At 40.4% G+C, this 62,196-nt stretch overlaps 1 protein-coding gene across 7 annotated transcripts; it reads left to right on the top strand.

Moving 5' to 3' along the window:
* The first annotated feature begins 8,273 nt into the window (after positions 1-8,273).
* MOBP (myelin associated oligodendrocyte basic protein) lies at positions 8,274-48,225 on the top strand. 7 transcript variants are annotated; one of them, XM_074312583.1, is made up of 7 exons: positions 8,283-8,429; positions 10,702-10,905; positions 12,374-12,451; positions 28,856-29,065; positions 29,364-29,735; positions 37,806-38,007; positions 45,296-48,225. In XM_074312583.1, exons 4-5 carry the CDS (start codon positions 28,860-28,862, stop codon positions 29,698-29,700), a joined length of 543 nt encoding a protein of 180 aa, XP_074168684.1. In that variant the 5' UTR covers positions 8,283-8,429; positions 10,702-10,905; positions 12,374-12,451; positions 28,856-28,859; the 3' UTR covers positions 29,701-29,735; positions 37,806-38,007; positions 45,296-48,225. The 7 variants fall into 7 exon arrangements, with proteins under 7 accessions (XP_019583141.2, XP_019583140.2, XP_074168683.1 ...); XM_019727582.2 differs by lacking the exon at positions 10,702-10,905 and having other exon boundaries at positions 8,274-8,429; positions 29,364-29,696; XM_019727581.2 differs by lacking the exon at positions 10,702-10,905 and having other exon boundaries at positions 8,274-8,429.
* The last annotated feature ends 13,971 nt before the right edge of the window (positions 48,226-62,196 follow it).

Below are 62,196 nucleotides of genomic sequence, written 5' to 3'. Positions count from 1 at the left end.
GAACAACCCAAGACTTATCCCATTCTGCCTTTGCAAAGAATCTCAAGGGAAATAATAACTCAGCATTCAGCAAATACTTATTAAGCACTTACTCTGGACCAGACACATTCTAAGCACTGGAGATACAGTAGTGAGTGAAGACAAAGCTGTGACCTCGTGGCAGTTATATTTTGAATGGGGAGGCAGATAACTAACAAATTAACAATCTGTTTTCCATGGGAACAGAAGTGAGGATGACGGAAACATGAATGATTGTCTAAAACAAGAATCACAGCCCTCACGCTGTAGAAAAGAGAGACAAATGGAGAGAGTCATTGGGGAGACTCAAAAGAGAGCCCAAGAAACCTCCCTGGAAGGAGGACTCTCAACTCAGCCTCACCAAGTGGAGCTGAGAGAGGTTCTGCCCTTGTGGGGAGCGGGGGTGAAGAAAGCCCCCTCAGCACTAGAAAAGCTCTACATGAACCACAAATTCAATTCCACACTTACTGCCAAGGAAGGCAGTTGTGGAAAGCTTGCTTTGTCCCGCTTTTTGGTGATCAAAGTTTCAGAAATATTAAAATCCCCTTTCTAGTCAGTTATTTTAAACTTCAAGTACACAAAATGAGGATTTCTTTACTGTTGTACTGTATTTTTAAAATTATCCTTTAATCAGTCAGAACACTGAGAGAAGGAGAAAGAAAGGAAGAAAGGAAGGGAAGGAGAGAGGAAGGAAAAAGAAAGGGAAGGAAGCGAGTCATGGTCATGTTCAATCCTGGACCGTGGTGATGTTATATTCATAAATGTTGCATATTGTGTCAGAATTTAAAATAAAACCAATAGGCCCCTGAGAGTGTCACTTTACTTACAAAATAAGGGATTTGGTTAAGTGCCCTCTAAGCTCCTTTTTCTCCCAAGAAGTCTTGATGCACCAGGCCTCCAAGTTCCCCGAGTGATTGGATGAAACTTAGCATGGGAATGGACAGATAAAGAAGTGAGGCTGCCTTCCAGGGTCTCCCAGATGCTTGGTGGCAGGATGGAGGCTGGTACCTGCCCCTCTGAAAAGCGCAAAGCTCCTTCCATCACACTCCCAGACACGGGTCACAGACAGAGCCTGATTCACCCCTTCTTGGGCTGTAGCGTCAGACAGCCGCTGATAGGTGATGGGAAAAGGTCTCTAAAAGGTTACTTCATATGGCCTCAGGCTGCAGGGCCAGGGCAGAGGCTGTCGAGGCCTGACGGTCCTTGCTTCTTAGCCCACCGAGCGGGGCCCACACTCGGGAGGGCTGGTCCGTCCTGGTCCTCAGACTGTGTGTGTTCCCCATAACTGCCCTCGTCTACGAATGTCATTTGGGCCCCTGAAAATAATAACTATAAAGAGGGGATGACTAATATAGCGATTGCAAAAATATAGGGCCTCTGGCTTATGTACTATATAATACACAATCATTCTTGATTCAATAAGTTGTTTACCCAAGAATTGGGTAGACTTGAAAACCACAGGGATCCAATCTTTGTGCTGGTTGCTGGGGCAATACTGGCCAGGATTCAGTCATTTCAAATAACCAACCGCTTTTGCTCAGCTTAGGGACTAAACTCCCCACGTAACCAATAGAAAATGTCAGAATTTTTCTCTGCTCATGTCCCCAGGCCCATGTCACTACCACCTATGAAAGCTCTGAGCTCTGTTCATACAGTTGGCCCGAGGAGCCCGGGTCCCTCTTCCTGCCGGGACGTCACAGGAACGGTTATCTTTTCTTTCACCACTTTTCGCATGTGGCAGTTTTCACAACATTCTTTGGAGACGAACATATTTTTATTTTATTATTCAAAAATATGTTTCAACAATTGTGAAATACCACATGCTGATAACTCCAATGAAAACAGAAAAATGTAATAGCTATTTGCTTTAAAGATGTTCCTGAAAAATTCATAATTGGAACTGTTCGCGTGTGCTGCCAACTCCAAATTATCTTATGCTCGAATTATTTATTTTATGGAATATCTGCGGGAAAACTTTAAATCCTAGGTTGTGCTTTAAATTCTGTGTTTTAAATCCTGGCTTGTGCTCCAGACTCAACATCTGGAACTCTCTTTATTTTCAAGTTAGTATATTCTCAGAGCATGTGAACTAATTTGAGTGGCTGCCCAAGGAAGCATAAACCCATGCTAAAAATGATGTTTTCCATAGCTTAAGAACACTTTGCAACCAGAGTTTTCTCCCATATTCACAGAAAACTAGGACTGGCTTAATTGAAATTACAGGTATGGTCAACAAGTTACACTTGTTATAGAAAGAGTAAAAAAAAAAAAAAAGCAAAAACAAACACCCAACATCTAAATTCTTTAAATCCCCAAACCTGGGGGCTATGTCTAAAGCACTGAGTACTTAAAGAGCTTTTCCATCTTTAAACTTGTAGAAAAACAGATATTACAGAAGTCACCTACCCTATTCCACAAAGTTCCGCTCAGCTGGAGGTAAAAGGAAATCAGATCACTACGTTCAGCTCTGGTTTTCTTTAATACAACACATTGATACCTTCTTTTTCTGAGTCTCATTTTGCTAGAATCCTAGTATCTTGCTACCCTGTGTCCACCCTATCCTTCTCTAATAGTAATATTGCAAGGGGTAAAATCCATGAATCGGACCCAGAAAGTTGAACAGGAGAAGCATGTTGCCTAAAGAGTAAGTTTTAACACAACAATTTGAGTAAAACCCAGTCCATTAATTACGGAACATAATGTACGTTATTACACAGGTCACCACTGGCCAGAACACAATCGTGACAGGGTCCAAGCATAGGGGGGAGGTGGAGAGAGAGAGAGAGAGAGAGAGAGAGAGAGAGAGAGAGAGAGAGAAAGGGAGAGTTGGGTGTGGAACTTGGGAACACACAGAGGCTTTGTCTGTTTGGCTGGCAGCTCAGTTGGTGTCATATTCTGTTTACCATTGAAAGTTGGGGACTGTATAGCTAAAAATCTGTCAGATCAAGGCCAAAGTCTTGGAGGAGACAAATTTGCTCTGAAAGTGAGGATTGGAGGGCAAATGAAAAACCATTTAGGTTTGTTTCTCTCAGATTTGATTAAGCAATTCATTATATACTTGAAATAATTAAATGGTCTTATAGCTATTTATCTATTCATAGTTCATCTATCATCTATTATCATAGCTTATCTATAGCTCATCTGTTCATATTTCCACAGGAAAAACAGCATTGTTATCATGAATCTGAAAAATCTCTGAACTGTCTTTTATCTTTTTAATCAAAAGTTAATTTTTACAACACATTTTGATACACAATTTTGTTAGGTAAACAATTATCTAATTGTGGATATGACTTGATGTACATTTAAGTTTTTAGGTGAAATAATGGAGATATCATCTTACCAATGTCTTCCCTAAGATAACTTCCTTTTATAGATGATTCACTCATTTTATACTAATTTTCAGTAATCCCCATAACAAATGTTTGCCATACCCTCCAGCCCTTTTTATGCTTGACTCTTTCTACGTGCTCATGTAAAATAGTATTATGTTTTTCTGCTAGTGAGTATGGATTTATTTTTAGTGACGAAAATGTTACAGAATCAGGTAGTGGTGATGCCTCCACAACGCTTGTGTATATTAAAAATCTCTACATTTTATACTTTAAAATTTTGAATTTTATGGTACATATGTAAATTATATTTCAATAAAAACAATTACTATGTTTTTGGTTAAAAATGGCAGGTTACTGCACATGCTTATTTTATCCACTTTTTCTTCCAAAAATTTACTAAAATTATAGTAGTAAAATATTCTTAAAGGTAAGGAATTAAAAAATAGTTTACTCCATAGGGGCAGTAGAGAATTTTTAAAAAGGTTTTAAACTCCAAAGAAAAAGAAACATAAAAAGAGGATAGATTATAACACAGTTTTGGGAGATAGCAAAAGGGTGGAGGATGGTAACTGACTTGGCAGAATGGAGGAAGTCCCCTTTAAGTGCCTGTAGAGGAGATGCCAGAGAACAGCATGTATACAATAGGTGTCAAAACGCCAAGTCTCTACACTTGGAGTGCCAGGTAGCGTGGAAAGCAGGGCTGAGGCCTGGGGAAGCTGCACATTCCAAATAGATTCCCAGCTTCACGGTATGAACTTGCTCACTGGAAGTTCATTAGGAAGAAATTTCCAGACTCAAACTGTGGAGAGCAGGGATGAAGGGCAGGGCTTAGAAAAGGGACAACTCCACATATTCATGTGGGTCCCTTACCCACCTTGATCACAGAATATCATTAGCAAGATATTCAAACTCCCCTAACTTCCCTACTGCTGCCAAGCTATAAAATGGATTGCTCTTCCTTGAAGAAACTGAATGATCATGGAAAATCTCTACTTAGATTTTTGAGATCTGCCCAAGGAAAGGCCAGCATGGCTGCCCATTACATTGCTCATCAACATGCCCTGTGCTTGTAAAAATATTTTACTACTATAATTTTAGCACAGCAAAGCAATGAAGGGAAATTCAGTCCTTCATCAGGCTTAGAGAACAACCAGTCTAGAACAGAGCAAGAAAATCAAGGATTACAGAATAAAAGTAAACAATTATCTGACATATTGGAATGCTTGAAAAAATTAATAGTTACTGGACAGATTTGTTCGAATATTTGGAAAAAATGTGTCATAAATAAATAAAAAAGTAAGCAAAGTAAATGAAAGCAAAAACAGAACAATTATTAACTCCAGGAAAAACAAAATTGTACAAAGAAAGGAAACAATCATAATTGATCACAAGGTTGTGTAGGAATATTTACATATTTATAACAATATAAATACTGATATAACTATGTTCAGTGGGTGAGGGAAAAGGGAGAGGAAGGGCTAGATTGTAAGAAAATTAAACCCTCAATAGGAAGCCTATAGCCTACAATAAATGAGCACATAAGTGGCTGTTTTTGTGAGTCATTTCACAATATTGAAATAAACAGAGAAAAAATAGCTAAAAAACGTTAAACGTGGTTGCCTCTGGTGAGTGGGATAAAGGAGTGGGATGACATGGCGAAAAGGGCTATTGTTTTTCAACATAAGCCTTTTAATACTATCATACCTTTGTGCAAGTATTATTTTGATAAATACCAATTAATATACTTATAGAAACTGGTGTATTAATTTGCTAGGGTTGCCATAATGTAGTGCTACATACCATGATTCCCTGAAGATAAGACCTAGCCGGACCATCAGCTCTAATGCATCTTTTGGAGCAAAAATTAATATAAGACCCGGTCTTATTTTAATATAATATAAGACTGGGTCTAATATAATATACTATAATATATAATATAATATAATATAATATAATATAATATAATATAATATAATATAATATAATATAATACTAGGTCTTATATTAATATTTGCTCCAAAAGAAGCATTAGAGCTGATGGTCCCGCTAGGTCTTATTTTCAGGGAAACACGGTAGTACTACTGGGTGGCTTAAACAACAGAAATTTATTGTCTCACAGTTCTCCAGGCTAGCAGTGTGATATCAAGATGTCATGGGGTTGGTTCCTTCAGGGGACTGGAGAGAGGATCTGTTCTAGATCGCTCTCCTTGGCTTGTAGACCATCTTCTCCCTGCGTCTTCCCGTTTATGAGGGTTTCTGTGTCCAAATTTCCCCTTTTTGGAAGGACATTAGCGTCCCACCCTAATGACCTCATTTTAACTTAATTACCTCTGTAAAGACCCTGTCTCCAAGCAAGGTGACATTCTGAGGTACTAGGGGTTAGGTCTGCAAAATATGAACTTGGAGGGGACACAATTCAGCCTATAACATGTGGGGATTGTCATTTGCAGCCGAAGGTTCTATGGAGAAATTACCTGTAATGCTAACAAGTTACTTAGTTTTGGCCTTGAGTCCCCTTGGAGTTCTGCCGCTCAAAGGAATGACATTGACTCAGATGTGGCCTCCTAAGTTGACTTTCTGGGTCTGAGAATACCACTACATGAAAGGCAAACACCAAAATTTAAATAGGAACAAAAAGAGATGACATAGTAAGTGTTCTGTGGGACCTCCATACGTTGGTTGCATAAATTATATGTCACTCCATATATTATGGGATAGAAGATATGAGGTGAGACTCCACAAAAAATTGCCATTAAAGACTTTTTTCATAAAGGTTTGACAAGTAGAGTCCTTTAACAAAGGTGAATCTTTATAATCTACCCACTCTATCTTGTACATTTTTAATAAGAAAAGTATCACTTTACTAAATGTTTAGCAATCAAAAAATAAACCTTCCTTGTACACTTCAAAAAAATAATCACAATAACAATAGTGGGTTTTTCCAACTCATTTGCATGTAAATTTATAAAGTGTTTCAACTAGTCCATTATTTTCTATATATTTACTTCACATCAGAAACATCCAAACATCCCTTTTGATTTGCCAGAAGAACAAATAAATAAAAATAATAAAAATATTTAATACCACAGATATCTAGAATTTCAAGATTGCTTTCTTTGATGAAAATAAATAATTTGGGGTAAACTTAGTCGATCCTAATTAGATGCAAACCATAGTATTAAGAAACTGCCTACCTACACCATTTCAACTATGTGAATTTCCCACAATGCACTTAGCTCCATATTGCTACTATTATGTCTTCCAATATTGCTTAAAATTTAGTCTGCTTTTATCTTGCACTTTTTAACCAGAGCCTGAATTCATCTCCCATTGTTTTCTAACTAAGAAGTGTGTCCTTATAACTGCTGCCCACCCCTGTTTTGCAAGCTTCTTTAGGGCCAGAACCACGATAGCTAACATTGATGCAGCTCTATGTGCCACGCACGATTCCAACCAGTGTGACATCTTAACTGACTGACTACCCCTGAGACCTCCAGAGCCCATGCTCTGAACCACCTGGCTCTGCTCTCATCCTTCAAACACAACCACTGCAGCACAAGCAAAGGGCTGGCCTCACAGCAGGAGTGAATCAACCAGCAAACACGTACAACTGGTTACTCAGACCACGAATGTTTAGTTAGTCATGAAGTCAGTATATGATGAGATGTATAGTGGATGTTTGCCATTTCATTGGACTGCCTCTTCAAGGTCCCCTAGAATCATTCTTTTTTGCATAAACTGTGACAAGAACCTAAAAGGAAACTTAATGACAATGTTGGCATTTGTGTCTCACCGTCATGCACGGAGCTATGGATGCTGATGGTTGGATTAGTTTCAGAAATATCCTTTCATCTTTCAAGTCATTAGTATGTAGTTCTACACACATGCGTATAAAATGAAATTTAGCAAAAGCTCTGCGTTATAGAACCCGTGAAATTTAACAGAGGCACAGACTAGTAGGACTCAATGGTGTGACCCCAAATTTTAGAAAAATGATAAGAAAATGCCAATATCTGAGACTGAAGCCAATATTATCATGATAATTGAATGAGATTTATCATTTACAGAAATCATCTACCATAAGAGATTTTTTTTTTAAAGCTTTCATAAATTTGAATGCAAATGGTAACTGTTATAGAGTCTTCCAGAACCAATCTCAGTTGTCAGTAGACTGAGGTACTCTTGTTAAATTGTGTGAGGAAATGCATGTGTGAATGTTAGTCGGGTGTGTGTATGTGTGTGTGTGTGTGTGTGTGTGTGTGTGGTTATGTGGGGTATGTTAGGGAGGAGAGTGTGGATAGGTATTTACTCTGCGAAGAGTATGACAGCAGGATCCCAAAGATAAGAATTTGTCAGTGTCATTCCAATTCTGCTCATGGCTTGTGGGTTTAGCTTGTGGCATGTGTGGTGAGGTACTGCATGGTGGGTTGAGGTGGTTGTTGTGGTGGGTACCACATTGGTGGAAGGGTGTGTGGTGTGGTGGGGTGAGCTGGGGTGTGGTGTGGTATGGTTGGACCTGGCGTGTGGTTGGACCTTGCATGTGGTTTGACATAGGTTAGAGTGGTGTGGAGAGAGCCTTGGTGAGGGGTTTGTCATGAGGCATTAATTCCGTGGGCTGTGGGCGGTGGGAGACTGGAATATATGAGTGTGTGTGGGGATGTAGTATAGCTGTGGTTTGTGAGCGTGTGTGTATGTGTGTGAGATATGGTTACTACTAAGCTACAACCATATAGCTTTTGTTTAGATTTTCTTTTGCCCTTTGTTTTGGTCTTTGTTTTGGTCTTTGTTAGCCTTTTGTTTTGTCTTTGTTTCGCTCTTTGTTTAAACTTTCTTTGGCTTTTGTTTAGTCTTTCTTTAGCCTTTTGTTTAAACTTTGTGTGGCCTTTTTGTAGTCTTTGTGTAGCTTTTGTTTTTAAGTGGATCTTGGCTGAGGACTCATCAAAAACACCTTGTGTAATGAAAACCCAGGATATATAATCTCTCCCTATATATTCTGCAGGCATTGAGTATCCTCAACCTCCCCAGGGACCTGGTACAGACGTGGAAGCTGTTTCACTCAACAACTGCTACTTGAAGGTAAGGGGATTCCATTGCTTTTCATCTTCATCTTCAAGTGGCAAGTGCACATTTTCCTATGGGCCATTTCCTTATATAGCAGCCAAGATTGGGAGGACATAAAAGGATGGAGAAAACAAGAACGTAGGACACCAAGTTTATGCTGATGTGGGCAGAGAGCCCTCCTGGAATGTTCTGGCTAATGTTTGGGAACTGGCTGAAACTTGGGAGAGGCGAACTCAGGTTCTCTCAGGTATACAGCTCCACGTTCCTGGAGCTAGATTAATGGGTCGAATGGCTTCTTTTTTGTCTATTTCTTCTTTTGTTATTTATCATGATTGAAAATGAGTTTTTCTTCTTATGTAGGAACAATGCCTTCCTGCATACAGCGGGGTTTATGTGTGGGGGATACTAATAGAACAATGAAGTCCAAATCTTGTAAGAATTTTGCTCCCTATAGATTAGAAACCTTAACTGGAAGTGCATTCATGCTTTATCTTGTACAGAATCTCAGAAATCGGGTTTTGTCAATTTTGTGGTTGATAGAAAAAGGAAAGAAAATATTGTGTCAGGGGAATAAAGTCATGAACTTGGCTGGAGTTCTAGGAAGAAACTGGGGAAAAGAATGCTTTGTGAATAAATCAGTGAGGCAGAAAACAGACTGTTGTCAGATGTTCAGCTATGCTATTTTATGTTTATTTAGAATAGCAGGAGAATGCCTTGGTGAGTGAATTTTAAAAATTGTTTCATATGTATGGAAAAATTGGAAATAATACAAAAATTCCCGGTGTATCCAGATTGTTCAAATGTTGATATTTTACAACATTTGCTTTATCATTTTTTCTCTGTGAACACACACATATATATTTTTCTGAGCCATTTGAGATTAAATTACAGACATGGTCAAAATCTGGAAATTAACATGGAGAAAGAACTATTGACAGACCTTGATATGACCTTGACAGTTTTGAAAACTACAGGCCTGCTATTTTGCCAAATGTCCCTCATTTTGGGTTTGGTCTGATGTTTTCTCATGATTAGGCCCAGATTATGCAGTTTTGGAAAAGATATGCTTGCATTTGAGATCATACATTTACAAATTAAAACCTAAATCTGACTGTACAAACTTTTAATTCTTGTTTATCTAATAGTAACTGGGATTTTAAATGAGTACCTAAAATCTTACAAGAAAATAGAAAAATTGAAACCCCAAGACTTTTTATTGATGATTCCCAAAATTCACCAAAAATGTATAAGTGCTGCCCTTTATTCATAAATGGTAATTACACTGATATGTAAGTGAACTTGATAGGTTTATAGTGAGGTATTTAACCTAGATTCTTTGTATGTGTTGGATTCATGTCTATTACTCTGTGAGTATTCATTTCATAAATGTGGAAATTCCTTTCTAAGCAAAACCATCTGCTGAAAACAGATACAATTCAACAAAGAGCTGTCCTAAATAGCCCCTCCAGGCTTGCTGGCCCCCTTTTGGATGTTGACAGGGCACCTGATAGAAAGAACTTTCATTTTGTTTGTTTGTAAGTGTGAAAATGTCTGTTAGAGGGTGGCTGGCAGTTTTATGATTCTTAAAATAGTTTCTTTAGATGTGCAAACATACATCATCCATGTTTTTCCTCAGAGAAAACTCTGAGGTCATCACAATCATCATAAATGTGGGGAAATTGATGAATTGGTTCTATGATCTTTGTAGTCAAGTGACTGTATTATGACTGTAACAGGACTATTTCCTGGATGAGGTAGATAAGCACTTTCAATCCTACATATGGACTTAAATGAGAAGTTTGGGGTTCTGCATGAGGTGCTAGTTAAGCCTGAGGAACTCAGCTTTTGGGAAAATGGAGCATTAGCTATTCTGATCGTCTTATCTGGGCGAGAGAAGTCACTCTGGAGTTTGAGAAAGTGTTTTCTACTTAAAGCATGATGTGTTCCTATGATGGGCCCGTCTGGGGTGGAAAATGAGGGCCTCCTTCTCTCGCTCAGTCAAAAGAATTGGGGGTCAGGGCGTGGAAGACTTGGAAGGCCAGGAGAATTTTGTGGATAGGATTTGAGTTGCTTTCCACAACCTGGAAGTCTGGAACCCTAGGGAACCCTAGCATTAGGTTCCATCACGTGGGCTCCAAGAGTGGTCTCTTCTGTGGGCTGGGCAGGTCTCTGTGGCTCTGGTGCTTCGGTTAGAATGCATTAGGTAAAAACTTGGTATTAGCTGTGTTCTGGGTGGTTAAGGGACCAATATCTTGTTAAATGCACCTGGAATTTTGTTTCTGTTTAGGTTTGGTGAAGCCAGCAGATCCAGAGATGGCTGCCATTGAAAAGATTGTTTGTTACTCACAGTGCCCAAGAGGAGGGGGCATATGAAACCAAGAAGGGCCTGATGGGGAAGCACCAGGGTCAGTCAAGAGCCAGAAGGAGCGAGGAAAGCATGGGCCAGAGACTCTGTTGTATCTTTTTTGCAGGGAGGACTGAGCAAGGCAGGGTAAGCCATGAAGATGGATGTGATGCCCTTGGTGGCAGAACGTAGAATGAGAAGAGGGTGTGACTATCCTTTGGGGGCACTGCCACATTTACAGGTTAGATGGACAAGGAGTGATTGGCAAAGAATAAAGACAAGAGTCAGAGAGGAAGGAGGGAAACTGGAACGTGGTATCATGGAAGCCAAAGGGAAGGAAGCCAGAAGAGGGAGTCGTCATCTTTGCAGAATGATTCTGAGCTGTGGTGTGACGTGAAGATATAAAGAGTACATTAGATTAAGTGACATGGAAATAGTTGGTGACTTTAACAAGAATTGTTCCCATGGAATGATTAAAACAGGAATTAGAAGGCTTGTGGGAGGAACAGGGACTAAGGAGCTGGAAAGAAAAACTATAGTCAACTGAGGCCAGAAGTTTGAGCTATTTCTGCTCAGTTATCAGCCTCTTAGCAACTGTTTTTTCTTAGGCTTCCCACAGTTTCACTCTGAAATTGCACAATTTTGATATTGGCTAAGTATCTGAGAGAAACCATCTCTCTCTCTCTATCTATCTATCTATCTATCTATCTATCTATCTATCTATCTATCTCTCTCTCTATATATATATATATATCTCTTCTTAGTAGTTCCCTACTATTTGTTACTCTCCCCTCCACCCCCTTCAGATCCCTGCAGTCTTAGCAACCCCTAACTCATCTGATCTCTGTTTCTTCTTCTCTCTGCTTAAGCTCTTTTCCCCCTGTTTAGCAGTTGTCAACAAAGACAACCAATCAGAATAAGAGGTTTCTTTTGGAGGTTATTTTTGTGTCTAGAATCTTCATAATCTTATAAGACCCCTTTGTCTAAATATCACTTCAAAGATCTGATATATATTTTAAAAGTATGGGACAAAGGCTATGAATAATCACATAAATCTCCGTATTGCATGGGAAAACAAGATTGATATTTTGAAGTTCTCAATTGAATGCTTTATCAAGTTGGACTCCCTCACTGTGTTGATAACACAAAAAACACATCTCTCTTCCGGAGCTGGAAGGGAGAGACAGTCCTTCAACTTCTTTCTTCAGATGTTTTACTTAATTGCGAACACTTGCATGTTTGGATACAGACCTGAAATTTCATTCATTTCAGAAATTTCATTTATTAGTGGTGAAGCAAAAATCAGGTTTATAGAGCTCAGATGTACTAGGAGAAATGACTAAAGATTTTTTACTTAATGACAGTGAATTAACTGGACATACAGCATTCTTCCTCTATAATGATAAGATGGGCTTTAAAAAGTTTGCATGTGTTTTGTGATTACTGTGAAACCTTCCCTCCACCCTCCAATTGACTGACAGCATCTATATCCATCATCAAGATCCTAGAACTGTGAGAGCAAAGCTCTGTGTATAACGCACTTGAATTAACTACAACCTAAGTAACCAAAACATTAAATTAGTAACCAGGATGCATTGTACTGCTTCTCTTTCAGGAAAAAAAGAAGCAAATGATACCAAGACAAGCTCATAACAGAAATCTAATCATCAGATGTGTACGGATGAAAATACAGGTACAAATGAATCCCTTATATTGTTTTAGATTTGCATCTGAGTTATTGTATAACGATTACTAATATTCAGAATGTCCAAGTAGAAAGCAGAATCAGCAAAAGACTAAGCAATCAAACTTTTAGTAAGAGTTAAACACTTTAAATAACTATTTCAGGTGTTTCACAGTATTCTAGGTTTTGGGAGTAGAAATTTGAAAACAAAAATTCTATACATCAGAGGTAGTATGACCTAAGCCACCTTTGTCCAACCCAGGTACTATGCACTCTGCCTCAATCATTCGTTGTCATGTCTGGAACTTGCCAACACTTGAAACTACTCCGTCTATGAATCAAACAGTGCAAACATCTAGGAGCTCCTTCACAACCTCTTTTCTTTCACTTGCTTTGTAAGTGCCCCACTACAACTCTTCTTCCACTCAGTACTTCGAGTTGGTTTGCCCCTCCACCTGTCCATTCATTCAAGAATCCATTCACCGACCCATTCATCCTCACCCTTCTCTATTTTCTTCTCATTATGGATAGATTCTAGGGTTCATCATTTCAATTATTCTCTTGCAAATCCTTTGGCAAATTCCAACCCTGGATGAAACTATTTGTCTTCTCCAGGTCTGCACGCAGGCTGCTGAGAACAGTTGGAGAAAAGCACAATGGGGGCCATTGGTACCACTACAAATTATAACTAGGCTGTCAATCAAAACTACCTGGCAACTTGGTCTCCAAATTTGTGCAAAATCTATTTTAAACCCCATTTTTATTCTCAAATCTCCAGCTCTCTCATTCTCAGCTCCCACTTCCCACTTCCCTGGAAAAATGCAAGGTATTAGATGGGAACTTCATACAGCCAACTCTTTTCCCTCTTCCAACGAAGGCCAACCTTTCTACATATGCTCTGCATTCCATCTCCTTTTTTTTCCCTCAAGAATACTAATTATTTCCACTTTCAAATTTTATTTCAATCTTTTCCTCTCTACTGGACCTTACCCATCAGCACTTATGTATGCTCTCATCATAACAAAAAAACAAATCAACAAACCAACTAATCACCCCTCTTCCATCCTCAAAAACAATAAAAACAGCACCCCGCCCCCTCATCCCACCCTACCCCCCAAAAACACTCTGGAAAACTCTTTTCCATGACTCTACTCCCCTTCATTCTCACATGAATTGACTATAGTTTTTCTCTCCAAATCCTCAGTCACTGTTCCTCCCATAAACCCTCTAATTCCTGTTTTAATCATTCCATAGGAACACTTCTTGTTAAAGTCACTATTTCCATGTCACTTAATTTAATGTACTCTTCATATCTTCACGTCACACCACAGCTCAGAATCATTCTGGCTCCCTTCCCTTTGGCTTCCATGATACCACATGTTCCAGTTTCCCTCCTTCCTCTCTGACTCTTCTCTTTATCCTTTGCCAATCACTCCTCATCCATCTAACCTGTAAATGTGGCAGTGCCCAAAGCATAGTCACACCCTCTTCTCATTCTACATTCTGCCACCAAGGGAATCACATCCATCTTCATGGCTTCAATTGCCACCTCTACTCCAACAACTTTCAAATTCTACCCCCGCCCAGATTTCTCTCAACTTTCTACTTGATGTCTCCATCTAGATGCCCCTCTAACACCTCAACTCAAATGCATCCGAAACTCAACTCATGACTCTGCATCTTTCCCCAAACCTTCATCTCCAGTAGATGCTTCCACCACCCACCTAGTTGCTCAAACTACATACCTTAGAGTCACCCTTGACTCTTCCTCTTGCTTTTTTTTTAAATAAATGAATAATTTCAATACAACGTGGTAAATATAAAGATAGAGGCATATAAATTCCAAAATGGAACAAAGATAAGTTGCATTTCATCCAACCAAAGCAGTCTACCAGTGTCACTGCCATTGGGTGACTCAGATGATGGCCTTGGACTCAAAATTTAAGAAAAGGGGTGGCCAGCAATCCAGGGCTCATTTTAGCTTGTCTCTGGCCTGGTCTCTTTGCTTACCCAAAGCTGACACCCTTGGAGAACCCAAAGCACTGTAGCAGGTCTCACCTTCCACTAGCTATCAGTGGTGCAATACAGCAGCCCATCAGGTAATCTAGGTTCTCTTCTTTAGCCCCTGCTATGACCATAGCCCAAATTAACACTTAGGTTATAAGAAAATGCAAATCTGGACGATTGGTTGGCTTCTCTTTCATCCCAGAAGAATTCTGAGAGAGAATTTGTTTTACCTACATATATGTACATTCAAAATCCCATCATTTTCAGAGAGGGAGAGACACAATTCTTATTTCGTACATCACAAACAGATTAAGAAAGACAAATAATTATAAAACGAAGCACACCTTGAAGAAATATTTTCTACTGAGAGACCACTTTATGTTAAAACCTTAACTCTTAAAATAACCCTGCTTGGAATCTGACAAAAGCAGCCTGAGTTCTACATAACACCCCAGGGAACAGGGGCACCTGGGGATTTTTTAAAGGCACCTTCAATTCAATCATAGTTAACACTCATTCAGTGAGTGGAGGGCACAGCAGAACCCTTTGGATTAGAGAGAAGCCCTTTCCTCAGAGAGCTCAGGCTTGGATCACAGCCACACAGCCACATTATTATAACATAGTATGGTGCGTCCACCCATAGAAGTATGTACAAATTATAGAGATAGCCCAAAGGAGGGGCAGGTCCTTTGACTAGGTGAGACCTTAACTGGGTTGTTTAGGATAAATAGAAGTTCACCGCACAAACATGGTGGGGAAAAGGCATTCCAGGAGAAGCATGTTCAAAGGGGCATCTTTTGATCACAGGTTGATGTTTCTGACCTATAGCGGTGAGGGGTGGTGGTGGGAGACAAAGGGGAAAAGTGGGCAGGAGGGGTCTTGTGTGCCATATTTAACTAAGAAGCAGGACTTTGCTCTGTAACTGGGGAGAACCTCTGCAGTTTCTGAGTAGGGGGATGGATAAACAAGGAGACAAACTCATGCCTTTGGTTCCTTTTCCTGGGTCCTTTCCCTATCTGTAGAAAATTACGAATTATTCATCCACATACAATTCTAGTGTAAGCTCATATGTCCATAAGCTAAAACAATGGATTGTATAATTTTAGATGTTAACAGAATAAATAATGTCATGTTATTTAAATTGTGTTCAGAAAATTACTTTACTTTTAACATGTTTATCTGGCTTCACTATGATCAGCAGGTTTTCACTCCTAAAACATTTGCTAAGTATATTGTCTATATGCCAAGGATACCAATCGTGGGTCACACCTGTTCCCTCCTCTAGAATCGCCGAAGTCAGAGGTAATGTTTGTTCAGTCAGAAAGGGCTTTTGCAAAAATCTGTGGGCGGTGTGGTCCTTGGTCCACTTTAATTTGTCCTTGTTGAAGGAGCAAAACAAAGCAATGATGGCTTTGCTTTGTCTCCCGAGTGGATTGTCAACTCCCAGACAATCGGGACCTGCTTACGCTGTTATGTTTTCATAGCCTCTGTAGGTCCTCAAATCGGTATTGGATTTTGGCAAGACGCTGTTCTCTGGGTAAAAGCACCCTGATTCAAAATCAGTATCTCTATGACGTTTTCCTTACCCGGAACTGGTTTGCAAACAAGAATCTAATGTGAAATGTTCATTGTACTAATATGTAAACATTTTGGTTGCCAAGGTCACAAATGGATAAACCAGGACAAGTAGGTAGATAAAGGTATCCTTAGAGACAGCGTGTACCGTGTTTCCCCGAAAATAAGACCTAGCTGGATAATCAGCTCTAATGTGTACTTTGGAGCAAAAATTAATGTAGGACCTGGTATTATATTATACTATACTATACTATACTATACTATACTATACTATACTATACTATACCTGGTCTTGTAGTAAAATAAAACCGGGTCTTATATTAATTTTTGTTCCAAAAGATGCATTGGAGCTGATTGTCGGCTAGGTCTTGTTTTCGGGGAAACAGGGTAGTAGTTACAACCAAAATTCACTTCCTAAATGTATTTTTGCTGCTATGGACTGGTCAACAGGACAGCCATTGTCTTTTACTGTGTAAATCTGCACTCAGAGGAAAGCATTAGCTCCTGACCTGAGGGGGAATTAGCAAGGTTTTAGAAACTATTCAAGGTCTCTAAGGGAGGTGGTGAATGTGGAGTGAATTTGCTCTGCAGTGATGCTTTTCATAGCAGAGGAGTTGGGGCTGAGCAGCCTTTGGAAAGATGTGGGAGGTGAAAGAAGCCAGGGCCTGGAGTGGAAGCTTTGAACCCCCAGTTTTAGTTCCAGAAACAGCTCCCGCATGCATTCTTCACTTGCAGGAAGCCACGGGCGTCCTTCTGACAGCCCAGGGCTCACACGCTGGGACGGTTCCTTGCGGCGAGCTCCAGCCCAGTTCCCGTTTGCTGAATGTCTCTGCCCCCGAGCACCCCTCTCCGGTGCTCTGATTGGCTGCCTTCTCCCCACCCTGTAACGTCACCTCCCCCCTTTTGGGGACTAATCGGAATGGTCACGAATTGATACTTCTTCGCTGCCATTTCCCTTTTCTTTAGTCTTACAGTTAATCATATTTGTACATGATTACTGGCTTTTAAAGATTCATCTTTTTCTATTACTTGCCTTTTAAAAAAAATTTATAGTTTGTTTTTTTCTTTAAACATTCTGATTATTAACACATTATACTTTTATGTGTTTGTATAATTTCTTCTCTACTGGTACAGCTCTTTTCACTTGTAACTTCGTGGTATCTTTTATTCTATAAAAACCATCGTCTTTGATTTCCTTCTCTCCTCTTCACCTCTGCCATGTTAGAAGCTGCGTGGTTCAGGGTTAGCAATGTAGACTAGTCTACCTTGCATGGGGTCTTGGGGTCCTTTATGTCCTCAGCTTTCTCATTTGCAAAATGGGGCTATTGTGAGGTTGTGAGGATTAAATGAGTTAAACACATTAAGCCCTTGAATAGTATCTCCTGACTTGTGTTTGCTATTTTTATTCTTATTGGGGTCTTTGGTCTATTTTCACTTTGTCTCTCTTTTGAGTAATTCATCCATTTCGCATAAAACAATGCCCCCTCTGTTATGAACCATACTATTAGGTTGGTGGTGCAAAAGTTATTGGGGTTTCAAAGGTTAAAAATAATTGCAAAAACTGCAATTACTTTTGCACCAACCTAATACTATACACATGTGGGTCTGTTTTTGGGCTCTCTGTTCTGTCCCATTGATCTATTGGTCTATTTCCAAGCCAATACTCTACTGTTTTAATTAGTATAGTTTATGATGAGTGTGGGAACTTGGTGGGACAAGACCTGATTCTTATTCAAAATTGTCTTGGCTCATCTTGGTTCTTAGTCTTCCATAATAACTATGGGATCTATCGTATCAATTACATGAAATATGATATTTATTAGAATTGCATTACACTTATAGATTTATTCAGAGATATTCAGCATACTTATGATATTGAATATTTCTTTTACAGCCTTCAAAAAGGAATTGCAAATTTCTTCTTGAAGGTCTTACAGTTCTTTCATCAGATACATTTCTACCAGTAGGTGTCCTGTGGTGTTGTGACCAGTGTAAATAGCTTTTTTTATTTTACATTTTCTCATTGGATCTTACTGATCTATAGAAATGATTTTGATCATAGTATATCGATCTTGGGTCCAGAAATCTCCTTGGACTGTCATTTTAGTTCTAATAGTTTGTAGTATATCATCATTTTTATGTTCTATTTTTTTGGTTGTATTTTATTGATTTATTTTTGTTGTTTTGCTTGTTGTATTGGTTTAAATTTCAAGTGCTCTGTTGAATAGTAGTAATGATAACCCTTCTTGGGGTGCCTTATTTGGATGAAATGTTTCTAAGATTTCACCAGCAGTAAGCTGTTACTATAAATATTTTGGTAGCTAGCTTTTTATAATGGTAAGGGCGTTCCTTTCCTTTTTCAGTACTCTAAGATTATTTATGATAAGTGGATACTGAATTTCATTGAATGCTTTCTTAGAATCTATTACTGATCATACTTTTTCCCTTAATCTGTTACTATGGTAAACCATATTTACAGACTTTCCAGATCTAAACTATTTTAAGATTTACCATCTCTAGTTTGCATTATGAAATATTTTACCTATTAGACTGGCAAAAATCCGAGAGGCTAATAACCCACTTTATTGTTGAGGTGATGGGGAAATGGGCATGATCATATATTGCTTGTGGAATGACAATTTGTACAAACTCCATGGAGAGCAAGTTGAAAAACCTATCAAAATCTACAAAATGACAAATGCATAGATTCTTTGACCCCATTTTTAGATATTCTCCCCTCAGATATTTGCACATGTGTGAAATGACGGGTACACCACCTTATTCACTCCTGCATCATTTGTAATCATAACAGACTGGAAACAATCAAATTGTTCACTTATAGGGGACTTGTTGAAGAAATCATGATGCTCCCCGACAATAGAGTCTGAGGCAGATAAACAGGAATGAGGAAGCTCTTTGTGTCCTCTATGGAAAGAGTGGTCTACCCATTATTCCACTCTGCAAAAAGTAGTGGAAAAAGGACACACATCAACCCCCACAAACGTATATATCTACAAACTAAAACGCAGTAATAACCAATATTTACTGAAGGCTCTGTGTGCTAAGAACTGTAGAAGGCACTGAAGTAGAATGGAAAATGAAGTGGCTGCTCTCATGAAGCTTATATTTTCATGAAGGGAGATAAATATAAATAAATAATAAACACATAATAGAGTTTCTATTGATAAGATAGATATTGTCAAAGATGCATCTACACACAGTCTCTAGTTTATCTTCTGTTCATTTCTGCAACTGTTTTTCATTCTAAAGGAAGCGTTTTGAGAGAGGATTCAGGGCCACATAGAGAGATGTAGTTAATTCTTTTAAACTGCTGCACAGAATCCCCTTGCATGAATTGATGCATCTTATCCGTTTCTCTGCTGAACATGTTTATGTTTTGTGTCTTTTGTTTGTTTCAAATGGAGCTGTAGTCCACATTGTTGTGTACACCTCTCTGTGCACATGACTACGATTCTCTGAGATATACACTCAGGAGTGGATTTCCTGGGACTTTACACACACACATGCAGTGTGACTACCAGCTGCTGGTTTCCACATGCCCACGTGGCTCTTCTGAGTGACACACCCATCGCTGTGTGTGAGTTCCTGTTGGCCTACAGCCTCACTTCATCTGATGTTAGGCTATTTAACTTGTTTTTCTCTTTCATTTGACTTTTAATTTTTCTATTACAATTCACATACACTATTATATTAGTTTCAGGTGTACAACATAGTGATTAGACATTTGTATAACTTAGGAAGTGATCACCCCATAAGTCTAGTCTCCACCTGGCACTATACATAGTTATTACAATATTATTGACTGTATTCCCTAGGCTGTACTTTACAGCCCTGTGACTATGTTGGAACTACCAAAATGTACTTCTTAATTTCTTCACCTTTTGCATCCTGCCCCCTAGGCTATTTAACTTCCACTAATGTGGTAATCTTGTAGAATGATATCTAATTGTTGTTTTAATTGTGTCTTTCTGATAATTGATGAGTGTTTTTTGATATGCTTGCCGATCTACTGCTTCCTCTTTTTTAAATTGCCTGTTCACATTTGCCTAATTTTCTATTGGGCTGTCTTTTTCTTATTGATTTGCAGTTCTTTAAAGATTCCGGATAGTAATTTTTTGTATGTAATATGTGTTGTATTCTTCCAGTGTTGCTATTTTTTTGTCCATGCTTATGGTTCTTTTGACATACAGTAGGTTTTAATTTTGGTGTATAGTAGTCAATTATATTGTCTGGGAAGTTAATGATATTAACATTATCTGTTGACAAATCTGCCTTCTCCCCACTGATTTGTAATAACATCTCTATGACATACCAAGTTCTCTTGTATAATGGATTTGTTTCTGAGTTCTGTTTTCTTTTCCACCGATCTATTTGTCCATTTTTGAGCCAACACCAACTATTTTAATTACTGTCTCTTAGTGATATGTTTTGCTATTTGGTGTAGAAAGTCCTGTTATTCTTCTCAGAAATTTCTTGGTATTTCCTGGTCCTTTGCTCTTTCATCGGATCAGGTTATCATGTTCCAGAAAAGATCTTTGGTAATTTGAGTAAGAAATGCATAGTATTTGTGAATTAGTTTTGGCAAATATTGCATCTTTATGATGTAGATCTTTTTCATCTATGAAAAAGTTTTCCTTTTATTTATTCACATGTTCTTTCATATTTCCATTGAAGTTTTGGAAATTTTCCCCCAAAGGATTTACACATTTTAACTTTTACTTTATTTCTAGGTATCTCAGGATTCTTGTTGCTAGTGTGAATAAAATTTTTTCCCCAATTATTCTTTTCCATAGTCCCTCTCTCCCTGAGTGTTCTCCTATGTTCCCTTGGCTGTAAATCTCATGTATATGTCAAATACACTTAAATTTTTCTCTCTCTCTATCTCTATCTCTGTCTCCGTCTCCATCTCTGTCTCCATCTCTATCTCCAGCTCGGTTTATCTCCTGACCTATGTAGCCAGTCATTTTCTTTCACAGCCACTTGGAGGCTTCCTAAGTTTCTCACACTGAACACACCTGAGACTGAACTCTTGATTCTTCCCTTCCCCCATCCTTAAATCTGTTTCCGTCCTAGTAAAATGATTCCTCATCTAACCTAATTTCCCTTGGAGAAATCCTGTGTGTCCTTCTTTCCTGCCTCCATTCACCCATCTGCATGTCTTGTTCATTGTTGGGCTTCCTGTGTTGCTCATTCTGTACTCTGATCCTTAGCAATTTAGAGGCATATGTCAATGCTTCTAGTACAGACCAGTCTACGGTGTGGCATCATCAGCACTAGATCTTCAGATGCATCTCAGATTTAACGTGTTTGGCACAAAGTGGGTGCTCAGTTAATATTTGTCGAATAAATGAACGTCCAAAATGATACCCTTACTCTCCACCCCCGCTGCGTTTCCCCACCTCAGCCAACTGCTCCACTGGGCATCTGCTCAAGCCAGAAGCCAGGCCGTCGTCCTTGCCCTTTCCTTTCCAACGAAGCCCACATCCAGCTGATCCTCAAATCCTATTAATTGTGCTTCCAGGGTCCGTGTCTGCTGCCACTGCTCTGGTTCAAGTCCCTGTCCTCCCTCACTGGTCTCCGTGCTTTCACTCCTGCTCCCCTCCAATCTACATTGCCAGAAGCCTGAGTGATCATCATGGAACATAAATGGGGAGATTTGTCTCCTCTTGTCAAGATCTGTCAGTGCTTTCCTATTCTTTAGCTCACCGTCAAGGTCCTGGACCATCTCGCACACACCTCACCCTCCAGCCTCACGATGCTCCAGCCACAGCCCCTTCTCTGGTTTCTTGAGCACCCCAAGTCTCAGGGCCTTCTGTCTGGGACTCGCTCCTCCCCTGCATGTGGATGGCTCCCATGTGCGCTTTACAACTCAAATGAAATGTTTCTTTTTCAGGAGTCCTTCCCCAGCCCAGCCACTCAATCTGAGTTGATCTCACTGTTATATTCTCTCCTAGTACCCAGAAGTCTAGTCACATTTCTATTAGTCATTGACTACACTCTTCATGAGATGGTCTGTTAAAGTCCCCTTTGCTGTACCCTAAGCTCCATGATGAATCCAGGCATCTTCTTTGTCTTGTTTACCACCCGCACGTAGTAGCCACTCAACGGGTACTTGGACAAATGGCTGAGTGTGACTATTGTATTTGGCTGCATTTGCCTTCAGTACACATTGTTTTACACCTGTAGCCTGATGCCGCTTGGCCCCCTCTGTCAATGGGGTCCATTATGGCCACTAACTGTCTCCATAGCTCCCATCAACAGGAGCCTAAGATGGCTCCTGGTCTCTGGAGTACCAGGATCTCATCTGTTCAAGGCAGGGTCTGAGTGTGTGGCTCTCTCCTGCTAAGGCCACCCTGGCTCCTGTCCCAGGCCCATGCTGAGGGTGCTACCTCTGGAGGTATCTGATGGCACCTGCGAGAGCTGTGAGCACTCTTGATGTGGTTTGCCACTGGCTTCAGCTGGGATAGTGGCTACCTGGAGTTGATGCCACATGGCAAATAACCTAACTTCCTGCTGCCTTCACTTGGTATTACAGAAATATTTTCTTATGTCAGTAAACCTCTTCATAAGCACCTTTTAAAATGACCGCCTAATATAGTTGGTCTTCAGATGGCTACTTAATATTGCCCTGATTCGTCAATGATAAGAATATTAATAATTAAATAAAAATAAAAGCTTTATTGCTTACATTGTATTTTTATAAAACTGGAAGGATTCCCTTGCCTAGCTTCTCTCCTTTAATAAGCTAGCCTGATTTTAAGAAATGTACAGAATTATGAATGGTTCACTTTTTCTTTCTGGCAGTTTCTTGAAAGACCATGACAATTTGGGGTAATATTCAGAAATTAAGTTTGGGATTTTCCTACTTCTTCTCCCACCCCCACCCCTCTGTCCCTACCAGTAAGTAAAATTCCATTTACTATTCTCATTCATATCCTTACATTATTACTGAAACTATATTTCTGTCTCTCTCATAGAATGAAAGGTTAAAAGATATTGCTCTCAAGGGCTTTGATTTTCAGAGAATAAATATTAAATTGTGAAATGGAGGCAGAGTCTAACAGAAATTCATTCAAAATTTATAAATATTTTAAGCACTTGAAGTTAATTCTTCATGCTTTGAACTAATACGGTGTTTTAAATGGTAGACATTTCATCTTGTTCTCGAAACCAATCTATAAAAATTGCAATTTCCCGTTACTTCCATCTCTTCTATAATTATTCCTAATCCTTTGAGGGCAGAAGGGGTGGCAGTGCATGTTTAAATGAGAGATTATCACCATGGATAGGAAGGAGTTGAGAAAAGGAAAGAAAAGGCCTAAAAAGAGCATGTCCTCCTTTGCTCAAGGCTTCTCTACTTGGTGAATTTATGGGGGAATCCAGCATCCTATGGAGCACAATCAATGGGGAGAGAGAAAAAGCTCAGGAGGCAGACACCCAAGTTCTCTCTTTTCTCCAGATGAAAACTCAAAATCATGGTGGGGATGTGGTAGATGTCTATCCAGAGAGGTTTGAAATTGTGTGTATGTGTGTGTGTGTGTGTGTGTGTGTGTGTGTGTGTGTATGTGTGTGTGTGATGGGGGGGTCCTACTGACACACTTTCACAGGAATAGTAGGGACAAGCTGCAAGCCCCTGGGGAAGGTCTGCCCTCAGCTACGTCCAATGTGGCCTATGAGTGCACAGCTTTGGAGCTGTCTAGGCCAGTGGCCCCCAGATGGGGCTATTGACTCCCTATATGTAGTGCATGGCCTGCGTGGGAACCAGAAGTTACCTGTAGTGGATGTGGATGAGCTGCGAGGACAGCTGGACCAGAACAGGAGGGTTCTGAGTAGGGACTGTGACGTCCAGTGGTCATCAGTAACATGTCGGGGGGTTGACCACACGAGGCGCCCGATGGCACAGTCCAGCAGAGAGGACACCACCCAGGCCAGCCAACCCTTCCTTCACTGCCATGAGACTCTCAGCTTCCCCATACTCTTGTCCACCTTCAGAAGGAATTGAAGGAGGTAAAGAATAGTCTTGTGAGGGAACTGAACTTTAACTGACTACTTATTAGGAAGACAGTTTATGCCAGAAGTGATCAAGGCAGTATCAACTCAGAGGTTTGGTTTCTCTCTCCTTTTCAAAAGCTGTGATTTTTTTTTTTTTTTGTAAAACTGAACTGAGTTTGAATAAATTTGAAATTTCTTGCTTTGTTTGTTAACCGAATTTTTCCCCACTCCTTAATCCACGTAACATATTAAGAGGTTTTAGTCTTCCTTTGGAGTTTTGGTATCTGGAGCCGGAATGCTAGTTTTCTCACATATGGTTCGGGTCCTGGAGAGTCAGGGCTTGTCTCCTGCCACTCTATGCTGAGTTCGTCATACAAGACAAAAGCAGGTCCTTGTTTGTGATTCTGAGGGACCTCATTTACAAGACATGAAGAACAGTTCTGTTTTTCAAATACTGACTGGAATCCACCCTTCACTTTGCAGAGCCAGTACCCATTTCCATGTTTGACTTCCTGTGGTGCCATGTAGGTGTGAAGGAGTACGTGGGCTGCAACATGACACCTTACTACTTGCATTGCATTTCCTTTCCAGAAGACTGCCCAAGACTAGGGCCACATGCCACTTCTATTAAATAATTACCTCACATTCTAGTTGCCTTTTAAGAGAAGATGATAGAAAGAAAAGAATGATGGATGGAAGGAAGCCAATGCATTTTATGTTCAGGGTGCTAATCTCCACCTGCAGTCTCCTTAGGGATGAGTGAAGCTCTGTTTAAAGATAGCCATGACACGGGTGGTTACACAGAGATGCTAATGCCATCTTTGGAATGCATAATTAAATGTGTGTGTTGATTAAAGCTTGCTAATTAATTTGCATGAATTAGGAAAAGGTATAGTGGGTTCATAAAGTCTAAAAAAATTTTTTGTTTTTTAAAGAGCAGCATTTTATAACTTTCAAGGTCAGTTAGAAAGGTCCTTTCTTGTGTTGTCTTTTTCATTAAACAGACACTGTTTCCTGAGCTAGAGCAGAGGTCCCTAAGGGGACATGGGACTGCTAGAGAGCATCTCAGGACAGGCAGGGAAAGGATGAGGGGCCCTGCAGCTGTTGAAAGAAACACTCTTTGTTCATTCTTTCATTTTCATCAAGCATGTACCAAACATTTGTTCTGAATTAGGCATTGTACAAGGCTCTGAGGACAGAAAATTTAAGAAGACAATGACACAGTAAGGATAACACTAAAGATTCCAGATGCTGTCCTAGAATTATGTACAGCAAACAAGGTCACGGCACAAAAGAGGGAGTAGTGACCATTTCTCCTCGGCTGAAGGGAAGGCTCTGGAAAATCTCCCAAACAAGTGACTTGACGTTGGGCTCAGCTCTACAGTGGTGGAGGCATTTGTTGTGTAATTGTTGGGTGGGAAGGAAGCAGGGTAAGGACCCCTATGGGACAAGGCCCAAAGGCTTGAAATAATAGTACCTCTTGGGGGCTAGGAACAGCTGGATTGGGATGGATGCACTCACCAGGGGAGGGTCCCTTCTTGAATAAACGTCTTATTATTAAAGAAAACTCATCTTCCCCATGGACTTTTGCCTACATCTCATTGGCCAGAATGTGGTCACATGGGGAGTTGTATATATTTAACTGGGCATATCACACTGCCAAACAAAATCAAGGTTTGTTATTGAAGAAGGGGAGAGTGGGTAGTGGCTAGTCAGCTAGTCATATTGACCGCTATGACTTTGCTATTTATTATTATTATTATTTGATCTTGGAGAGTTCACTTAACTTCCTCAGGCCTTTTCACCTCATCTCTAAAATGGGGACAGAAGAGATGACCTGGAAGGGTTATTTTGGGAATTAAAAATAATAGACATAAAGCGTCTGGAACATAGTAGGTGCTCAATAAATAATGAGGGAAGGTTCTTGTTCTCCTCCCTCTGGTATCTGTCTACTTCCTTTTCCTTCTTCAAATACTTGCCTCACTTTCCCCTCCTCTTTAGTTTTAGACTCTATTTAAACATCTGGAAAGCATGGAGATTATATTGTATAGTTTCAAATTCAGTTATTTTTCTCTTCATCCTGACAAACAGTTAGTTCATAATTATCTTTGCTCTGTAATGAGCTGGTATCTTCAGTGAAAACATTATGTGATGTTTATAATGATTTGTTTTTAGCCGCTAAAGTAAAGATGTAACTAATGCTTGAATTAAATGTCATCAGAGATAGATGTGATACATAAAGAGTATGTCTGAAGAATTCAATGGAATTAGGTCATTTGAATGAATTCTTAATAAAGGGGAAATGGAATTTATTAAGCAAGTATTTTAGTTACAGTGTTAGATTATTTTATTTAATACTAGAAAAGGCCCTCTGAGTTAAGTATTGTTATTATTATTTGTTATTACCCTCTGTTATGGACTGAATGTTTGTGTTCTCCCAAAATTCGTATGTTGAAATCTAATCCTCAGTATGATGGTATTTGGAGGTGGGGCCTTTGGGAGGTGATCAGGTCATGAGAACAGAGAGCTCATGGATGGAATTAGTGCCCTTATAGAAGAGCTTCCAGAGACCTCCCTCGCCTACTTTACTTGTCTGTGAACCAGGAATGTACCCCCACACCAGATACCAAATCTTCTGGGGCCCCGATCTTGGATTTCCCAGCCTCCAGGACTCTGAGAAACAAATTTCTACTGTGTATAAGCGGCCCAATTTGTGGCCAAACTGATTAAGAAACCCTCTTCTGGAGGAGGAAACTGAGTATATTAATTTGGAATTGTATTTGATTACCTGCAACTGAAATAATAGTGGTTTTAAACAAGGTAGAAGTTTGATCGTGTCTCATGTTAAAGGTGCTCAGTGTTCAAGAGTCAAGGCTTAGAACAGTGGTGCCACAGTCATCAAAGATTCAGGCTCCTCCGGCTTGTGCTCAACCAGGAGGCCTCACCTACAAGGTGGAGCCAGGATCCAAGATGGCTGTTGTACCCAAGAATAGATTGCTAGACTGTAGTCTGTGCCTATTTTTATCTTCATTAGATAACTCTAAATTGTTTCTAAAAATACACAATCTTTCCAAGCACACATGGAACATGTAAAAATATTAACTATGTAGTAGTTCACAAAGCAAATCTCAACAAATATCAGAGTCATGATCATGCAGACCGCTTTCTGACTAGAATGCACCAGAATTGTTAAGTTGGTGCAAAAGTAATTACAGTTTTTGCAATTATTTTTAACCTTTTAAACCACAATTACTTTTGCACCAACCTAATAGAAGTCGACATAACAATAAGAACTCCATACACCTGGAAATTTTACAACAGATTTTTAAAAATAACTGATGAATTGAAGAAGAATCCATCCATATTTAAAATGAAGTGAAAATGAATTATGTTAATATTTGTGGTACGCAGCTAAAGTTGTACTTAATGGAAAAGTTACAGTCATAAATGCTGGTGAGAAGCATTTGACTCAAGAATAGAGAAAAAGACAAGAATATAAACTTAAAAAAAATTGAAGAAAAGAAGTAACAAATGCATCCTGAAATTAATGAACTAGAACAAAGAGCAAAGGTAAGCAAGAAAACCAAGAGCTTGTTTTTGAAAAAAATAATAAAGTAAATAACTTATGGCAAGATTAATCAAGAAAAATGAGATGCAAATATGTAAACTATAAAGGGAGCTGTAACTATACATTTATTACAGGTTTTAAAAGCCATAAGAGAATACTATAAATAAGATTATGTCTATATCTATAAAACTTTTTAAATAAATGAATGATTTTCTAAGTATAAAAATTTGAACAGTATATAAGGTATGGTCCTACTTTTTATTAAGTATATATTTACATGTAAATATACTAAAAATATTCAAATATTTTACAAGTGGTTAAGTATGGGATAAGAATTTAGGAATTTTTATTATTTTCATTCATCCAAATTTTCTAATTTTCAACAGTGAATGTAGATTTTAAAACGACTAAGGACCGATGGGGGAAGAACAAAGACAACAGCTAAGGGTCACATTCCCCTCAGGACCCTCTCCATGTTTACATTCTAGTCCCCCACTGTGAACCTTCTTGCTCTAACAGGGAGGTCCTGGCCGCCATACTGTGTGACGTCTCTAAACTCCATGCTCTACCTTTCCTTCTTCAGGAAGCTGTTTCCCCAACACTCAGTCTTCTTACACTAGGACATAGAGCTATGCAGCTGTGCATCCTTATCCCATGCCTGGCCCGTGTCCAGTCCCCCAAAGTCCAGCCTGGGCCCAGCACCTGGACTCCTACTCCTGGGGGAAGACGGCTGGACACAGGGGCACAGACAGTGCTGGCCCTGGCCAAAGGACATGGGATATTGGAGTCACACAGACATGGATTCAAACCCCCTGTCTGCCTCTTACTGGCTTTATGAACTTGGTCATCTTTCTTAGCTTCTCTCATCTTTAGTTTGTTGGTGATAATGCCATAGCATAAAAATGAGGTAAAGTGTATAAAGCAACCACCACACTATAGGTACTTTAGTAATGTTTGGTTTTGTAATATTTTTTTTTTTCTATCCTAAATGGGTCACTAAACATAAGGGAAAAAAGAGTCCATTTCCAGAAAACATTACAAAATACACAAAAATTAATAAACCCTTAGTTTAGCTTTTTTCCACACAGTTGGGCAGGATATTGATATTCCAGATTTTTGTTATGCAGAATAACACCGAACATTAAGTGGACTATGAGAGTAGCAGGGAGTGTGTTCCTTGAGTAGAAAGTTCCCTGATGTGACATGCTATTTTATGTCTCCCTACCTCTCCCTGCATGGATGATTGCCAGTGAGATGAGTCAGAAAACAACTAAGGAGGGCCCCAGACTCTCCAAGAACCAGAAGTTTTCTGAACACTTCAGCATACATTGCTGCCCACCATTCACCTTCCTCAATTCCAAACGCGAGATTGTGGATCGGAAATACAGCCTCTGTAAGAGCGGCTGCTTCTACCAGAAGAAAGAAGAGGACTGGATCTGCTGTGCCTGCCAGAAGACCAGGTAAGGGGTCTGCACTGACCACGCTGCACCTGGGCTGGGCGCTCGCCTGTTGTCACTCAGCTCCAAGCCCCGCCCTTCCTACTCTGTGATGCGGGAGCTGGGGTTGTGCAAGCTTCTCTTCCCCCAGCCCCCTGACAGTTGGCTCCCTGTTAGGTTCTGCCATTGGAAAGTACTAGAGGGAGAGTGGAAGGTGGGAGGGGGGCAGGTCCTGCCTTCCTGTTTCCAGCTTCTGTCAGCATCCCTTAAGCAGCAGAGGAGAGCCAAGGCTCCAGCCTCCAGCTTCTTTTGGCCCTCTCAGCACCAGCCGCCGTGCAACGTCCCCTCAGAGGCCCAAGCACCAGCCAGCTGCACCCCCTGCGGTGGTCAGAGCACCAGCCAAGCCACGGTCCCCTCCAAGGAGGTCAGAGCCACGGTCCCCTCCGAGGAGGTCAGAGCCACGGTCCCCTCCGAGGAGGTCTGAGCCACGGTCCCCTCCGAGGTCTGAGCGTCAGCCACGCCCCCGCCCAGAGGTCCGACCACCACCAGCCAAGCCGCGTTCCCCTCAGAAGTCCAAGCAGCAGCCGCGCAGCAGCCCCCAAAGAGGGCCAGGCACCAGCCGTGGGGGGTCCCCGGTCAAAGCTTCTAGGTTCTGGTAACACCGTCTCTTCCCTTTTGTTCCCCCCGCCCTAAGGTTAGTAGCTGCTTCCTGTGTTGACTAACTTCTGGGTTATCTCAATGGCCCTCTCGAACCTGTGTCATCAGTTCCCTGCATTAAATCCCCTCTGTTTGAAATACCTAGTGTGGCTTCTGTTTTCCTCACAGAGACCATTGGTACAATACTTCAGATGGCAGTATGCATTGTTTTCTTTGCCTAGTAGGACCGGAAGTTATTGATTTATCAATGCATAGTATTGATCACGGTAACAGATTGAGTCAGTGAGGACTTTGATTACTGTGCCTCAGAGAAAGGGGGGATGGCCACTCTGAGGAATATGTGTAAAAGGGGAGATTCAGCCATTTTGTCCATCCATCCTCCCAACACACTTCATAGACGTTAATGCCACTTACTCAGTCATCCAACAAACTTGATGGCATGCCTATAGCGTTCCATACACCAGGCTGGGGGAAGGAACATGGCAGTGAGCAAGCCAGGTTGTTAGCGATTCACCAGGACCAAACAAGAGAATAGCTAGTCCTAGTGTAGGGTGTAAATGCCCTGATATTATCACCATCAGTGTGTACATTGGGCGATAGGAGCCCGGAGCAAGATTATACTTCACAGAGGAGTTAGGCTGGGATGAGTAATGAGTAAAAGCAGGGGGATCCATGTAGAGAGAAAAGGTGAGCCAGATTTTCGTCTGCTCCATCTTAGGCAGGTCAGCTTTTTCTTCTTCTTTTTTTTTTAATAGAGTTTATTTTTTAGAACAGTTTTAGGTTCACAGCAAATGTGAGCAGGAGGTACAGAGATTTCCCCTATACTCCCTGCCCACACACATGGCAGGACAACTTTTTAGTCCTTTTAATATTTGGAAATGAATCCGTTTTATAAGTTAATAGTGAGTGTTCATTGTATTTGTATAGATTCTCACATCTTCTCTGATACCCGGCCCCTGTATAGCGCAGTACTGCATGTACATGTCACATGATGTTTACAGATTTAGTACGCAGAAGAATCAACTGGGGAGCATGTTAAAGATGCCCCCAGAGAATCTAATTCCTTGAGTCATTGGTGAGGTCTGGAGTTTCAACAAGCAATCTCCCCTCCCCCAGCATAGTGACCTGGACCACAGTACACAGACCACACTTTGAAAAACAATGACCTACATCATTCATAAATCAATGATCCACATTATCTGTGATGTGTAGTAAAGAAATGTAGAAGGTGACACATTTGTGGTTCCCAAAGTGAAAGCATTAAAGAGAGCAAGATCAGGTGGTTAATTTGTGAAGGAAGTAACAGCCACTAAAACTGTAATAGGAAGTTGTATGCCAGGTTACCTAGTCACAAAATTAAGGTCTCCTAAGGGGCCTGAGTAAAAGGGGCCTACGACAGGTAAGATTGGATGTAGGAAGTGGTTAGGAAATGTGCAGAGGAAATTAATTGTATAAGAGGCATGTCATCTATGGTGGTGGCTTCAAGCCATCATCTAAAGTGAGTTGTGTGATGGCTTTGGTAGATGGAGTTCAAGTAGGACAAGGAAAGGAGATAGGAGACAATGAAAGCAAACCTCAGGGGAGCCAAAGACTAATGTGGACCCAGCCTTGCTGGTTTTATTTACCTAAACTCAAAAGATATTTTAGTGTTGGCGTATTTTGACTCCCTCAGTTAATTGTTCTCAGAAGGTATCAGAGGAGGCACCATTACATGCTGTCATTGCCTCCTCAATCATTGTCCCTTACCTGGGACCCAGGGACCTGATGGGCTCCATTCATAATGTCCCACAATGTCACAGAGCACCATCTAAGCCCTTCCTAAGACACTCGTTTTTCCTTCTCAGATTCCCAGAGGTCCTAAGGTAATGCATTGGAGCCATCACTCCACCATGTTGTTTGTTCCTTCTATTGATACTCTTTGGTCCTTCTAAATCAGAGGGTGAGGGGAAGGTTAACGGGAAAAAAATTCATGCTTAAGCAGAGCTACTAAATTGTACTTGAAGAAAGGGTCACAATAGGTTTTCTGAAACAGCCTTGATTTCTGAAATGGTGCCATTCATGTGGTGTGACCTTTAGAGGTGAAACAACTTTGACAAAGGCCTTTTGAGTATTTAGTAACTCTTGGATGGATCTTCTCAAAATCCAGAGTATTTAAATTTTGGATCCAATTTATAACTCCCTGCATCCGCATTGAACATAGTGGCGTTCTCATATTTGATGGGAGGAAACCCTGGCATCTCCCTCTTAGCTTCTTCTGCTCTCTTCATGATTTTAGGATTTCACAGGTCGTCCTTGCTTTGAGGGTTACCATGAGCTTTATGGGCTGAGCCGCTTTTGGCTCCTCAGTCCTGCACTTCTGAGAGCTGGGATCTGTGGTTTTCTGAAAACCACTATGGCTGTGAGTCACACATATTTGGGCAGTGCTGTGTGTGCCTTGAATGCTTTTTTCACAGCATATCTTGTACCAAATCAAGCCCTGCACACCAGAATCCTGGAGGACCGACCTATGGCCTGTTCATGAAGACCATGGGTACAGCACTGCAGCAGGCTCTGGGCAATCAAGGAAAGTGAGGTCCACCCTGGGGCCAGCTGCTTGGTGGGGTTTACGAGTGGCCCATCCCTCGGTGATGCTGCTGTCCCTCCAGAAACAACCCTGAGCTTGTCCGTCTCCACCCTCAGCCGATCCCTCATCCCCATTCCCTTGTCTCACATCAGCAGATGGGAAAATCAAAGCCGAGGAAAGATAACTGATGGTTAGAAGGTACAGGTTCTAAGTGGGCTCTGGCTCCATGGTAGTTAGTCTTTAGAAGACAAAGAATGCTCTAGTTTTGAGTCTCAAACTGAAGCCAGCCAGGTTTGGGGTTTTACAGACCAACCACCATCCAGCCTAGGCATGGCAGCACATTGCTTCTGAGGCTTAGGACACACATCCCAACTGAGTGATTGTGTGCTGGTTACACTGGTAAATGGAGCAGAAACACTCCCTTCCCCCTTGTAACTACAGAAGATTCCTATTTGTATCTTGCCTTGGGCTTGTTTGGAATGACCAGGACAGCCAAAGGATGATGCACTATATACACTTACATACCTGACAAGCTAGCATTTACTTCAGAAGAGCACTGACCCATGCGCTGTATGAGGGGTTGGAGAATATGCACGGACAGAAGCAGGTGTCGGGCCAGCTGCTAAGGTTCAGGCAGTTAGGCAGAGGTAGCCTGCCTGCTTTTCAGCCACGTGGACCCAAACTTACCCCAGACATTTTCTGTGTCATGACTTGTCTTCCTTTCGTCCTTCCTGACGCCAAGAGGTATGCTCTACACTGTCTCCTCCCAGAAAGCCATGGACATTCTCGCTTCATGCAAGATTGGGTAAACTGGCCCTTCCAGCCCCTTTTCTGAGCCCTCCCTCTGTTTCTCCAGGCAACAAACACTGACTTTATAGTCAGGTCTTAGAAAGACCTTCTTTCTTACATGTTGGTGGGAAAATTCCATCCAGGAGTATATTATGCTTAGTTTTACCTCAATGGTTATGCCCTGGCAATCAGTTTTGGTCTTATCAGCCAAACAAAATCCGAAATTCACCTGTCATTTTCCAGGTAACAGCCGTTAGGAAAGTGGCCTGAGCACTTTGTTCTCTTGCCTTGCCTGCCTCTCAGGTTTCATTATTGCGTTTGTGAGTTTGGATGACTGATCTCTTGAATCTTGCTCTATCTAAGTCATAAATTCCTTCCCATTCCGGAGAAGGCCTCTGCACGCATGGTGGTCCCTACAGCACAATGTCTGCAGAGCTGGTGCTTGTGCAGAGGTCTGGGCTAGCCAGAGAGGCCTCCAGTCCTATCCGCTGTGTGTGTTTTCTCTGTCGGACAGCTCCTCCCTGGCCACATGTCCTTAATCTAGACCATATAGCTAATCAATCTCTCTTTAACAGCCTAAACCCACTGTCGCCCACCCTCCTGCTACCCTCATTTCACAAATCCCTGATTCTAGAACAAGCTGATGACTCACCTGCACGACTGTAGTTTCCCAACTGCTGAGCCCCATTATGGATGCTAAGCATGGCAAGGAAAGGCCTTATAACCTTAAAGGTTGGTGCCACCACAGGTGGATGAGCCCCAGCCCCTCTTTAGACTAGCCAGCCTCCACCAGCCCCCTCACATTTTGGGGGATATACATCTGTCTTTAAATCCTTTCCCTCAGCTTCAGCTTTACAGGACAAGGCATTTTTTCCCCCCTGATCAGGTCAACCCCTTCCCCTGAGATTTTCCTCCCTCCACCTGTCTCCTCCAGGGTCTTGCATGTACATGTATGTGAGATACACATCATCACCCCCCCCCACACACACAAACATATCCCACATATATCCGGTTTATTATGATATAATTTACCTGCAGTAAAATTCAGCCCTTTCAGCAAATAGATCTATGCACACAACCACCACCACAATCAAGATACAGAATATTTCCATCATCCCCCAAATTTCCCTTCTACTTCTCCTTTGCAGTCACCCCACAAGCCCCTGAAAACCATTGACTTGTTTCCTGTCCCTAGTTTTGTCTTATCCAGAGTGTCATATAAATGAAATCATATAGTATGTACCCTTTGAGTCTGGCTTCTTTCACTTAGCATAATGCGTTTGAGATTGAACCACGTTGTAGCATGAATAAGTAGTTCTTTCATTTTTATGGCTGAGTAGTATTCCTTTGTATGGAAATACCTATCACAGTTTTCCATTCGCCAGTTGAAGAATATTTAGGTTGTTACCAGTTTTGGGTGGTTATGAATAAAGCTGCTATAAACAGTCAGGTGAGCATAAGTTTTCTTTTGAGTAAATAACTAGGACTGGTATTGGTGGGATGTATGGTAGATGTATATTTAATGGTTTTCCAAAGTGGTGGTATCATTTTGTTCTCTGACCAGCAATGTGGGATGCTCTGCATTCTTGTCAGCACTTGGTATTGTCAGCTTTTACAATTTTATCCATCCTAATGGGTGTGTAATAATATCTCATTGTAGTTTTAATTTTGCATTTTTCTCATGACTAATGATGTTGAGAATCTTTTAATGAGCTTGTTTATCACCCATTAAAGACATTTATTGGTGAAGTGTATGCTCAATCTTTTGCCTATTTTAAAAAGTGAGTAATTTTGTTATTACTGTGTTTTGAGATCTTTAAAAATATATCTGGATACAAGTCCTTTATCAAATATATGTTTTGCAAATATTGTTTCCCAGTCTGTGGCTTGCTTTCTCATTTTATTTAGTCTTGTGTTGAACCAAAATTTCAAATTTTGACAAAGTTAAATTTATCAATTTTTTTTCTTTTATGGGTTATGCTTTTTGTACTGTATATAAGAATTCTTTGCCTAACCCAAGGTCAAAAGATTTTTCTCCCTATGTTTTCTTCTAGAAATTTTAAATTTTAGGTTTTACATATACACTATTATACATTTTGAGGTAATTTTTTCTAAATAATGTGAGGTATGGATTGAAGTTCAATATTTTTTGCATGCGCATTTTCAATTGTCCCAGCACCACTTGTTGAAAAGATTCTCCATGAAATTACTTTTGCAATTTTGTCAAAAAATCTGTTGACCATAACATCTGAGTTACTTTCTATTTTGTTCCATTGATTTATGTATCTTTCCTTTCTCTGACATAACACTTGATTATTGTAGCCTTATAGTAAGTATTAAAATCAATTAGTGTGAATTCTCCAACATTGTTCTTCATTTTTAAAATTGTTTTCAGCTATTCTAGTTTCTCTATTTCTCTAAATAAATTTTAGTGTCAGTGTGCTAATTTCTACACTATATCCTGGTAGAATTTTGAATGGAATTGTGTTGAGTTTATAGATAAATTTGGGGAGAATTGTAATAGAATTGAATCAATTAACATGGTATATATATCTTTCCATTCATTTAGGTCTTTTTTGTTTTGTAGTTTTCAGTATACAGAACTTGTACATATTTTGTTTGCTTTATATCTAAGGACTGTATACTTTTAGATGCTACTAAAAGAGTACATTTTTCCATTTCAGTTTTTAATTGTTCATTGCTAGTATATAAAAACAATTGACTATTGTATATTGATCATGTATCATGTGCTCTTGCTAAACTTACGTATTCTACCTTTTTATTTTAATTGGTAGACTGGCATTTTCTACATTGACAATCGTGTTGTCTGGCAACAGAGACAATTTTACTTTTTACTTTACATCTGGATGCTTAGTTTTTGCCTATGGTTTAAATTGTTATTTTGCTGAGAACATTGACTTCTGAGAAATATTTTAACAAGATTACGTGCTTGACAAATTGGCTTTCTGGGTCACTCAAAAGGGTTAGAGTCCCAAGGTTAGAGCCCAACCAGATGAGAGCAGATGGCCACCCGTCCCTGGGCTCAGTTTGCACCTCCACTGCTACGTTTCAGACGCCCAAGTGTCCGTCTGTCTTGCTGGAGTGTGCATGAGTCAGGAGTAGGTAAGCTTTCTTACACTCACACCCCCAGGGACTGACTCAGGGCGTGGCTGACATTATGGACTAAGTGAGGCCTAGAAACACACCTCGTCTGGCCCAGTGGGCAGGGCAAGGGCTCTGGCATCAGGTCTGAGTCTGAGCTCTTCTGCGGGTCCAAGTTACTTATTCTCTCAAAACCATATTGTTTTTCCCATCTGTAAAACGAAGACATCATCTATTTCATTATTTGTCATTATAAAGTGCTTTGTTTATCACCTTCTAGTACTAGTACATCTAAGTGGATGTCACTAGAACTGCTACTTCATGGATACAGGGTGTCATTTAGTGCTAACTACTAGCAGATCCTCCCCAACTTAGTGGCTTCCACTTGTTGAAATGGAACCCAAGGGCTTTGAATTCCACTGATGGCCACGCCCAGGCCATCAATGTGGTTGCCAGCGCCAGTGAAGTGCCCAGTAGACAATTATATGCTTATATTATCTAAGATGCCGCAGTGACTGCAGGGACACATGAACAGGCTGATGCCCAGGATCTGTGGGCTTCTGTGCCACTGTCAGCAGCCAGGGCTGTATATTCAGCAGGATCTATGTGGAGTTCTTATAGGAACAGACCGTCCCGTGTTGGAAGGTCATAGAGGCAATCCAAAATGTAAGGATTCCCTCCCAAATTTCAAGGGACGTGTTCCAACTGTCCAGGCTACCACTCACTCTACAAAGTTTGGTAAATGAGTCCTTATTTTTCCTGGTAGCTTCAATCCTGCCTGAAGGGCACCAGCGTGGTTAGCATGATATATAATTTGGGGTTTTGGAACATGCTATTGTTAGTACCTGGATATAAACATGAATTTTATTTCTAATTTTTTAAACCCCTCAAATGATAGGAAAAGCTGTGATTCCCATAAGTAAATCTTTAGTGTACAAATATTCCTGCATTCCTAATGCATGCATCTCTGTGTTCTTTTTTTTTCTTCTTGTTTTTTAAATTGAGACGTTGGATGATGTTCTGAAACGATTTGGCATAGCCTCATTTTGAAAGTTGTCACATAAAGTTCTGTTGTATAAAATAAATGGCAGTTAACAGAATATAATCTCTCAGTTGGAGAATAAGCTTGCAAGCAATGCTTGTCTGGGGCCACATATTCATAATATCTTTCCTGGGTTTTGTTTATTTCTTTCTTGAACACAGTCTGTTTTCCATCAAAATAGGAACATGTCAATATGGTCACAATTTCATTATGTGAGTGCATATACCCTATATGTATATGTGTGTACATTTACGTCCTTCTATCTATGGGCAGTAAAACTAGTTTTTTAAGGACTGGGTTGGTACTTTGATTTCCTTTGTGTTTTTCTGTGTTTCAAAATTACCTGCCATGATTAAAGACAAAAGCAATAAAAAAATAGAAGGACTTTTAAAGGATATCTTTCCTAGGCTCAGGCCAGGAAAAAAATATCATATTATTTTGGCCAGATTCTACCAGAATTGAGAAATTAAAGAGAGGGATTCTAAGGCTGGATTTCCCAGAATAATAATGAACTCAAAGCTCGTCTACAAATTCACAATTACATTAACTGAACATGGAAAGTGTATCACTCACCAGTGCTGTGGTTTTTTATGTTTCTCTTTGTAAATCAGATTGAAAAGGAGGACCAAGCCGACCCCAAGAAAGAAGTGACCAAAGAGGAGTTTCAAGTGAATGGATGGCCTCAGCTCATGGACTCACTGTTTCCTGACCCTCGTGCCCTTGGGCAAGTTATCCGGCTTTGAATATGATGCAGAGGCCGACACTTTCTGACACGCCAACTGCCCATGCTCAAGCCGGGCAGCCTGTCTGGAGGTGAGAGCGGCATCTCTGTGTTATGCTCTAGTCAGTGGGTCCGAGCAGCACCCCTCGGCCTCCAGAATCAGTGCATGGCTCTTTTGGTGTCACCTGCAGTCCCTGCTCCCCCAGGATGTGCACAGACCCCAGGGTCTTTGGATCAGGATGGCTCAAGTGCCAGCCCATGTGTGGTCCTCCAACTTCTACTCCTTCCTGTCCCTGGCGTCCTGTTCCCAATCCTTGATCCTGTTTAGAGCCTTAAATGCAGATAGTCCTCGATTTGCGTTTCTCTTTCCCCTGTGCCATTTGGTTTCCATTTGGCCTCCCTAATCCGTTCCCTGTGCTAGCCCACAGTCGGAGGCACAGTGCCCTCTGGGGAAGAGCCATATTCTTTCTGAGTAAGATATTTGGCTAGCACATGATCCAGAGATGCAAAGAAATTCTCAGGGGGGGGGGTCTGACTTTTCTAAATCTGTGTGTCAGACGCAGACGATGTGCTATGTCGGAAGCTGAGAGAAAAGGCGTGAAGAAACAGCACCCTCCCATTGCCCAGGCGCCTGTCTTCAACCGCACACAGGGATTTGGGAATGTCTCCTCCTTGTCCCTGCCTGGGTGACAGCCAATACTCTAGGGCACTTGCCCAGACCATCGGGATGGCCTCGACTCCAGAATTCATTGCTCTGTGAATTGTGTAGCTTTGGGCAGATTATCAAGAGCAATCGTGATGCCACATGCCCTTCCTCTCTCCTGAGGGCTCCTGGAGACAGGGCTGCTAAGATAGGTCCCCCAGGAGGCAGGAGATACTGCCCTCCTACCTGTTCACTTTGCCATATGGGCAGATGACCCAAGGGCACTTTCACAGAATCAGAAGGGGTGCTCAGACAGTTTCTGTTTCCAGGTCACATGCCCCAATTCCTGGAGAGGGTTGAAACCTGGTCCCGTTGTGCTCTCTGTAGCTGGGCCCCTTCATATTTTGGTCTGATACCACAGTGGGATCAGGAAAAATAGAAGAGGAGCTTGGCCTTGGGGAGAGGATAATTAACTGGAACTCCTTCCACTTAAGTGAGTGAGGGGCGGTTAAGCAGTCCAAGACTTTCCTTCCTGTACAGAAGGCCATTCAAGGGTGTGTGAGGGTCTGGACCCAATTATAATGGAGCAGGGTGGGGGTTGACTTCCCACTGCTCCTATGTTTTACTCCACTCTCTGTAGCCCTAGCGTCTTGGGAAGGACTCTGGTCTCAGGTCTCTGAGTCAGGGCCATAGGAACTAACCCCCTACACACACATATCTGCAGGGAGGGAATTTGCCCATAGGTTAAACGGAGACTCCTCAGCTCATCCTGTGGATTGGTGTGTGTGTGTGTGTGTGTGTGTGTGTGTGTGTGTATGTGTGTGTGTTGGGGAACTTGGCTTTGGGAGAAAAGCTTTGGGCTCTCATTTTCTCTCCCAGGCACAAACACTGGAGAGCCCCTCCAAGTCCCATGTCGGTTCCATGTCCCTGAGGACCCTGACCACTGAAGATGGTCACAAGAGGAGTACACTCTAATACACTCCCTTCAGGGTCCTGCCTTTGGCGTAGGATTGCACTGTGTGCCCAGCAAAGGCCTTATAGGATCCTCTTGTGGCCATTTTCCATACTCAGCGTAGAGCTGGGGGTGGAGGGAGAGGAGTTGGAGTGGATCCATCTCTCTTCAGGCTCCGGGGGGTTCATTCCAGATGCCACCCTAGCTTGTTTTAAGCTCAGGCTTGGCTGATTTGTTTATTGACTCTTAAAGTTGGAATTAAAGGGTGAAAGATGCAGGCAATAGACACTTCCCCCACTTCTTCCCACCTCCTCCAAGACTTTTCGATCTAGGAGACCCATGGAGGGGATGTGGAGCCAGGCCCCAGACAGTGAGGATACAAGGTTCTTGGGTCACTTCGCTTGTGACTCAGCAGCGCTTTCCCTACCCAGAAGACCACATTTTCTTGCCTTCTTTTTGTTCTTTCCTTCTGCATGTGTAAACAAGATGTTGTCATATCTACTCAGTGCTTGTGCCCATCTTGGGGCTCCGTTGCTGTTGCTCATTCTGCCTTTGGTGCTCTGGCCTAATATCTTTGCATTGACGCGTTCAGCTCAAATATCACCTCAGAGCTGCTTCCCTTGGAAACGCATAGTGGTTTCCATAGTTACTCTCTAGTCCATCACTTGAGTTTGTCTGTCTTCACAACACTTATCACCCTCTGGAATTATCTTGTTCATTTCTTCACTTGTTCATGGCTTGGCTCCCTTTCCCCTCCTAATGTGAACTCCAGGATTGCCAACACCTGTTTACTATTCCGTCCTCAGTTCCCAGCACTAGTAAGAACTCAATAAATGCTTGTTGAATGAATGGATGTTTGTTGTTTTTTTCATAGGAATAATTTTTCCAAAGCTTAGATACTTTTGAGGAGTCAGTAGTATTGTATTTAGTAATAGGACATTTGGTGACTGGTAGGGCATCCTCTGCATGGAACCAATGGGAAGTGAGGAACAGGAATTCATGAAGGTAGACGCAACCCCTCAACTAAGCTTGATCACGAAGGGCAGAAGACAGGGAAGAGCTGGGGTTTTCCAGAAACTCAGGAGACACTTGAGCAGGGTGAATGCTGCTGTGAAGAAGGCAGCAGAGGGAGTGTAAGAAGGAGGAGGAGATAATTCATGACGTCAAGGACTGAGGATGTGGGAGGCGGAATCCAGGACACAGACAAGGGAATCAGGCGTCCCTTTTCATTGGAAACAGGAAGAAAGGAAACTATAGACTCCAGTGGGTGTGTAGGGTCAGTGGCAGGAGCTTGAGTCAATTCCTACCTGTGGCTTTGATTTTCTCTTGAAGTAGGAGATGAAGTGGCCTGTTCACAAAGAGGGGTGCTGGTGTCAGGGTCAGAGATATGAGACCAGTAGGGAGGATTATAAAGAAATCACTTCATCCCAGGTCTTTGAAATGTTCTAAAAAAACCTCCAGATGAATTAAATTAATTAATTAGTTAATTAACAGTTCAAAGCACTATTTTGCCACTATGTTGATGCCTGCACTCTCATATTTAGATGTAAATCCCAGATCTAAACTTGAGATCTGTATGTTCTCAGAGGGAAGATGAAAGTGCTGGATAAAGAAAGGCAAAGTATAATCTTCCTAAGGAATAAAGCATCACAGGGAAGCTTTCACTCTGGGAAGTTGCACAGTTTCTGACAGCTCGCAGAGGGATGGAGCTGTGCTGTGAGACAGTAATTTGCTGACTGTCATCTGGGCTGCTGTTCTAACATCAGAGAAATGTGGGATCTCATGCTTGGAAGGGTCCTAGGAGGGCTTCCTGACTGACTCCATAGCACATGTCTCAGTCCCATTAATAACACCATGCACAGGTACTTACTACCTCTGCTTAAATAAAACAACATGTTCTGAATGAACGAAAATGATTCTGTTGATCCAACAGTCGGGTGTACGGTTGTAATTTGGAGAGGTTTTGCATATTCACTCTTCTTGTTTGTACCACGGTACATACCTGCGGAATGTTGGTTAAGGAGAGTGATAAAAATACCTTCTTTTTATTGAGCTTCAGCTATGGATCCACCCTCTACTACAGGGTGTTTTGCATTTGTAAATGGGAAAGGTTGGTCCTGGCCCCCAGGATCACTGAAACTATGACCTTGACCTTATCGCCATCATGCTGCAACCTAGAAGTTTCCAATCTGAGCCTAGTAGAGCCCAAAGGTAGTTGGAGGGGCCACCTTATGAGATGAGAGGGGATGAAGTAACAGGGATCCTGGCCACACCTTCACATCATCCAAGGCAGTTTTTAGGGTCTATGTCAACTTCTACTTTTATGTAGATAAAGGGTTCCACTGGGGTAAAAGAGTCTGACAATCTCCACTTTTCATGACTGAAGGCAAATATTGATGGAATACTTATGTTAGTGATTTTCTAAATGATTTATTGAGGAGTGTACTATCTGGCATTACATCATAGGTGTGGGCTGAGTTGACTGGTATTTTGGTGACACCTTATTTCTTCTTACGCAACAGTTCACCTACCACCAGGCTGAATGTTTTGACTTTTCATCAGCTGGCTAGGTTTGTTCAAAGTACAATGAGCAGAGGCATAGATTAGCAAACAGTCTTGATAATTATACGTATACTTTTACTTTTAAACAAATTTATGTAAAACTATTACATTCAACATGGTACTAAAATTTATTTCTTTTGCATATGCTCCATTAACTGTATAAACTACATTACTAATGCATAAAGCAGGTTGGAGGAGAGTGGAGAAAATGGGAGACTGCAACTAAAGGGGTGGCCTTACTTCATAGCAAATCAAATATCTATCAGTTTTGAATGATTTGGCTCAAAAAGATCTCTTTACAATAAAACTAAGTTCTAAAAAAATGTTAAATCTAATTACCAAAGTGATATTCACATTGGATTTGGAAACACATTAACTGTCCTGGGAGTCCATTCATAGCCTGTGGGTGGAAGCCTGTGGGACCCAGTGGTGGTATCTGGAGAGGCGGGTGGGCTCCTTTCCATAACCCAAAGGCTATAAGTATTTTGTAGAGAGAAAGGTGTATAATCTCAAGTAATTAGGGTCTAGAAAGAACATAATGTCTTGTAGCAAGAGGATCTAAATTTCTAAAGGTTCATTTAGTCAGGAGATGTAAGCTCACCAGGAAGACAGGGTGGGAAAGAATGTCTGGGTCCATGTTTGGGAAGACGGTTGATGGTGGTGGAAGTCCTTTCTGGGGTGGGTGAATGACAGACATTCCTGATAAAGATAGGACGTTATTTGCATCACCAAAAGTTATTTGCAAAAAGTAAGGGCTTTTTGGGCCTTTCTTGATTAATGAAGCCACACTCGGGCCAATATTAAAGGTAGATATTTTATCAGATATTGAAAATAGTAGCTTGGGCCAGGCGGTGGTCCATGAACAGCCCCATGTTGACATCCAGGCAAATTTATTTGATTAATGATGAAATGGAGATATCCCTGTGTCCACTGTTAAGGAGGGTTGGGTAGTCTGTCATCAGAGAGTGTGGGACCTAACAGACATTCTGGAAACTGCTCATGAATTAAATCATGTTTGCATGCAGATCAGAGGGTATTTTTCCTGACACCTCATGTGTTCCTCTGCCTCGGGGCAAGTCCATTCACAGCTAATTCATTTCTAGGCATGCCTCTCCCATACCAAGGAAAAGGTGATGGTACAGTGGGGAACAGAGAGCCCCAGCAGTCACCAGGAGTGTCCCATGTAAGCGAGCCTGGCTTCCAGGACCTCTTTTGATGGGAGTTATTTAACAGATCTTCCTGGATTTTGTTTTATTTCTGAGATCTCTGAAGTAAACCAACATTTGGGTTTGCTACCTGCACTTTCTGTCTCAGGAAGGCAGCATCTCTCTTCTCTACAGGAAGAAATTTTGGTGCACCAAAAAGAAAAACGCCTGGTGTTCTGGGATTTTTTCCCCCCACATGGTGATCCATCAGGTTTTTACATAATCTGTTTTCACTATAATTCACCATCCATTTCTTAAATTCTCTATGAACATCCTCCTTTGCTGCTGACAGCTTCTGTTCTTTCTCTTCTGGCTTATAAGCTTTCTGACTCAGACCCTTTAACAGAGTCTTAGTTTTCTGCTGTTGGAGATCATTAAGGATCTCTATTGCCAGCTGCAAGATTTTGCATTTATTTTCAACCAGAGCTTTGGCTGCAAGCAGTAAAAATAAGAATCATTTTCTAACTTTCTTCTTTCAGCTAATGTCTTGCTGACACCTCATTGTTCAGCTTGGCATCTAAATGATGTTTGTTTTCTTCAATTCTTGATAATCTGGATTTTGGTACCGCCTGACTTCCCTGACTTTTCATCTTCTTACTATGGTAAACTGTCAACTAACTCTTTATTTTTAAAACAATCCTGTCCATTTCCTTTCCTAACATTTTTCTCCTCTGATGCAAAGATCAAGATCAAGTGGTTTCAGCTGCATAACGTATTTATTTAGAATGTCAACTCCATTATTTTTCTAAGCCACAGCTTCTGAGACTTAAGATCTTTTCTGATTTGCTCACTGATCTCAGTAGGTAGGGCTGGGAGGGCCGGAACAGCTAGGGGCAGAAGGAGACCATACCTTTCTCTCCACTTCAGGGGCTTGTGTAACCTCCAACTGCCACCCTTCTTTTAGCTTCTGTCTTCCTTCCATCTCTTTCCCTCACTCTTCTGTTTTTCTACAACTTCACAAAAGATCTTGGGTTTTAGAATTCTGGCAGAGCTACTAACAATCTTTCTACATTTTTCATTGTCTTGGGATTCACACTGTCTTCACTGCTTTCTTCAGATCTTGTTTCCAGGTATGAACTGAGATTCTGCCCAAACCAGCATCACTTTGACTCATGCAGGCTCCCACTGTCAGGTGACCAAGAATGGCCCCTCATAGGGCTGCTGACCTCCAACCAGGTACATTCTGACTTCAGGTCTCTAAAATCCCAGTTCTATTCATTTCCCCAAATGGCCTGGTGCCAAGGTTCAAGCATATCTTGTAGACGATGGTTACAGCATTGTTGAATCTACCTGCGTAACTTGTTTTCACCTATAGTTTCAATTTGCTGTTACTTGTCTCAAATCTCCAAAAGTCCTCAGCCAAATGCTTGAACCCATCTTCTCATGTGATATCTTCTCTTCTTCTGGTGCAAGTTTCCCTTTGGTGAGCTATTAGGGTCCTAATAAGAGGATATCTGTAGTCCAAAGTATTTAGCACCAAAGCTTTCTTTCTTCCTTGAAAAGCTTCCTCTCTGAACTCTCAGATGTAAGGGGCCAAAACCAAGAATATGCATCTTCAAAACATGGAGATAGCAAGGCTGAGAGTGTCCAGACTCTTGCAGTCTTTCCTTATGTGCCTACTCTTGCCAATCATGTGACTAGAGGGAATGAGGTCCTAGGATTTGCCCAGCTCCAGACACCTACCCACCCTTTTGGTCAAGGACAGTATATATTTCTGAAGAAGGTGGGGGAGATCAACCAAGAATGTACAGATCCAAGCACTAGGAGAACAATATAGAATTCTACTTTGATAGGTTTTTTTTTGTCCCCCCAGCAACATTTTGAAGATATCATCCTATTGTCTTTTGACCTCTATAATTGCCATAGGGAAATCTGCTGTCATTCTACTTGTCCTTCCATTGTAAGAAAATTGTATTTTCCATTTGGTTGTTTTTAAGATTTTTGTCTTTGTCTTTGGTGTTCTAAAGTTTCACTATGATGTCACTAAGTATGGACTTATTTTTATTTATTTTTCTCAGGACTCAAGTTTCATCAATCTGAAGATATATATCTTACTTCAGGGATGTGCAGAAAAAGATATTGCGTTACCGTTATAATGGTCAAAAGCTAAAAATTATCAAGTGTTGGCAAGGATATGGGGAAAATTTTCATAAGCTCCTGATGAAAATGTATAAACTACTACAATACCATTGGGGTGAAATCTGGGGATACTAGCAAAGCAGGATATTGTAACCTATGATCAAGCAATTATGATTTTAGGCACCAATACTAGAGAAAACTTGCATTCATAGAAAAAGGAAATACATATAAATCTGTTCAGTGAAGCATGGTTTTCCATTGGAAAAAAGAAGAGAAAGCCATAGGAAGAAATTAATAAAAATGTCTACCAATAAGAGAATTAATGACTCAATAATAGTATATTCATAAATAAAATCCTAAACAGCAGTAAAAACAAGTGAATCAGATATACCCATACTAGGAAGATAAATTTGGGAAAACAAAATGAGGAATCTGAAAAGCAAATAGTAGATGGTAAATGCAATATGATGCCCTATGCATAAATTTGAACAACCCACAATACTATAATTGCCAAAATAAGCAGAAACCATAAGATCTCACACTTTCTCTATAATGCAATAGTATAAAAAAATGACAACAAAATAAAAGACTGTCCAAGAAACATCTATTGATCTATTGTCTTGGAAATCAAAAAGAAGATTGTCGCCCCAATAAACTTGAGTTTAAAGGAAAAAAAAGAAATAATTCCTGGTTTGAAGAAATAACAGAAAGGAAATGCTATATAGAAATGGTCAACAATATTAGCCAGGCACAAATGTTTTTGGAGAGATAAGTGGGAGACTAAAGATAAGCCTGGGGTCTTTCCAAGGTTACAAGTCTTAGAACACAAAAACTCTTATTCTGAGTCCATTTTGGATCTGGATTGTACTGTGGCTTCTGCAGGGTTATGACACAGGGGATAAAGGGAAGAATTAGAACACCCCCTCCCTCCCAACCTCACTTTAGTAATAGGTAGGAAAACACAGTAGAAGATAATGGAATGTTGCAGAATGTGGAGGGATGTAAGATGGGCAGTATTAGGTGGAGTAAAGGAGAAAGAGGGCATCTGGAACAGTCTTGGGTTGGGAGCCAGGGTGGCCAAGCACAGGCAGATGCCCAAATCTCCCAACAAGGCATGGCTCTGCATCCTTGAGTGAACACAGCCAGAACCAGCCAAGTTTAAGGGGCAAGTACACATATGGGGGCAAGGCCAGAGGAAGTCCAGTTCAAGGTGTGAGGCTGGGGTGAGAGGGAATGCCAGCGAGTAGGGAGGAAGAGTGGTAGGCTTAGATGAGATAGAGCTCAGAATTCTAACCCCCTGGAAAGAGGAATCCAGACAAGTACTGTCCCCAGGCAGCTGGAGGGCGAGGCCTGAGTGTCCTGGCTTTCTCACTTGGGAAGGCCATCACTCTCTGGAGAAGTGGCAATAAAAAGGCAGGTGCATTCAACTACACAGAGCCTTCAGGTAGAAATGTTTCTCCTGCCTAAATTCAGGTGCTAAATGAACAACAAGATAAGAACCTCTACTATAAATAGTTTCTGACGTTGAGTTATCTGAGGCCATGATGTTCCTGGGAATAACACCAGGGGTACCATGACAGACTACTAGAAAGAACAAACTGGTGGGCCAGTCCCACTCAGACCCAGCAAGGAAACATAATATTTCTTCTGTCCATTTTAGATTTGGGCAAAGCCAGACCCTGTACTCAGAGCTTGCTAGGCTCTGTCCTCCCTATCATCCAGAAGATACGCAGTTACTACAGAGTGCAAAATTGGGGAGGAGAGAGCACAGTGTGTATTAATTCATGGAAGACATTGGATGTTAGCACAGAAATGTTAATAACTAGAAATTACTGAATTCTCTATGATTGTCTGTTGTGGAAATAAAACCCTCTGGAGATGGACCAAAAAAATCTGGAAATTACTTGAAACTGGTGGATAACTAAATGTAATGTGCCTTGAATATTATAACTAAAATCTACCGCAGTCTAATTGTTCTTTTTGTTGGTTCTGGGGAGCATTATGCAGTGAATATTGCAGAAATTATATAAAACCCCAAAAGCTATTCCATGTAAACGTCTTGAGTGGGAATTCTCAACCATAATGTTTGGTGCATTACTCTGATAATTCTGGATGCTAATTGATTTTATGTTCTGAAATTTTGACTGGTTTTGGGAAAACTGTAAATGCTTAACAACTGGCTCTCTGGGTGAAAAATCCTGATTTACAGTGTTTGCCAATTTCCATGGTGTAAATACTTCCACTGCGGCCGACTGCAAGCTATGAATGTGTCTTGGATGCGAAATTGGGAAGAGATGTGCACAGTTGACTCTAGCATTGGTACAGACCACCGTATGTACCCATAGGCCTCGGTGAAGCTACAGTTTTTTTCTCAAAATTCTGTTCCATAAATATACAAAGTCACCAGTCAAAGGAAAAATATGAAGGGAAAATAAAATAAATTCAAATTGGGGAGCTCAAATGGAGCTCAGATTTTTTTTTTTTTTTTGGAAACTTTGAGAAGTGGTATTTGTCTATAATCTACATTTTATTATTATCTTTTATTAAGCAAACAAGCTATCTATCACACTGAGTGTTCTGAACTCTTAGTTTCTTTGGTGTTCCCCTACAAGGAGGCTGGGGCTTCTTTTCTTTCAAATATTGGTGCTAAGGAGGTGCTGAGCAAACAAATCAGTGGGACTTGCACTGTGAGCCAGTTTCAGGATGGCTGAACTGAGGGTCAAGAAAGAAGAAAAGATGCGGAGGCTTCTGAATTTTGGGGAGGCAACCCTGAAATTTAGAGCTGTGGTTTGGTATGATGATATATATCATTTTAAAATTAACATTAATGAAAACAAGAAAAATAAATTATTTGAAAACTGAAAAAAAATGTATTCATAAACTTCTATTAGAGTAAGTCAAGAAGAACTTGTTAAAATAGACATTTTTAAAGGAGGCTGTATCTCTCCTGTCCCTACTGTGACTTATACTATTGAATATTTTTGCTGTCATCCTGCCAAATTCTAGTCAAAATGTGGAACAAGCTTATTTGTAGAACTAGTGCCTGTGGCTTCTAAAACTATTCTCCGAATGAAAGGAACAAATACCCTTGGAGGATAGTTGATTCCATATTTCTGGACAGGGCGGAAAAAAAAAATCAGGATTAGTTTGTGAATTCTACACATTGAAAGAAAGCAAAGTTGCATTAGGGTATCAGAGAGTCATAAGTCCACAGTGACGCAAAAGAGAAGATAAAACAGAGTTGCCTGAAAAACACACCCGGTTTCTGAAATCGTTTACTGAAGAAGCTGTATATTGCTTAACACAAGTTATATCAGACTTATGCTTAAATTCTATGACTAACAGTTTGAAAATGCAGGATGCTGTTATGTTTTATAAGGAGAAGACCCTGGACACAATCAGAAGGGGCATCACAGAACATTATCAGTATTCCAAAGATCTCTGTGAAATGTGGTTTTATATGATAGAAAAGGATGCAAGCAGATTGGAGAGAATAGGCATTTTGGGCGGATGCCAGAGATGATATTTCAGAGTTGTTTCTCTTATCTTCCCAGCCATAAATTCCTTCCTAAGCATTGGCAGCCATGCTTGGATAGCAGATAGAGGCAACCCCTGAAAAGCCACGCTGAGTTTGATCAATTGGCCAGCATGGGCACACTACTGCCAGTTATGTCATGATGCTTATGGCCATTTATCCAACAACACTTCATGTTGCCCAAGCAGGGACTCGTGCTACATTATCTTTATTACCATGTGGCTGGGCACCTCCGATGGCAAATCAGAACCAGCTCTGTTTGCAGGAGACCTCATTATGCTTCACTACAGGGGGATGAAATCCTATAGATGTCATAAGATGTGAAATGGACACTGAGCAACAGGAAAAAAAAGCGTGTTGGTGAAGAAATATCAAGACTAGTTAAAATGTAAAAGGAAAAAGATAAAATAAAGGGAAACTATGCCATAAAATACAATTTTTAACTGAGCTTCTTTTTCTAACGAGATTTAAAAATGAAGGACGTATAGGAAATAAGTGAAGGAACAAAAAGTCAAATGATAATGGGTAACTTTGGAAAAAATACATTAATATAATGCCAGTTGATGTCTAGAAGAACTAAATGATAAAACAAGAGAAAAACAGGTCTCTTCAACACCGATTGATGTCTATGATAACACGATAACACTTGGTACTTTGCAAAATCTGTATCTTTGACACATACGATGGTTTATACAAAATTGGAAGAAAACCAACTAACAATAGGTTTCTCATTGATGAAGGACAGCATAGTGCTAAACCTATGCAAGTAGGAGGTCAAACCTTTTTCCCCAAAGGAAGAGGTGGTGGAGGCCTGCTTTGGGCCAGAAGTCAGCAGCATGTGGGACTGGTCAGTGGATGGTGTGATGGAGGTAATGGGTGGGAAGTAGGTGGGATTAAGGGAGGAACAAAGAAGGAGGGCTTTGTAAAAAAAAAACAGAAATCCAAGGATAGGTGTTTTTGAGCCTCTGAGCATTGCCCACGGTCACTGTATGTCACTCAAATTGGCAGGCTTGCCTTGGAGTCTCCTATGGGTGTCACTGTGAGAACTCACCCTTGGGGCTTCCGAGTCAAATTGGATTCCTAGTGATTGAGACATCCCATGGCTCTAAACAAACTGTCTTATTCCTGGCAACTCTGAAGGAAAGCTGAGACCCCTGGAAAGAGGGTCAACAGGAACATCCTTCCTTTACTGGCTCTTTAAGCCACTGAACGTAATTTGTGGCAATTTGGGGGATCCTGCTCTGGACTCCATTGAGCCCCTATTGCCTGGATATATGTAAAAAAAAAATCCAGAAGACTCCATCTCTAGACCTTCAGTAAACCAGAGACATGGCGGCCTTGGCAGATGGTGAACATTAACTTGAAGAGAAGAAAAGGCAGACTGTAATGACAACTGCTGAGGAAGGCCGGTTTGTCAGCCCCACTGAGATCACTCAGAAAATTAGGGGTATTTTGAGGAGTTCAAATTCCCTCCTTCACAGCTGGGGACTTGAAGTTGTTTTGGAGGATTAACATAATATTATCACATTTCTGTAGTCACAGGCTGCTGAGTCAATGATGTTCCACATAGAAATTCACACACATATCTACCCCTCACTCTCCTACCTCCCTTGCTTTGCTTCCTTACTCGACTGAATGGATTTTTATCATGTAGTTTTGGATGCTGCTCTGCTTCTTCCTGATTCTTGCATCACTATCTGAACTTCCTGTAGCCAACCCAGCTTTCCTTCTAGGTCTTGGGCAGTGACTTCTTTCTTATTGATACTGAGACTCTCCTGCTCCATCTCCTGCTTCTGGCTTTGCTCCTCTAACAGAATTCTAATACCTATGGTCTCCATGCCACCATCCCAAGATACAGGTGTACCATACTGATTGTCTCTCACCTCATGTCGTCAATCTCTCTCTGTTCTCTTATATACCCCAAAACATTTTGCTGGAATTAATTTGTCACTAGCATTAGTGCTACACAGAAGGGATTCCACAGTTTTTTATAAGAGCAGGGGAAGTTTTGGAGTCAGAAATGTCTCCATAAATAAGCATTATCTACTTTGTAAGACAGGTGGTAATTACAGACCTATAACACAACTATCAACATTGGAGTTGATATAGTCCAACATGCCTAATTTACAGGTGAAGAAACTGAGGGCCAGAAAGGGTAAATGATTTTCCCTGAGTCTCTCAGAGAAGTTGTGCTGGAAGTCATACTTCCTGACCCAGTGTTCAAGACATTTTTTAAAAATAATTAAGAACAATTTAGTAAGTTATATCATTCTTGAGGCTGTGAGGACAGGTTTGAGTGGGGAGAGACTCACGGGAAAAACAAATAGAAGCCTGTTGCAAATGTCCAGGGAAGAGCCGATGAGGGAATAGAGTCTAATGTTGAAAGAGTAGATAGCACTTTATCCATTGGACTTAGAGTAAATTTCTTCTCCTGCAGATGGCATGGAGACCCATCTGCCCTGTCCCTATGCTTCCCAGGGACCAGACATTCCAAGCTTAGGTAATACTGTGTATGGTCATGCAGAGGCATGAAAGGGTCTCCGATTTGCTCAGTGTGGATGGCATGTAGCGAGTGTATAGGATCAAAACAGGAGATAAGTCCATCTCCGTGGAATTAGTATTTCCTTGCCAAGTCTGCTCATTTTCAGAAGAAGGGAAATGGTAAGACTAGTAGGTGTGGAATAGTTTTGCTTTCTTCCCAAAGATAAAGCCAACTCTTTTAGGAGAACCACATAATTGGATTTCCACTCAGGAACATCTGGGAAAGAAGGATCAAAATAAATCATTCTGAAGAAAAATATATCTGGAATTTCAACATGAACTTGTTTATGTGAGACAGTAATTTTCTGCTCTTGTGTATCATAAAAAAGTAACAAATGAGGGAGAAATTTATTAAACATCATTTTAACAAAACTAGAGATAGATATGATCTAAGTTCCAAAAAATTAGGGCTGAAAAGGTAACTGAAATAAACTCAGAGGCTGCTTAGGGAAAGTGAGTAAAAAGGTGGCCCTATGACAGTTGATGTCTAAAACATATTTCCCGTAGATACGGATACACACTGAAGTGATAAACACATTTCCAGCACATGTCAAGAGCTGAAGGATGGGGGAAGACAGGGTGGAGATTGAGTGGAAATTATGTGGGGATGGGAGAGAAGAGGCAATGGAAATGTATGGTAAATAGCAAGCTATGGCGAATCTCAGAAAACATTAAAAAAAAAAGGAAAAATTCAAAACATTAAAAATACACACCTTCTGCAAACAGACAGTCAGGAAAATCAAACTAATTCAATGCTGAGACAAATAAAAAGTAGCCAACCCAGCATAAGTGCACAGATATAATTTTAAAAAGTCAGCAAAATTTATCAGAAAACTTGCAATGTAATAGATGAACTCTCTAACCAAATATTTTGTCATTAGTTAAAAAATAATCTTGAGAAATCAATTGCCACTATGAAGGAATATTACCAAGTGGAAATGCAATACCCAAAGGAGATATAATGTGAGTTGTCACATAGAAAAAAGAAAATAAAAAGCAATAACTCAGTACAAAGGAACCCTCCAATATCCTCATTTATCTTTTAACTAGTAAATTCTATCAGTCAATATTTGTAAGATTTCCAGCCAGGGTCAAAACTAACTCAAGCAGCCCCAAGGAGGGAGGGACAAGTTCAGACCCATTATAACCCCATCTTTTCCACAAACCTCCTGAAGAAGAAATACACACACACACACACACACACACACACACACACACACACACACCAATCTGCAAAACTTAACAATATGGAGAACACATAACATTTAATCACATGACAGAACGAAGCTCAAATATATTTGTTATATTACTAAATGTAAATGAGTTCATTCACCTATTAAAAGAAAAATATTTTCAGATTGGATCACAACGCAAACTACAAAAAACAAACAAACACATCTGAAACAGAGTGATTCAGAAAGGCTGAAAGGATGAGCAAAGATACACCTGAAACACTCCCTTCACTAAAAAGAGACAAGGAAGGTAACAATCTTCATATCAAACAAGAATATTAGTGAATGTGGAAAAGCATTAAGTGAGACTAGTGCTCTTGGACAATCTTATATAACTAGCGTGCAGATTCACTACTGTGTAGTGAATATCTCTGCATAAATAACACCACATTAACATTTAGTCAACTGAAATTATAGGCTATGAAAGTAAACAAAGATCAAAATACAGTAGTAGATGACTTTAATTTACTTTTCTCAGTCCATAACAGAGCAAAAAAGAAAAAAATAGCCAAGAATATAGAAGTGTTAATAACCCAAGATAATAAGAGAGATGTAATAACATGCATGAATTTATTATTCCTGAAAATACAGGTGACTATGGAAGATCAAGAAAATAGACCATTTTCCAAAGACAACATATAAATGGCCAACAGGTACCTGAAAACATGCTCAACATCACTAATTATCAGGGAAAAGCCAATCAAAACCCCAATGAGCGATCACCTCACACCTGTTAGGATGGCTATTATCAAAAAGATAAGAGATACAAATGTTGGTGAGGATGTGGAGAAAAGGGAACGTTTGTACACTGTTGGTAAGAATATTAATTGGTGTAGCCACTCTGGAAGACAGTATGGAGATTCCTTAAGAAATTAAAAACAGAACTACCATATGATCGAGCAATCCCACTTCTGGACATATAAGTACTGACAATTAAGTTCACAAACTCATCCTAAAAAAAGTGTACATACTTCATTGCTGAATATCACTATGGTCACTTTCGAAATACTCCCCTTGGGAAGCTATGCACTGATGCCAGTGCCTAGTCCACCCTGCAAAGTAATTTGGAACTCTTTTTCTGGAATGGCCATCAGAGCTGTCGTCGTATTACCCTTGATGTCCTGAATGTCATCAAAATGTCTTTCTTTCATTATTTCCTCTATCTTTGGGTAAAGAAAGAAGTCATTGGGGGCCAGATCAGGTGAGTAGAGAGGGTGTTTCAATACAGTTATTTGTTTACTGGCTAAAAACTCCCTCACAGACAGTGCCGTGTGAGCTGGTGCATTGTCGTGATGCAAGAGCCATGAATTATTGGGGAAAAGTTCAGGTCGTCTAACTTTTTCATGCAGCCTTTTCAGCACTTCCAAATAGTCAACTCAGTTAACTGTCCAGTTGGTACAAATTCATAATGAATAATCCCTCTGATACAAAAAAGGTTAGCAACAGTGTTGCAGCAAGTTCATGAACCTGATTGTCAGGCCTCATTTGCTATCTTTATGCAAATACACTAAATGAAGTGGAAAGAGGAGCTATTCAGGGTACCGCGTTCAGATAGGATGGTTCTAGTCCTGATGCATGGATTATTTGGTCATTTCTGACGATTACAGACCAACATGATGGTACTAATATACTTCCTGTGGGCTGTGAAATTGTCTTGTTTCTCATCAATGGTGGGAAACTTTCAGGGTGGCGTGGAGACTATGTGGGCTTTGGAACCCACAGGTGAGAGACAGGTCCCAGCGTCATCACTTTCATCTGTGAGACTCTGAGCACATCTCTTCTCTGAGCCTCAGTTTCCTTACCTGTATAATAAAATACATTATCTCCTCAAGAAGATGGTTGAAGGGATTAGAAGTAATGAATGTAAAGTGTTTAGCACAGGTCCTGACATTTAGTAGGTGTACCACAAATGATTAGCAGATAATAATACTTATTATTATTTATGCATCCATTTATTTATATAATCAATGTTCACAGAGCATATTCTCTGCACAAGGGCTTTTGGGGGACAGCGATAACTAAGATATGCTTCCTGACTTCTAGGAAGTCACTTTAGTTGGGGAGACATAATTTAACTGTTTTACCCAGACTTTAAGTCACTTTGGATCCAAATCACTTATATGAGACCCAAATCACTTATTTATACAGTGGTGGAGTACTTTCAGTGCCGATTCAATGGAGGAAAGTCACTTGTTCTAAATAGAAATTTCACCCTAAGCTTGGGATTATTTATATCCCATTCCAGGCTATTGACCCAAGTCAGACAGAAAATCGCCCTTGGGTAGCTCCTTTGGTTTCAACCCCCATTTTGGATTGAAAATCATCAATAGCCTATAAAGTTAGACAAGTAACTAGGGATTCTGTCTTACTGGTTTGTGACAGAGAATGACTCAGAGTGATATTGTGGTTATAATGCAAACGCACAATGTTAGAGGCCAGTTACTATCGTGGGGATCCAGTCATGAATCTGTTTGTTAAGCTCAGGATATTTGTTCTATCTCTCGGAGTTGCTGTGAGGAGCCAATCAAATGTGATGGTAAATGTGAAATGTAAAATACAATATCAGTACAATTGATATTATTTTTTAGAATATATTTTTTATGTTTGATATATTTTTGTGTAGTACTTTTAAAAATCAGTGATGACAGACCTCACTTTTCTTGTGTTCATCCCTGTTGGCGTGACTAGACAGCTAATTAGTCAAAATCATCCATCACGGTTAAGTAGACTGATGTCAAGGAGAGTTACTCTCCACTGTTACTGACCGTGGAACAATAATTTTCGATTTTCATGGTGTTTTTTTTAAAGCACCTTGAAATCAAGTGTATTAGAGTTCCCCGGAGAAACCAACAGAATTTTATATTTATATTCGAATGGCTCACACAATTCTAGGACTGAGAAGTCCCAAGATTTGCAGCTGCAAGCCAGAGACACAGAAGAGCTGATGTTGCAGTTACCATCTGAGTCTGAAGGCCTGAGAGAGTCAAGAAGTATGTTTCAGTTCAAAAGCTGCTGGGCTCAAGGTCCAAAAGCCCAGGCAGGATGAGTTCCCTCTTATTCAGCTTTTATGTTCTATCTGGGCCTGCAACTAACTGGCTTAGGGCCACCCACCTTAGGAAAGGCAATCTACTTTACTCAGTCTACTGATTCAAATGTTAATCTCATCCCAAAACACACAGGTACACCCAAAAAAACAGTTGACCAAATATCTGGGTGTCCTGTGCCTCAGTCAAACTGACATAAAATTAAACATTAAGTTTTGTTTTCACTTACACCAATATGATGTTCAGAGGTAAAAATATCATAGTTTTCTATAACCTGAAATGGGCTGCAAATGATTTAGTTGGAAAGGCAAATAATGACTCATTAAACAGTAATAATAAAGTTTTCAGTTCTGAAAGAAAAGGGGTATTTCATTTCCCCAAGAATTTGCTGTCCAAATAAACAGCCATTAGAGGGTGCTCTGGTTGCAGCTTAAAATCAGAATGATTCCCCATGAACTGACGTTAACTTGAACTCCAAGTTTCTGTGTTTTCACGGAGACACAGAGAATATATATTTAAAAAAATAAACTAAAAAGGCATAAATATCCTTTAACACCACGATTTCGTATATCTGAACTTAGTGAGACCAAACTTGCTTCATGGGGTATAAGAGCCAAGATGGTACAGAGACGAAGCTGGATGGACTGGGAGAAGCACCGGGTTTGAGTTCCAGCCACGTCATGAAGCAGCTGTGTGCCCTTGAGTTAGTTGCTTCCCCTCTCTCCTGGCCTATTTCCTCCTCTGAACAATGAAGAAGATGACGGAGATTAGTGTTTATCACACATTGGTATCTGTGGATGGGGGAATTTTAGGAGAATTGAAATATTTTTCTGTTTTCAAAAGACAATCTTCCTGAAAATGTTACATTCTCAAAAGCTAATAGTCTTAACAGGATTATTTTAACCATATTCTCAGGCATGTGGGTGATACACTCACACTCAAAACCAGCTTGTGCCATGTAGTTTCTGAGCTGTGCTAACAATTATGTTGGTACCGAGAGATCTGTCTCTAAGTGACAGCACTGAACTTTTAACATGAGGCCAAGCCTCTGGATGACTTTAGGTTGGTGTTGTCAAAATGACAACAGCTGACTTATAATTACCATTGTACTCATGTTATAAAGATCAATTTTCTCTTTAGCAGCGATAACACGCATTTGAAAGCATTGTCACAGGAGAAGGCTTTAGAGTCATAAGTTATATTGCAGACTGAGAGTCTGACTCGACATCATAAAAATGATTGCTTAAGAGGAACGTACTTACCTTTCATTTCATTTCTTTCACTTCTTAGGCTAACGCGAGCAGAACAATATTACATAACTAATGCATCCGTGCAAGTGAAAGCTGCATCACAATATACTGGGCTGAATAAGCCACATACAGGAAAGAGTTGTGTCGTGTTTGCAAAGGAGAAAGGAGGTAGGAGAATTGAGTCCTCACTCAACATCTCTGTGATAGACAAGCTGACCTCAAAAGACCTCGATCACACAGGCAGAAATATACTCATGGAAAGGAAAAGCCTTGTGCAGACCTCATTGGTTTTTGTTTGTTGGTTTTGTTTTGTGCTATCAACTCAAAACAGTTTAGTAGCAGCAGCTGTGAAGATTTTCAATATATTCTCATTATTTGGACTGCATGATTTGATTGATTGGGTCATTATAATAATGAACATCATTAAATGAAAAAATAGCAATGATTCAGCATGCTGAAAAATAAAAATATGCAAACAAGTTTTAAAAAACCAAAACCTAAACAACCCCTAAATTCATTTTTCTATTATTAAGTCAACACAAATGTTTTAGTTTCACAAAACAGCATCATCCATTAAACTTGTTAATTTGAATGAAAGCAGTTTTGTAGGTTTGCTTCTGGACTCTGATCCAGAAAATGCATCAGACCAAGAGGAGAGTGTGAATCAGGTCCTTACTTTCATATTTTTACATATCAAGTCTCCTTGCTGCCCATTAAGAGTCCACTTGCCGTGGCCTCTGGGAGTCTCTGTTCTTTGGTCTTAGCTTTCTTGCTCCTGCAAGACCTAGAAGCTGGCTAGATGCAAGGAAAAGAGGAAGTACTGGAGCGAGCAGGAAAGTTCTCCCAAAGCGGTTAATCAATTTACAGATCACTGGGAATGGATAGTATTATGTTAACTCGACATTCTGGTACTTCCTGCTAAAATACCAGCTTGCAGAGATGAGAGCTGAAGGTGTTTTGCTGGCACATACAGCTTTGAGCTCCTTTTGCTAGCTTGGCCCTAACTCAACAAAGTCTCGACTTACAAAAAGATGCCAAGAAGAGGATATTTGGGAAGGTAGTAAGCAAACCTTGGAATTACAGAAAGAGTTTTGCATACGACCTTCTTAAGCGTCGTAATGGTTTGGGACTAAAAAGGAGAAGACAAGTCCAGGGGGCCACAGTGTACTGGGACTTCCCAGGTGCCAGGTCATTTACATTCTAGAAGAAGGGGGAACTTTCTCTCTCTTTCACTGCTTTTATTCTTGCCTATTCTTACCCTTGTCGAGAATTCTTATATTGAACTTTTGCTAAGAAAAGCAGTCCATCTTATCTAGAGTGCTTTTATTTGTCTCATTGAATCTTGACCACCCTTCACAGAAAGAAGTTGAGATTAGGTCTTCCCAGCCCTCACCAAGGACTGTGGCAAGATGGCACTGGGTCTCTGGGGAGTAACAGAAGTAGGAGGACACCAAAGGAGAAGAGGCTTTGGGTACCATCTGAGATGAACTCTGGATGGACTGAATGTGGCCAGAGAACAGTAAAGAATGCCTCACTTTAGCACTCTGAGGGTATTCACGTGGTAATGAAACTCTGTGGAATACAGTGGTAGACTTATGGGAACGTGGTGGTATTTAAGTTTCACAACAATATTGTGAGGTAGGGACTATCATACCCCCTTTAGTGTTTAGGAAACTGAGCCTCGAAGAGGTTAGGTGAGTTGCCAAAGGTCATACAACTAGAGTTCAACCCCAGATCTGTCTGGCACCTGCTCTAATGCTCTTTTCACCACCCTACCTGGCCTTTTCTCTTCTCTACCGGTGTCTCCCAGACTCTCAATCTGTCTTGCTCATTCTCACTTGGATCCATTCTGACTGATGGGAAAATACCTTGATGGGTTTTAGGGTTATGAAATGTGAGGACTTAGATAGTAGAACAGAAGGAAAATTAATTGCTCTAAGAAATAAAGCAACACATTTAGGAGTTACCCTCTGACAGGGAGGTTTGGGGGCTCCTGGGGACTAGAAGTGCTGAGATGGAGAAAATCTTGGTAAGAAGGATACTGCTAAGCAGTGTCCCAGAAAAAAAGGCATCACTCAGATGACTCTCTATGGCGGGGATGAATGTAAATGTCAAATATTCTATTTTTGATGTTTCCTGTCCCCTGTTCTGCTCAAGTTGTCTTTCATTTTCCCCAATTAACCACTTTGCGTCCGTCCGTAATACACATTAGGTTGGTGTTGGCACCCTGGGAAGTAAAGGGGGAGGGACTTTCCCACACTAAGAACAAAGCAGGGAGGGGAGGGCAACAAGGCTGGGAGCAGGTAGGGTGACCAGAAGTCAACAGGACAGGGTCTCAGGGGAAGAGTCGCTGAGTGTAGGTAAACTTCCTCTCTCTGACTCCTTACCCACCATAGTCCAGAACCTTCAGTGAGGTAGTAAAGACCTGTTTTACACACCTGTTTGGGCTAATGATGCTCTGAAGAATGGACATAGAATGGCTGTTCCTTGTTTGGGGCAAAGTGAGGCGGACAGAGGGGCCAAGACAACAAACAGGGTTATCAGCAGGATGAATTTGGAGTAAGTGGTAGTTATCTCCTATCTTTACTATGAACATTTGTGGCTGGAAGACTTGGGGACATTTAGGTTATAGATACAAGGTCATTTAATTCATTTAACTTAATGATTTAATTCTCATTTAATCTTGTGAGATTAATTTTTGTTTTCCCCATTTTACAGATAAGAAAATGGAAGTTAGTGTGTTTCAGTATCTTGCCCAGTATAATGTAGCTAAAAAGTGACTGAGGAAAAATTTGAACCCAACTATGTATTACTCAAGTTATCTACAACTTGAATTCTGATTTTAGTCACTTAGAACATTTGCACTTGGGAGGACTTTCCATCATCATAAAATCGTATGTTTTAAAGGCAGCATTAATGGGCTCCCGAATCCTTCCTCCCAAGTTTTGCTTTCTTTGATCTTGCCCTCCTTGCAGATGGGGATGGGGCTGGAGCAAGGAATTTCAAAATGGAGCGTAATCCTATAAACACTCTCTGTCTTTAGTCTTTCCCCATGACTTGTGCAGTTGGGGTGACCTAGTGTAAGGGGGGTGCCAAAGCAGTTCCATCTCTTTGTGTCTTAAGTAATTGCCCTGTCTTGGGCTTCTGGAGCTTTTGGTCAGACTAGTGCAGACCCCTTGGTCAAGTAGGTCAAATATTGTTGTGTCTCTCTCCCTATTTAGACTGAGGTCCAGGAGGAAAGGCAAGAATCACATGAGGTTCATTTCTTAACTCCACACGAATCAAACCCAGAGCTGTGAAAATTGTGCGAACAACAAACACTTGTTAAAATTGAAGTGGGCTGAACCCTGCTTCCTCATAGATAAGTCCATCTGCCATTTCCTCAGAGCCTACTGAGAAATGGATGTGAAATAAAACTCCAATCCATAAAGGCTTAATAACAACTCTCTCCAAAGACTTAAAAAAAAACCTAAAGATCTTACATGCGGGGCACCAGGACACACTCAATTCTCTGCACAGAATAAACCTACTCTGGGCCTTCTCTGGCTCTCCACTTTCCTACTGCACCGTTTACTCTATCCATAGCAATGAGATCTCTGGGGTGGGCAGATGACTTGGGGTGTTACTGATAAATGTAAGCCAGACTTATATCAAATTCTTGCCAGAGGTTTAACACTTGGAGATACCTGTAATGGCAAAATCCACAAAGGTTGGAAAGCTGAAATAAATTTTTTTTTGCAAGCTCATTTAACTGTATAACATGGTCTTACTGAAACTCATTTGGGGAGAACCTGATTTGAAATGACATGAGGCTATTTGCAGCCTTTGGTTTTTCCACTAAATGTGCACATTCCTATGTCTCACTGCAGCAATAATGTGTTTGAGAAAATCCTATTTATAAAAATGTAAACAAAAATTATAATATAACTCTTTTGGAAAGACAAAAGAGGGGACTGAAGGATGAGCTTGAGGCATGGCAAAGCAAAGGCCTCAAATACCTTAAAAAGAAGTTAAGGCATCTAAAACTGATACATCAAGAAATGTCAGGTAGTTATATTATTCAAAAATATGGTAGCAAATACCCAGAGAGTCTTATGGCCACAATGGAAAGTAGGTGTCCAGAGAACTTCTTTAGTAACATCTACCATACAGTCAAGGAATAAAGAATTCTAATCTATACAATCTCTGAGATAATATAAAAAGGACTTCTCAGTTCATTTTAAGGAGGTAGCTTATCTTTAATACCTCTCAGACAGCATGAGAAAAGAAAATTTCAGTCCAAGTATCACTTATGAACGTGGATTTAAATTATTAGCAAACTAAATCCAGCAATGTATGAAAGAGATGCTACATAACGATTAAGTAGGGCTAATCTAGGAGAATAAAGCTGGCTTAAGGTAAGAACATTAATATAGTATGTACCCCACCACAGGAACAGATTAAAGAAGAATAATCATAAGATTGTTTTGGTTAATAGAGAACAAGCATCTGATGAAATTCAGCACTGATTTGTAATTTAAGAATTAGCAAATCCACACTAGAAAGAACTTCCTTAATCTTATGCAGAGTATTTATGAATAACTCACAGCAGATGTTATTCTCAATGGTGAAAGATTAAAAGCTTTATCTGGGAGGCCCTCATTACCACTGGACTCCCAACATCTTAACCAGAAATGAAAATAAAGAAACAAAATTGACATTTTAACAGATATGTACACTGAAGACTCCATAGATAGATTAGAATGGATAAGAAAACTTTGCAATTTGCTGGATATATATATATATATATATATATATATATATATATATATATATGCTAAATTGATTTATATATTCCAACAGATTGATTTAGTAGAAATTGACAAATTTATTTTAAAGTTTATATGGAATTACAAACAGCTAATATCCAAGAGAGACTTGAAGAAGAATGAGGTAGGACTTACCCTACCAGATATCATGATTGATACAAAACTTTAGTTGTCAAGACAGTTTGGTATTGAAATAAGGATAGAAACATATTCTAGTGGAACAGAATAGAGAGTCTGGTGGCAGACCCATCCTTATATGAACATTTTATATCTAAGGAAGGAGGCACTGAAGATCACTGGAAAAAGAAAGACTTTTAAATAAACAGTATTTGCTTGTCCATACAATAAAATAAAAAGGAATCTGACACATTTTGACACCATATACAAAAGTCAATTCCAAATGGATTGAAGTGAAAACTATAAAGATTTT

Source organism: Rhinolophus sinicus, linkage group LG10 (assembly GCF_036562045.2).
Source record: "Rhinolophus sinicus isolate RSC01 linkage group LG10, ASM3656204v1, whole genome shotgun sequence".
NCBI classification, from domain to species: Eukaryota; Metazoa; Chordata; class Mammalia; order Chiroptera; family Rhinolophidae; genus Rhinolophus; species Rhinolophus sinicus.
The sequence above is the reverse complement of the archived record's forward strand: the minus strand, read 5'-3'. Positions and strand labels throughout refer to the sequence as shown.

Coding starts and splice junctions, on each gene's coding strand:
- MOBP (XM_019727581.2), top strand. CDS start 28,860: ATGAGTCAGAAAACAACTAAGGAGGGCCCCAGACTCTCCAAGAACCAG. Junction 29,066..29,363: donor TGTGCCTGCCAGAAGACCAG/GTAAGGGGTCTG, acceptor TGGCCCTCTCAG/CACCAGCCGCCGTGCAACGT.